Source organism: Anser anser (assembly GCF_964211835.1).
Source record: "Anser anser genome assembly, chromosome: 2".
NCBI classification, from domain to species: Eukaryota; Metazoa; Chordata; class Aves; order Anseriformes; family Anatidae; genus Anser; species Anser anser.
The window spans coordinates 67,752,770-67,814,394 of NC_139721.1; the positions used below are offsets into that span (position 1 = coordinate 67,752,770).

Sequence of the window (61,625 nt, forward strand, 5' to 3'; positions counted from 1 at the left end):
AATAACGCACAGAGCTTCCTAAAATAAATCTTTGGTATACTGCTTCACTCATCTCCTAAATAACATTAACTCAGTGCTCTATAAATAAAGGTTACCTAATACAAAAGTATGTATTTACCTTTGTAAATGCATACAGGAAATTCGAAATGAGAAATCGTAGGAAGCAGGTGGAAAAGAACATGTGCAAACTAAAAGTTCAGACATGTTGGAATTCAGAAGGTATTTTCATACGATATTGTAATATTTGCACAAAGATACAAGTATGAAGTCTGCAGAAAGCTTAAGATGTTCTTATCTAGTTTATATAATGTGATCAGGAAGATGGAAAATGTTGACTCGGTGCTTAGTATTCCAACTCGCAGAAATTACCATGACAGTATTACAGAGCTTTAGCCGCTGTGTGGTTGGGCATGGGTTTTAAATACGGACAGAGAAAAATTGCTTCTTTCGAGCATAAGCATAGAATTTGATGAGCGTGCATATTCTGCTTGCTAATGACATACATACCAGAAAAGTCACAGAAAATAATTTCAGGATTTCATTTTCTACCTTGCAAGATTATCTTATGTTAGGGACAGAGCCTGTTTCATTCCCTCAGGATTGTTCTTTTCTGTTAGGACTAGAAACAAACAGTGCTTTCAGCTAACACATTTAGAGAAAGAAGAGGAAGATGTATGAAGATGAGAAAGTAATGAACACAGACGTAGAGGGCTATAAGCATAGTACAGCACTGAAAATATGCTGCTTTAATTTGTACCTAGTACACTTTATCCGTGCCCTACTTTCATCTTCATATACCTTGGTTGTGTGGCCATCTATAAGGATGTGGTTTTTGAAGTAAGAACTGAGCCTAGATCTGAACCATCTCTAAGAGCATTTAAAGGTCAGTGAGATACTGCCAGAGCTACTATGGTCTCTTCTTCCTCAGTTTTAGTTTGAGAGCAACAAAGAGGAATAAAATACACAAGACTTTAGATGATCTTGAGTAATTCTGGCATTTCCTATTCAGGCCCTCACAATGCCTCCACCCCTGGGTGGCCTAATCACTCTGCAGCAGCAATATCATAGCACTTACACGCCGTTCTCCTGCTCTTTTCACTCCCAAACAAAACTCCTCCTGAAGTTTTACTGACTTAACCTTTTATTGAATACTGATGTTTCTGTCCTTCTCTATGAACAGTGCATTGAAGACCAAGCTGAAAACATGACGTGAAATGGCAATGGAAAACGATTTGAGTATGAGGCAGATCTCAGATCCCAGAGCAATTTTCTTTAGTCTTGGACTGTCTTTTGAAAAAGTCAAGCAAGGCTACAGTTGCCCCAAATTTCTTTCCATTAACTGGTGAAAGATAGAAGCAGCACACACTGTTCCTTAGGCTCAGTAACCTTCCTAACACTGCTTGTCTCTTGTGGCATCCAGGGGGAGAATTTAGCACCTGGCAAAGGCTCTGCAGCATCTAATGTGCCTGCTCCTGCTCTGAGAGGACACCATCAGTGCTGACAAGTTTGTTCTCTGTTCATAAAATCACAGAATGTTTTGCATTGGAAGAGACTTTAAAGATCACCCAGTTCCAACCCCCTGCCATGGGCAGGGACACCTCCCACCAGACCAGGTTGCCCAAAGCCCCATCCAGCCTGGCCTTGAGCACCTCCAGGGATGGGGCATCCACAGCTTCTCTGGGCAGCCTGTGCCAGTGCCTCACCACCCTCTGGGTGAAGGATTTCTTCCTTATATCTAATCTACATCTTATTTATATATATACAATATATATACAATATATATATATAATACAAATACATATATAATATCTAATCTAAACCTACCCTCTTTTAGTTTAAAGCCATTTCCCCTTGTCCTATCACTACACTCCCTGACACAGAGTCCCTCCCCAGCTTTCCTGTAGGCTCCTTTAGACACTGGAAGGCCGCTGTAAGGTCTCCCTGGAGCCTTCTCTTCTCCAGGCTGAACAACCCCAACTCCCTCAGCCTGTCTTCATAGGAGAGGTGCTCCAGCCTTCTAATCATCTTCATGGCCCTCCTCTGGATTCATTCTAATACGTCCATGTCCTTCCTGTGCTGGGGGCCCAGAGCTGAAGGCAGTGCTCCAGGTGGGGTCTCAGGAGAGCAGAGCAGAGGGGGAGAATCACCTCCCTTGACCTGCTGGCCATGCTGCTTTTGATGCAGGCCAGGATATGGCTGGCTTTCTGGGCTGCAAATATTTTTGCAGCTGCTGAAGCCAAGGTCATGTGGGAATTATAACACTGGGAATCTTGAGATGGAGAGCACGTAGTTAAGCAAGTGAACAATTATTTATTGGAAACTCTAAATTACACTTCCTAACAAATCCTAAATGAGATCTCATCGTTATTTTTTGTTTGCTTGCTTTTGTTTTGTTTTCTGTCACAAGTACCTCTAATTTCTTCAGGCTAACACATCCAAGATAATACAGCACCATCAAAACAAGAAATTACTGTTCTTCCTACAAACCTGCCATTAGCTCCAGCCGTTCTTTTCCTGATTCAAGAAAGTCAAATGGATTCTACTTTGCTTTCTACACGTCAGAAGGAAAACATGAGCACTTTTCATTAGAATATCTGTATTACTGCTAGTAATTCAACATGAATATATTTGATATTTCTCTTCACAGAGTACATTTCTTTTCCAATTTTTTTTTTAAATCTGTCTTTTGGCTTGAACTCTGAATAGATTTGCAACAGGAATCATGAGGGAAAAATAAGAAAAACGAAAAGAAAAAACAAACAGAACTTTAAATCAACTGTAAAACAGTTGTTTCAAGGGCAGAGGCGTGTCTGAATTGTGCTTGAATAGGTATCAGCTGATTCTACCAAATGGCCATCAAGGTCAAGGACCGTCTTAAAAATCAAAGCAAGGACTTTTTCTAGGCATGAAAGAATATTATTTTTTTAAAGATTAGTGCTGTGGTCAACTTATTTGCTCTTTTATAAACATTTATTTGATTTGTTTTAGAGAAAGCCACTTCAGCTGTTAAATACTGAATATTCTTTTTCCTACTTCAAGGTTCACAGAAGCATATTTCATAATTAATATTTGTATGCTTTTTATATGAGTCATCTTATTTGTACAGCTCCCTATAAATCATCTGAATGAATGACAGAAAGGACCAATTAGAGCTTTTGTGCGCTGGGGTAGAATGGCACTTATATGTTTGTGCAGTCTCATTTCAATAGTTTCAGGTTCCACAGTTTCCCTGAGGAGATTATTTGAGAGCTTACCGCAACATATTCTCATGGTAGTCAGCTTCAACATTTCCTTTTCCAATTGTATCATAATACACTTACATGCAACATAATGTATTACACATTTTCTTCTCTTGTGAAGCAAGGTAGATTCCATAAATCCTGCAATAAATTTGTCAACCCTTCCTATGTCCTTGTAAGTGGTTATTAGATGAGCTATATAACATATGTGAGCCTTGACAGCGACATCACAGTTTTGTGATTTGCACAAAAAGTAGCAATCTCACCCCAATACCACAGCCGTACTTCATTCAATCTCCTAATTAACTCACAAAGATTTGGACTATGGAATAACTAAACACTTAATCCCACTTTAGCAACCCAGTACATGCACTGATAAAATATTGCTCTTTCTAAATGCACGGTTGCACAGTCTTAACCCCCTTTTCTCAGGGTCATATAATAACAACCCAGGAGCAAGTTTCATCATGCGTCTCTGAAAGGATCCAGGTAAGCTTTCCAGCTCACTGCACAGAAAGGAGTAGTGCCATATAAGCGTGCTTTATTCTGTCCTGCCAGTCCCTTCACTGCCCCAGTTTACCATATGCCGAACTGGTTTGCTTGCAGAGTCCTAGCCTGCCTTTCCCATTCAAGCTGTGCCATGAGATTTCCCCTACTCCAAGGTTCATGCTCATTTTTACAGATACCATTGAAGGGGACTACAGAGATGGGGAAACACATTCCCAGAAACTTGAGAAAGCGAGGCTGGACATTTTAAGTTATCTGTCTTAAGTTATACTGATCACAGCAGGATTTTAAGGAAAACAAATGACAGCCAAAATCCTGATAACTCCATAACAGCTCAGGTATGTTCATATTGTACCCAAAACCACCCAGAAGATGGCTTCCACTTTTGGAATCTGACTGTAAAAAGCTAATACAACACAACCAGCAGAACTGAGGAAGCCTGCTTGCATCTCATATCTCATTTTCCCTGTTTTCCTGCTCCAACACCCTCGTCTCTTGTCTCCCGTGCCTACTGGAGTGGGAACAAGAGCACATGCCAGAGCCCTCGGATGGGCTGTGTACTGAGCAGCCGGTGGCCACCACCTTCTGCCTGCTGGCCTCACTTAACTCTTCAGAAACTCTGTTATTTGTTGTTGAAACCAGCCCCTATGAACTAATCACTGGTTTAGTCATAGGAAAGAGAGCAAAGGAGAGGGCAGCCAAATCTTCCAGAACACAGCTAAAATACTTTAGAGAGCTGAGGGTTGGAAGGGATCATTGGATCATGTACTCTGGCCTTTATGTCATGGGCCATTAAGCCACATTGCCAGTCCCAAACCTGACTGCATAGCTTATGTATGATTAAAAATGTCAAATTTGACTGAGATTTCCTCAGTTCCCAACCACTGATACTTCTTACATGTTTTTCTAGTATTTAAAAAGCTTTAGCACATGGTACTTGTTCCATGTGAAGGTATTTAAACACTGCAGTAACTCTTAAAAGATCTGTTTGATAAATTAAATTGATGTAGCTTTCTAAATTTATTGTTGTAAGATATTTATTCCAGTCCTCTAATATTTTTTCAGGTCTTTTCTGCACCACCTAATCTTTAAAGTGAAAGCTACACACATTGCTCTAGTATCAGTCTCATTGATACACAGAGTGATTGACTTCCAAGACACAATTCCTGTTGGTACATCCAACAATCGTACAGGCTCTCATTCCAGAAGCATATCTTATAGGGTTTGGAAATATATATGGTTTGAGCTGTAAAAGCGTGTTTGAAAGTGTTAATTTTACCAGGCAGTCCAGGTGATTTTGCAGTTGCTCTCACCGTAGCTTAGCAGATTACCATTTAGCACGTCCACAGATTTTACTAACAGTGAGCTTATTTCAGATCTTTGGTTAAAATCTTGAAAGACTCTGGACCTGCAGAGCCTGGGAAACTCCAATATTATGAAGATTAACCTTTGATACCTTTTCTGAACTTTCAAAAGTCAAAAACTATTCGGGTAACACCTAGTTATTGATACTGTAGCTATAGCATTAACTGTTAGAAGTATACATGGTATTAACCATAGGACTCAGGGACCATTTTGCAGTTCTAAGCCTAATGATTAGGAACTGTGGAGACAATGCATTTTTGTAGTAGCTTTTATCAATTTACCTTTAAATCTCACTGAACAAGGCCATCAGAATTGCCTTACAAGACCTGTGAGATGATCAATACTAATGATATCTGCACGTATTTCTTTATCAAATGGCCTATGTACCTTTTGCACTGCTAGGCCTGTGGCTGGTGTTAATTTAAACAGGCCAGGATTGTGTCAGTCACTCGGCTAGGCTTCCTGAGAACTGGCAGAACACCAGCGCTTATTTAATAATCAAGAACTTCCTTTATATCCAAAGATTTATTAAGACCCAACCTTAGCTACTTCATTCCAACTCTGTTATGGTCCCAGGCTGCAAATTAGCTAGACTCCTTGGTTTAAAAATAAATAAATAAATAAGTCTAGGTTTGCTTGGAACAAAGGCCCCCCCCCAACAGATCTGAAAACACCTCCTCACATCATGCTGCATGTGGGAGACATTCACCCAGCTCAGTGGTCTCAGGGGGGTTCCCTTTATCTTTTTTTTTTTCTCTCTCTCTCTTCAGCTGCACCAAGCAGGGTTTCTCCTGCAGCCTGCAGCACGTTTACCACCTCCCCGTGACCAAAACCCATTGGGAATGAGGGTGGGGGTCTCTTGTAGGGCGCCCTCACATCGCCCCCCACCCCCAGCCAGGGGCCTGGATCACGGAGGGGGTCTCCCAGGACCCCCATGTGCATGCCTGTGGGGGTGAACGGCGCCAGGGAGCGGGTGGGCTCGGGCTGAGCGGCGCCATGAGGCGAGTGAACGCCCCCCTCACATCCACCCGCCCCCCCGCCATCCTCCCAACCGACGCGGAAACCGGCGCCGAGCCGAACGGCCGGAGCCGGCGCGCAGAGCGCATGCGCGGGCCGCGGTGAGGGCGGGGGCCGGCGTCTGCTGCTGGGGGAGCGAGCGGCCCCCGGCACCGGGACCGGCGGGCGCAGCGCAGCGCCCTCGCCCGCTCCGCTCCTCGCCTTCCCGCTCCGTCCTTCTTTCCTTCCCTCCTTCCCTCCCCCGGGCCGTGCCCGTAGCCCGGCCCCGCCATGAAGCTGAGCAGCCGCGGCCGAGGATGCTGCGTGGCCGGCAGCCGGGAGCGCGGGCCGCCGCCGAGGAGCCCCTTCGTGCACCAGCTGCGCCTCGGCCCCCTGCAGAAAGCCAAGGTAGGGGCACGGCCGCCCTGCCTCCATCTCCCCGCGCCCCCTTCCCTCCGTCTCCCCTCCCTCCATCTCACCGCCCTCCCTCCATCTCATCTCCCCCCCGCTCCGTGAGTCGGCGGGGGCGCGGCCGCCTCCGCGCTTCTCCTCAGCCTCTCGGTTTAATTTATTCATATATTTATTTAATCTCGGTCGCCGGGCTGGTCCGAAGGAAGTTTGGGTTAAAACCTGCAGGTGGCGGGAGGCAGGGGTCGGGGGGAAGGGGTGTGGGGGACCCCCGGCCCTGCCTCGCCTCGAAGGGTGCTGAGGCGGGTGCTCAGCCCCGTCCCAAGCTTGCTGTGGGATTTGGGGCACTCGCTGGGTGAAGAAATGCCACCAAGGGCTCGCCTAGCCAGGGGCTGCCCCTTGGTACTTCGTCCCACCGGTGCTGCGGGTCCCCGCGGGGAAACCTTCCCTTCAAGCTGCTGTTTTGGGGGCCCACAGCCTGCGACAACCCTCGGTGTGGAAATCAAGACCCACTAACACCGAACCTGCCAGGTCAAGGCTGTTCGGATCCAGCTGTAATGTAATTTCTCTTTTGGTGGAAGTTCATTGTTGCCTTACCTTGTTGCTGCCTGGGTATCGAAGACGAGACGCACATGGCCTGATATACCTAATATTGAAGTGCACCTCATGTTGAGTACCTGACAGCCAAGGAATTCTCCAGACAAACAGAGATTTTCACTTATTTTTTAATCAACTTTCTCAACATGAGACAGATCAGGGTTGAATTCAGTGGTTGCTGATAAATTGTTTGAATGGGAGAAGAGAGAAAAGGCTCATGTCATCTGCCTCATTCAATTTATACCGAGAGCCTCCTTAATAAATCATGTAGTCATAATGATTTCTTTTCCATGTAACCCTGCTTCGTTCCTCATGTCATTGATTACACAAAAACAATGAGGCAAAAGTCTTGCAATGAGAAGAAAAGAGCATGTAGTCATATGCATTCTGATTGTATCTCATTATAACAACAACAATGTTTTATTTGCATTCATAATCTCTCTTTTTAATGTTTTTTCTTTCTACTTGATTATTTACAAGGAATTTTCAACAATACTGTTAGAAGGATGGAACACCAGTTTCATAGTTTTTTGCAGGCTCATATAAGCTACCAGTGTTGTTGATCTTCATCCTCTTCACCAGCTGAGTGACTGGCTGTAGAGTGTACCCATCTTCTATGCAGGCTGCTCTGCACATTTGTATCAGACGTGAACTTTGCCGCTGGATCTCAAAGATTTGTTATTTCCAATGAAAACTGCAAGATGCGTTTAAAGCTGTGTAGTGTTTTACAGTGTGTAGACAAAAGGAATAAGCTTATCAAAGTCTGGCTGAGTTTTGCTTTCTAAATGAACCATCCTTTGTGGATGTACAGTGGCACAAAGTTCTTTAGCCCAGCCATTCCTGTAATCGTATTTCTGCAGTATTTAAGGAGGAAGCACACAAGCTGACATGGAGAACTATGATTGATTTTCTTCTTTGCCTTAATGATGTTCTCCTAACCTCTTTTTTAATTAAAAGAATAATTGGATTAGAAGCTGTTAAAGGAGAGCTGTGAAACTGTTTGACTTATGTGAAATGCTGCAATCCCAGAAAGGGAGGCTTCTGGGCTGGGGAGGCTCCTTTACGGTCGATTACAGCAGTGCTTTCTCTTCCATGCAGTCCTGGCCTGTCACTAAGAGTTCAGTATGAAGTATTACAGCTGAACTCACTTCCTGTTCAGCTGGAGGCACAGACTGTGTCACAGGTTTTTCTGTCAGCCCTGTGAGCCTAACAGGGGTGAGTTCTGGGTTTGCACGGCCTCACCAAGTTAGGAACTGGAGGTACGTGAAGTTGGCGAGCAAAGGGGACCAGGAGATGACGCTGCTTTGTCTGAAGGACTGTTGTTTGTTGCTGATGGTCTGTCAGATAGCTCCATTATCTTCACTGCCACCTCATGCCTCCCTCATCCTGCACTCTGCAAGAGGTTAGATTAACACCTTTTCTGTTTTGCTTGTTATTGCAATTCAGAGTAAATGCATCTTAAAAGATTTCAGCCTGAGACTGGAAGCAAAAAAGTAGAAAGTACGTGGACAAAGCAACCACAAAGAGGAAGAAAAACAGCAAAAAAAATAAATAAATCCCGTTGAGACCCAATAAACTGTTCACGTCTTTTATTGACTTTATAAAAACTGGAAGGTACCAGTGTAAAAACAGTAAGCTGTACAGAGAACTGAGTCTCGTGCTTCCTGTAGAAGTTACGGCTATTTGGCACTAATCTGAGGATAACAATGGGGGGGGATCATTCCCGAAACTACCTGTTTTATTTTTATACTATAATAGAAAGATCCTTTCTGGAAGACAGGCAGACATGATTTCATTAACCACAAGTTTCGTTCATCATCGTAACATGCTCTGGGCAGCTGTCACGTAAGTCAAAACTTTTCTTCCTGGTTACCTCTGCAGAGCAGGCAGAAGCTTTGCTGAAGCTGTCACAGAGCATTTGTAGCCTTGTCTCCTGCCACTTAAAAACACGTTATGGTGCCATATTTCTTGCTTTCAGTGTTTCTGGCCTTTTTATTGCACCATTGCTGGTGTTCCTTTGGTGCCTCGGTGAGCTGATTTGGCTCATTAAACCAGCCAATTGTTGGGTTTTTCTGTGTTCTGATTGGTTTTTCCTTTCTTTTGCCGGGATTGCTTTTCTTCAGCTTAATGAGCTGCATTGCTCACTGCGAGCTCAGATAAGCGCTAGAAGGGACTCGAGGGGAGAGTGAACAGGGCCACCCTCTTTAGCAGCAATGATCTGTTAGATTGGCTTAGTCACAAATGAACGTTTCCACTCCCGTAATTATCTCCATAAACGTGGCAGTCGGGAAACTTGCAGAGTGGGAAAGCAGGTGGTAAGGTGGATTGTTGGTGGATGAATTTCTTGCTCCTGCAGAGCCACCTGTGGTATTGGTGACTTGGGGTCGTAGAGGTGAGAATAGTGAAGAAGTGTGGGGCAAGTCGTAGTCTGTTATGTTAAAAAGAAAAATTAGAAGCTCTACCGTGTTATAAATGTGCAGTTCACTGGTCTGTTTTCCTTGTTCAGTATTTGGCCATTACTTTGTTGTAAGTCATGGAAACTTTGTTGTAAATGAACTGCTTATGAGGATGATCCGCGCTGTATTGTTAATTTCAAAGATGCATTTTTCAGCTTCCCTGCATGAGAGGTATGATGCTGACTTTCAGGACTGGAAACTGACACGCATAAGAAGCAAAGTTACTCTGTGATTCTTGTGGTCAGTGTTTAGATACGTAGGACCTGAAGCTTTGAAGAACTTACAAAGGCCTTAAGTTCATATTTTATGCCTTCATTGTAAGTTCATACTCAAATCAGAATGCGGCATTTCTGGACAAGGAAAACATGATAACCTCTTCAGTTTCAGTGACTTACTTGCCTTGCAGCAGATTGGAGCCTTCTGACTGAAGGGTGGGATCCAGTTTCTCAGGCAGCCCTCTGTTACAAGCTCTCAGACCACCCTCTTCCTTTCTGCTGCCCATGGGTCTTGCACATCATACCTGTCAGCTTCTGAAAAGCTAAGTAGGATCCCGCAGAACACAAAAGTAATTGAGCTGTAGTCAAAGCCCTCTTGAGAAGATTGGTCATGAGCTCAACCTCCCAAAGTATAGGTCCAGATGTACCTCCGGATGTCCGTGTTGATTCCAAGCCTTCTTCAGGGACCAAACACAGCTGTCCTCTTCTTTCTGCTACCAAACTGCTTTTATTGGCAGGTCCTGCACTCCCACCTGCTAAACAAGAGGCTGGTGTCACGGTGGGTGCTTGGAGCTGCTGCTCGCTGCCTGTTTCCAGCTGGCTATTTCCTGCTATCTCTGGACACAGAAGACCAAGGGGCCTTTTCTGCATGTTTCTGCTATCTTTCAAAACCTTGTGGATGCAACAGCTGCTTCTGTTCTGCTACGTGGCTCTGAAGTGGTCATGATATAACAGATTGCTGCACAGATGCAAAGGACTGGATAGCTCACCGCCAGCCAGTTGTCTGCCCTGGTGTAGGAGGAGACTTCGAGGAGTTGGGGGGAGAGGGTGTGAATCCCAGAGGCTGTGTCCTCACCTGCATTCTCCTTCCTTTTTTTTCTCCACAGCTGGTCCCTTCCTTCTGAGGAGCCTAGAAAGCAGCTGCTCTCTCTTCTCCAGTTTGTAGATGAATACTCCCCTATTTTATGAGTTTTCTTGGGGCTGCTGCTTTCTCTCTCTCTGATCTCTTGAAACATTTGAACCCTTTATGCTGTCTCTCACTTTTTTTCTTGTTCTTTCTTCTAATCGATACTTGCATCTGTGTTCCTCATGCTTCTCATCCAGCCTCATTTGCAAATGAAGTTCGTGCTTATCGTTCTTCTGATACAGCTGCCAGAACTCATGTCCCCTTGTGCTAAACTATTTTCCCCTCTTTTTCCATAGTCTGAGTGAAGCTTTATTAAACAGCTGATGTGACTCAATTGCTTGTTGCTGCCAGAAGTGGTAGTCAGTGGATGCAAAGTTGCGTGAGTTAGTATGACTTCAGGGCTTATCTGACCATTGCCACTTCAGGAAGTTGGACTGGTTCGTTTGGGAAACTGTCATATCAAAGAGGAAAGAAAAAAGTTTTCTCCTACTGTGGCAAACAGAAGCAGTCTGCTGGGGGACTGGAGTCCTGTTCTGGGAAGTGAGACCGTAGTCTTTGGGAGGTGACAGTGCCAGTCTGAACTGTTACCGTAAAATCTGGCATTGCAGTGGGCTGTCTAGGGAACCGGTAGCTTCAGGTTTCCTACTGCTGTGTTCCCTGCCTCTACCCTAGATGTAAAGGTTTGTGCTGCCAGAGTGAGGTGGTTTAGTGAGCTCTTTTGGGAAGTGAGAGGAAGCTGGTCAATGGAAAACTGAGCTGCATGATGACAAGGGCTGCATCAGGGAAGAGAAGCAGAATATGAATGATGGTTTTCCACAGCACCCTGGGATGCATCAGATGAAGCACAATGTGAGACAGCACCATATGCCTCATTTCTCATCCTTGTCTAGCCATGATGACGTTGAGAAGTACTTTTCTGCCTCATCTGGTGCACCTGTGGATGTATAACATATTTCCTTTTGAATTCTTTCTTCACATGTCCCTTATATCATTCCATAGCGTCTTGTCTGTCTTCTGTCCGCTTCCCCTGAACAGCTGGTGCAGCGCTGGTGCAGCCCCAGTCAGCATCAAACAGTTTTTGGTTCTCACTCTTTCCCCTAGCCAGCCATCTGAAGCCTTACCCCATCCACTTTCAGTATGGTTTTAGTTTTTTCTTCCTGTTCTTTGAGAAAGATGGGACTCCTGGCGCTGTTTCCAGGAACAGGTGGATCATTGCACAGATGGTTGCTGAGTTGTGTTTTGTGTAGGACAGTTCCAGACATCTCCAAACAGCACAGGAAAGGCCCAGCTTTTAGGAGCGTTCTTCAAAAGACTGTGGGAGAAGTTCCAATGTGATGTGTTTTGCACCAAAGCTGAAGGTAGGGGGCAAGCTGGGTGACGTTGGACTCTGAGAATGAGTGGTGGAAGGGGTTGTAGAAGCAGCTGGGTTCACCATGGCTTCCAGAGGGAGGATAACTTCTTGAAAACCTCAGCTTTCCAGGGGGTTGTGCCTGGAACACAAATATCCAGACACTTGTATGAGTTTATCTCGGGGTATTTCTGTACAGTGCTCCCTACAGTTTCTGGGTACAGGAATATACTGCAGAGCATCTGGTACCCGCCCAGTCCTGGGAAAGTTTAGCCTGTGAATGCGCCCTGCTGAAGAAGTGCACATCACTGGCTGTGTGTGCTGTGACGGACTCGCTCCTCGACAGGGCAGTAAGATTTACAACACACCCATGCTAAATATTTACTTAATGTGAGGCTGCAGAAAGGAAAGAGGAAACACTGGATCTGAAGAAGTGCAGAAAGTTGACTGTGTTAGCTTTTAAGAGCGTCGCTGTGTTTCAGCTGTGATTCTGATCTGTGAGTACAAAATTGTTACACTACAATTGTTTGCTTGGGATTGAAACATACTCATCTGTTTTTAACATGAGGTATTTTTAATTTAAATCTGCGGTTCCTAGCAATTACTCTTTCAGTCTGAAATTGTGTTAGAATAACTCACTTGTTTTGGGTTTTGCAGATCGCCTTCATGACCTTGACTCTGTTTCCTATCCGACTCTTTTTTGCTGCTTTTATGATGTTATTGGCCTGGCCTTTTGCGTTCATTGCCTCAATGGGATCTGACGAGCAAGAGCTTGAAAAGCCCCTCTCCTGGTGGCGAAAGTGAGTCGCTGATGTAGTACTGTACTGAAAGAACCTGTGTTTAGTTCAGCAGTTTGAAATAGAGAAGATTGGAAATATCTCATGATACATCTGTCCCATGGACCTGCTTTCCTATTCAAAAGAAAAATATAAGAAAAATATTATTTACACATTTTCCTCAGTTGGGAAACTAAAAATACCTAACAAAACACCTTAAAAATGTTTGATTTACCAAATGACCCCAAAATTACAGGGAGAAAAACAGAAAAAACATTGCTAGCATTGTATCTTTACTGAGGATATACTGAGGATGTCTTATGAAGCTTCATTGTGCCATCCTTCAATTTTAATTATTCCCATGCAGTTATGAAGATTGACGCTTTGGAACGTGTCCAGATTTCATATTCTAAATTGTTTCAAAAATTTTCACCCCATTGTTTCCTACCCTGTGATGAATTGACAAGACTTCTGTTGATTCTCCGAGGGCTCTCCCCGTGCTTTGGCGCTCGTTAATAAATCTGTGCTTGCTCTCGTATTGGAATGCTAATTAAGGTAGAATGTAAGGTGGTGCTCACCCATCCATGAAAACTGCCGCTCGAGAAGTGAGCAGGGAGCGTAGTGTATTGCCTATCCTGTAGAGAACATTAAAAGTGTGAGCTGGCACTAGCGTGAGGGAAGCTGATTGCATTTTGTATCGCAGGAGGGAAGGAGGCTGGAACTGCGGAGGCATGTCACTTTACACTTAATTTGGAATGATGTTGGTATAATGACTGAAGAAATAATGGACCGCCTTCAATTTTGCATACAGTAATTTTCAAGCTTTTCAGAAGGCCCTCTCCTATTTCATCTACTTTCGTGTCACCCAGCTCTCCAGCCTCCGATCCCTGTGAGGATAACAATTTGTGGTGGTTAGGCTTTGCACCCTATTGGTTCAAAACAAATGTTTCTCTTTTCACTGCTGCCAAGCTATAAAAGCAGAGGGGAAGAAGAGGGAAGAAAGTGAAATGTTTCTGGAGCTCCCAGATATGTTCTGTTTGCATCCCCCTGATTGAGAATCTCTGCACTAAGTTACTGCAGTGGTTTGTTTGGGTAAACTTTAACCCAGGAATCAGGGTTCTTGCATTCTAAAAACATTCTAATAGTGTTTTTTTGTTTTTTTAGGACTCAGTTTTAGAGCTTATTTGGTATTAATAGAAAGCATTATTAGGCATTGTATATATGAAGCTCAACAGTCATAGTCTGAATCAGAATTAATGTTAAAATAAGTGACAATGTTACTATGATTTAAAAGGATTAATATTTAGGAATGAAATTAAATTGAATACTGTCTTACCTTAAGTGGCATTAAACCTGCTCAGAAAAAGAAAGCAGGAGGTCTATGCAGTGTTCCTGTTTAAGCAGTTTATCCTATGTTTTTGTCTTGCTAATAGCTTTTATGTAATGTTTTTCTTTTCATTATTTGAAGGTACCCCTGTGGCAGTGTAACTGTTATCTTACCTCTTTTCAGGATAGTGGATGTTTTGCTGAAAGCAATCATGAGAATGATGTGGCTTGCTGGTGGATTCCACTGGATAAATGTGAAAGGCAGGCGGGCGTTGCCAGCAGAAGCAGCGATATTAACAGTGGCTCCCCATTCTTCCTACTTCGATGCCATTCCAGTAACTATGACCTTCGCCTCCATTGTGATGAAAGCAGAAAGCAAAGATATTCCTGTTTGGGGAAGTAAGTTTTCTTGAAAAATTAAAAACGATTGTTTAGTAACTTCACTGGTTGTGGATGAGAAGGTCTGAAGCATAAAGAAAAAAATGGTATAATATGTGGTGAGATTATTTTTCTTGGTCTATTTTGAATATTAACAGGAAAAGGGGGAGGGGGGTGGAAGGGGAACTGTCCTTTCTCCAAAGATGAATTATTGTACTAAGTCAAAACAATTCCAGAGAACTCACGGTTCTATTTCTGCTGAAATTGCAATGTCTTAAGACCCAGTAACTAGAAAAGCAAATTAGGATGAGGCTATAGAAGCAAAGCATGAGGCTATAGATAGTCTACCAAAACTTCTTTCTTAGCATGGGTCGGGGTGCAGTCCCAGGAGTGTTTCGGGGAGTGGTGTCTGCTTTGAATGGTACCCTGCCTTGAGGGTGTGTTGCAGATACCCAAGTCAGTAGTGTTTAAACAACCCATGTAGATTTTCATGAGATTTGTGATTTTGATTTATTTGGTGCAGTTGTGCTGAAGAGCTCCATGTGGAGCTCTTCTTTGCGTTTAGTGGGATGCCTTGCAGGACCCCAACTAGATGAGGGAACTCCAGGCCATGTTGTGCTACTGAAATGTGATGGGTGCAGGATGGCATTTGACAGAACACTGTAATTGCCGCTTAACTATTCCACGTTGGATTCAGTAAGGATTAGTGGAAAAATCTGAGTGGAATCTATAGGGATATGGAGATTGCTACCTTCAGTGCAACAACACAAATAATGCATATTGAGAAGTTCCAACAGCTTTCTATATACTTAATTTTAGGGTAATTTCAAAAGCTCTCAGCTGAAAGTGTAGCCTTATTGCAATCAATTTTAAAAATGTTTCACTTGATTCTTTTCATGCATGAGCAAAAACAGTTACAAAATTAAAAATCAGAAAACTTCATATAGAGATTTGATGAACTATTACTGGAATATTATTTATGGATTTATTTTATATCATGAAGCCACAAAAATGATTCAGTCCTTTATGAAGTGTTCAGAAAAATGACATGGAATTAAGCGTGGTAAAGGTCATAACTGGAATTCAGAATTCAAAAAAACACTTTTTTAAAGAATACTTTTATATGAGCAACATCATTTACAGTAGTTTGTGGTGTTAAAGTAAATGCGCCTTAGAAGAGAGGTGAGGAATCACTGTGATAAATGGCTTAAAGTTTGGTGAAAACTTCCTGGTAGAAAGAAATTCTGTTTTTGTATATTTATATATATATATATATTGTGATTTATGGTGATTACGGGTGAGCGAACGGCTGTGTGGTGTTTAGCTGCCAGCCGGGTTAAACCACAACACTGTGGATCAGATGCAACTGCCAATCTTCTCCTCCTTTGAATCTGGTATTTTAATTCTAATGTTATTTATACTTTTTTCTCTTTTTTTTTTTTGTAGAGATATATTTCATACTACTAGACTACTGGTATTTCTTTTGTGCTATCTGTAAAAAGGTGTTTGTGTTTTTCTTGGATTGCTTGGTGAATTGTCAACATTCCAGATATTCATCTAGAATTTCTCAGAGCAGTCAGAATCGTTTTTTATGTTCTTCAGCTTTGTAAATCTTGCAAACCTCTTGTACTGGCTCCAGTGGAGTTTTGCAGTCAGCCACTGATAATCCTAAGCTTGCTATCTCTTAATTGAGGTTTTTTAATAGTCATTCAAAATCTTCTGAGAAGTTTTGAATGAAGTACATCCATTTAACTCTGAGCTGACTTTCTATCAGGTGACAAATGAAGCAACAGATAAAATTTAAGGTAATTTTCATTGGTGAGGACTTTGGGTGAAGAGATGATCTTTGTCTAGACAGGTATGGATGTCTTCCAAATATATGTAGTAAATAATGTAATGACGGTGTTGATCAGGTATTATAATTGTTTAACAGAAGAATCAGGTCATTTAGCAGACATGGGAAGATCTGAATGCTAATGGCTACCAGGATTGGTTCTGGAAATATTTTAATAGGTTTCTGGAGAAGCTGCCTGTATTATTGTACCCTTGGTTTGCTGGTCATGGGATATTAAGCTTTTGATCAATTTTATTCCTGATGATTAAAAGCTTGTTCTTCATGGCACTGGAAGTATTCCACAAGTGTGTCTGTATATACGTGTTTTATTGCTTTCTAATTTGAAGGCAATTCTCCTGGACCACAAAATCCAGTTTCAGAATCAGACTTAACTCGTGACTCCTTTGGACAACTTCCTTATTTTTAGGCAAACAAAGAATAAAACAAACAAAAACCCTTTTTTGGCTCTAACAAGAGTTATGACCTCTTCAGTTAGTCATTAGTAGTGAGGAAAATCACCTACTTAGCACACATACACTGGCTTAAACTTCAGGGAGGAACTGCTTGCCCCAGAAGCCCCACCTGGCTCCATCCAGCTTTGGGGTCTCCAGTGGAAGAAGGATGTGGACCTGTTAGAGCAGGTCCAGAGGACGGCCTCGAAAACGATCAGAGGGCTGGAATGGCAGTCCTGTGAAGAAAGGCTGAGAGCTGGGGTTCTTCAGCTTGAAGAAGAAAAGGCTGTCGGGAGACCTTGTTGCAGCCTGCAACATGCATAAAGAAGACTTATGAGAGAGATGGATAAAGGCTTTTTACCAGGGCTTTTAATTACAGGACAAGGGGTAATGGTTTTAAACTGAAAGAGGATAGATTTGAATTGGATATAAGGAAAAAAATCTTTCATGATGATGAGACACTGGCACAGGCTGCCCAAAGAAGCTGTGGATGCCCCATCCCTGGAAGTGTTCAAGGCCAGGTTAGACGGGGCTTTGGGCAACCTGATCAAGTCAAAAATTTCCCTTCTTCTCCCTGCAGGGGTGTTGGACTAGATGACCTTCAAAGTTCCCTTCCAATCCAAACCATTCTATGATTCATTGAAATATACATGAAATTTCAGTGATCATACCAAAAAAAAAAAATAAACAACCAGCATCTGGTAAGTAGAGAGTGCCAGAATAGGCTGAGCACATCACCATGCTACTGAAGTAGGAAATGTCTTTTTAGCACGATGGCTTTCCAGAGCCTTGGTAGATCTGGGCCCAAGGAGGGTGACATCTGTGAATCTGTTGCATCATCTTACGTGGGCTGAGGAAATTGGATCCGTTCATCTGTCAGCATAGGTCCTTACATTTTCAGGTTTAGTCTACTGGATCCAACTTCAAGTTCAGCTCTCTTATTTTTGACTGGTAAAACAGCTGGGATAAAAGCTATTTTTCAGCTAGTTTTCATAGCTGAAGCGGTCAGTGCTAGTGCAGAAATATTTCAGTAAGAAGGAAAGGGGATTTGTCAGCAAATGTGATTTGGTGCTGTTAGGCAACTTTTGAGATTCAAAACTCTTCTGTGGTCTGAATGTTTTGAAACTGAATTTAAGTTGATAAGCCGATTTAAACTTTAAGCAACTACTCCACATGTGTAACTTCACCCTCTGAAGAGAAGAGAGGAAGTTGGTACCTTTGAAATGAATGGGGAAATATGTTAGCTGAAGTCTGTGAAGGAGGAGGTAATTTGTACTTCGCAGAATACAGAAAAGCTATAGGGGCAGGGAGAATCATACTGTGCTATAAAAACTATCAATTTTTGATATCAATTGATTTATCCCCCCCCCCCCATAGTAAACTTACGAGTTTCCGTTCAAGTTCATCTCTTGAAGGTGCTTGATAGGCTTTTCTTGCGCATCGTGAGTAAGAAATAAATAATTAAATAGAGAAAAAAATATGCCCTGGCAGCTGGACATGTTTTCATCTTAGAACTTAAAAGATACTAAATTACTTCCCCATCAACTCTGTGAGAAGTTTTGCAACTTAATCATTCAGTTCTCTATCCCAATTTCAGAGCACACAAGAAAAAGCACCACTGTACAGCCATGGCTTTTCAGTGAGGATTTCACATTTAAATACTGCTGAGACTCATCAAAACAGTCCTTAAACCCTTTTTTACCGTACAGCAGGTTTTTTTTTTTTCAAAAATGTTGCAGATTTCTTCTCTCTATGTTGTAAATCAGCAGCTTACAACACCATTAAGGTCAACAGCTCGAGTGCCAACAGCCCACGTTTTGTTGGCATTCTAGCCTGCCTGGAGAGCACGAATGAACTCCCCTGTTCTGCAGAGTATCTTGAATTTATTGCCGAGCTTATCCATTTCATAGATGTCTGTCTATATTTTGATGTCTTTGTCATAGTAAAGTAAAACCTGCTTGCTTAATTTAGAATCAGAGAATATCCCAAGTTGGAAGGGATCCATAAGGATCATTGAGTCCAACTCCTGGCACCGCACGGGTCTACCCAAAAGTTTAGACCATGTGACTAAGTGCACAGTCCAAACGCTTCTGAAATTCAGACAGGCTTGGTGCAGTGACTACTTCCCTGGGGAGCCTGTTCCAGTGTTCAACCACCCTCTCGGTGAAGAACCTCTTCCTGATGTCTAGCCTAATTTCTTCTATTTTAAAGAAGTCCTGTAACAAGAAATCAACTTTTTTAAGAGCCTTAGAGCTCTGAAATTTTCCTGTTCATTCCACAGTCTGAATTCCATCATCTGGGCTTAACGCAAAAGAAGTTTTTGGGGAAAAGCTGAGGATGCTTGAGGTTTTTCTGTTTTAATGGGTGCTTTTTTTTTTTTTCAATAATAAGAGAAACTCATGACTACCATCAATAAGAAAGAGTTGTGAAATTCAGTATGGTTTTCTTTGCTTTTTTTTGGCTTGTTCTGTTTTTTCTTTTTTTTTTTGGTGTTTTGTTTTTTTTATTTTTGTTTTTAACCTTCTGACAACAGTAGCTCCAGCTGGCCCATAATGACCTTCGATGCTCCCCTAGTCAGCACCATTCTGTGGATATTGGTCAAGAGCAGGCATGTAGGAAAAAGTGCAAGCGTGTTGTCTGGTAACTTTTCTCTAATAGACTGTCTCCTAAGCTTCAGCAACTTGTGGGATAAAAGCAATTTCAGAGGCTGGTCAGATGTCTGGGAATTTGCTGCAAGGTGCGATGGGTTAGTTTAACACAACCATAGGACGATCTTGGTGAGTGCTGGCTAAACTGCCAGTAGGATGCCAGCAGAACCAGCAGCTTTTGCTGAGTACAGGACTGTACTCAGACTGTACTTTTTTTTTTTTTCTTCACACTTTAAGTACTGGCTGATCCATTAATGCAGCAAGTTTATCCTTGACAAAAGAAGATTATACAACTAGTGTCAGTGAACTCATCTTACAGTAGTTGCAAATATGAAAACTGTGTTTTATTTGTGTGTTTTAGGCAACTAGAATAGCTAATGATTTAGTGACTTAAACCTTTAAGTAAGACTAGAAGATATGAAGGTGATACAAAGGTATTTAAGGACAGCCTGCTGAGGTTAAAACATGTAGTGGTATATTTGCAGATGCTCCTCTCATAATGCTCTTTGACATTGCAGATCTGTGTATATGGGTGGTTTTGTTTGTTTTTTTTGTTTTAAAAAGAGAGCTTCAGTATCCTTGACAGACATGCATGGATAGGGTATTGTGGATTGATTTCTGACTCTTGTTGATTCACATTTTGTGTCTTCCTGTGTATAAAAAATTTTCCCACTGAGCCAGGAAAGGAATGCCTGAGATCTGAATCATCTAGTATGAGAAACAGGCAAACAGGTGACAGCTTCGAAAATAAGCATGCGTTTTCTTTTGAGTGTGCTGATTTTCCCAGAAAAGATAACATAAAGCATGCATGCAATATCTTTGATGGAGTACCGTCAGTGAAGCTGAGCTGTCGTAGGAAATAAAGACAGTGGCAGTTCAAGCCATAGGGTATGTTTTTGCTTGCCTAGGTAGGTTCCTGCTGCTTTTAGGAGTGGTATGGGGGGAGTCCTATAGGTTTTGTAGGAGGAGGAAACTGGCTATAGTCAGCCACAGCTGCTTAGTTACAGAAAACAATGCGTAATATGCACAATCATGTTTAATATTGTGATTTATGTATAATGGTCTATTAAAGATTGAACAAGTGCCAAAATTGTTAAAATGGTTTCCCTCGCAGGAATTCATGAAAGTATTTGAATAAAACTCCAGTAATTCAGCTGAAAATTTAAGTTTGTAGTACGTATAATAAAGTAATTATATACATTTATCAATATTTGTCCAGAGGGCTATAGGGGTAGAGATGGATCTCTTTCAAACAAGTAGAAAAAAAGGCTGGTTTGCTTGTTTGTTTTTCCTCCTCTTTAGCTCTTATCAAATACATCCGACCAGTATTTGTGTCTCGGTCAGACCAGGATTCTCGCAGGAAAACTGTTGAAGAGATAAAGAGACGAGCTCAATCTGATGGTAAATGGCCACAGGTACTGTATGCTCCTACTGTGTGTCAGATGATATTTGGCATTTCAAGGCTTTGGATATGCAGTTTTCTTCATTTCCTTGCAGGATGCTTTAGGTGGTTTGTGGGGTGTGAGGTTCCCCCTTCATTTTGGAAGATCAAACATAAGATCCTAATCTATACCAAAAAAAAAAAGTAACCTAGCTTTTCATTGCAGTGTATTTTCAAGGGGAGACTGGACAAGCACCTGGGAAGAGAGGTTTTAAGTGATACTAAGCGGACAAAACCGTGTGAGGTTTAGGAAGACCTCTAAGAAAATCATCAGGTGCTCAGCAGAATACCTGGAGAGTATTGTGTGTTCCTGCCCTTCTCGGTATTCTGGCATATTGTCACTGCTGGAGATAATCCAAGCAATTCAAATGTTCCAGTAACTGGAGTATGTCTCTGGGCCACATCGTGAAAACATTTCTATAATCGTGTTTTGGGGTTTTTTCTTCACTTAAAATATGACCGCTTATAATGTGCGTTGGAAGAGAGTAATGAGAAGGGAGAGATGAATGCCGAAGGTCTATGTTTTACAGAAGCAAGTAATGTCTCTCAAATTTTGAAGCACTTTTCTTGTGATTTTTTTTTTAAATTAAAATAAAAAGTATTACTTTTTTTAATGGCATCGTTACTACTACAGTGGTTATGTCCACATATTGGACTACTGAAACATTCTAAACAACGCTAGAAAGGCGATACAGAGCTTTCACATCATGACTTTCACCAATAGATTTCAAAGCACTTAAAAACAAATAAATATTCATATTTACAGATGATGAAATCGAATTACAGAGCTGAAATGATTTCCAGAATATCTAACAAACATAACAAAAGTAGGCAATAAAACCAGTAATGATCATTTTAGTCCATTGCTTTCTTCTTATTTATTTACTTTCTCTTTTTACTTCATTTAAATGACTAGTTCTGTAATGCAGCAGTTTCAGCAATTCGTGGCTTTTTGCCAAGATTTTTTGTGCATTTTTTTTCAATCTAATCTCTTCCTCTGAATTTGGTTCAACTTGAGCATTTTTCTCCTTGCTAGAATTCTGTTTAGATATTTTCAGCCTCTGGCATTCTCATATCTGTACGCAAGCCCAGTAATAAATGGAGAAAGAAGATATCAATCTTTCTTAGCCTGTAAGCAGGTAGACTGGGAGCTGGAATTTTGTTTTGGTGCAGAACAGAGTACAATATTTTTACAAGCACCAAAGACTTCTGTGAAAATTCTCTGAAACTCATGAGGTTTTTCTAATCCCTGTTAATGTTCTGATAGAATCACATTGTTATCAGAGGTCAAGAAAGAGGAAAAAATTAATAGAGTGTAAAAAAAAAAAAAAGTCCTCAATGAAGAAGTCAAGCACGGTTCTGTCTCGATAGTCAAAAATATTTTTCTTTTATCAAGGAAAAGTAGTTCTGTTTTTTTGACTGTAATCAGTTAACTTTATATTTTAAAAGATGCGTTTATAAATCCACATTCAAATATTTCTTCACTTTTTTTTTACTTCAAGATAATGATATTCCCAGAGGGCACTTGCACAAACCGATCCTGTCTAATTACATTCAAGCCTGGTAGGTATGATGCTTGTTTCTTTGTTCTATACAGAATGTTCTTGTTTCTTCGATTTCTGAAATACCACTTGCATTGTAATTTGTTTGCTGTTGCAGAAATTGAATTAAATTTTGTAGTAGGGTGGGATTGAAATAGAAATTTCCTGAACTGCAATTCTTTTGTAGAATTGTAGTTCCACTGTTATGTAAAACGTTGATTTGGATAATTAGATTTATTTTCTTGACTTCTGAAATTCATGAGAGCTGAAGGAGGTTTCTCACTGGGTATTTGTTTGTGGTTGTCTTTTTTTTTAATGCATCCTCCATTTCCTCTTTTGGGTCTGTCTTGTAGCATTTTGACATGCGATAAAGGTAACAGCTTGTATCCATTTCAGACTGCTGCTGCATTTGCTGCTGTGTAGTGTTTGGTTGATTCCTCTCTTCTTGAACTTTCTTGTTGTGTTGCTTTCTGGTGAAGATAGCACAAGAATCTTGCCAGTATAGCACTGTCACAGAGGCTGTCTTTTTTTTTTTCCCAAAAATTTCCTATCAAATGTCTGCATTCTAGGCTGTTTTCAGTTAGTAGCACCCTGTTAGCTTATCAAATTAGTAGAGCACATAACACTGAACATTGTTGCAGATGTGAATTGTGGTTATAATGGGATTGTCAACACTGCAGTGAACGACCATTGTTTAATAAAAACCTGCCATCCTGGTGTAGGTACGAAGATGAGAATGAGCAGGCTGCGGTGAACAAGTCCTTTGTGATATATGTTGTTTGTTTTTTTGACTCTTCCTAGGCTTCTGCCTAGCTTACCGTGTTCTGTTCTTACTGAGTGTCTCATTTTATGTTGCTTGCAACTTGCATATCCCTGCTGGAATATCATGCAGTGAGTCAGCGTTGTGGTTCCTTGCGCTAATTCATTTGGCTGAAGGAAATACTGAGCAAACATTCAAAAAGCTCTTCCTTCACCCTTCTTAACACTTACCTTTTAGATGAATGAGTGGTGGTTAGGAGAACATCTGCTTCTCTAGCTCTCTGTTCCTTCCCTCTCCTTCTTCCCCAAATCCTGGCCATGCTTTGAAAACCCATCCAAATTCTTCATTAAAACCCTGTTTTCCTTCTCTCCCTCTGTTCCATAGGCATTCCAGCCACCAGATGCCATATACTTTCTGCCTCCAATTCCCACTATCTTCCTCTCCTCTGGTCTAGTACATGCTGCTGTCTGCCTCTTGACTATCTCACTTTTCCTGCTGCAACTTCATTCTGTATCCGTCCAGCCTCCCAGAATTCCTTTGCTTCAAGATACCTCACTTTGATATCAAGTAACTTTAGGTCTGACTAACTGCTTTCAGGATGGCTTTCCCTGTTCTGCTTTTATGGCCTACATTCCGTATACTTATTATGCAGTTTTTTGTTTGTGTTCATGCAAGCTAGTCACATGGGCAAACTATATCTAGCTTTGTTTAAACAGTAGTGTTGTCATCTACCACTCAGATTTTGTCATCTTCGAAAGTTGCTTAGGCTGCTGTTCTTAGAGACATAATAGAAAGTACCACTGGGCCAAGAACCACATCTCTGCAAGGTCCATTCGAACAACCTTCATTAAAGATGTTTATACACCACTAGCAATATTTCTTTTTACGTCTATGTAATTATTCATTTTGTAAAATAAACATAATGCTAAGCATACAGTGTACTTTCATCATTTGGTTCTTAATTTTAATTGGAATATTCAGCAGTATTTAGTAAATTACCATACAAAACTTAGTTTAAGTTTTCTTTTCAAACCAAATGTTTTCACAAGAAAGAGATGTTTAGAAGAATGTTGAGTAAGATAATTATAAAGAAAAAGATTAGCAAATGACACGTAGATTTTGTGCCGCTTATTAGAACCATAATTTTCACATGAAATGAAGTGACACTTCTATGCAATAGCTCTGGTTCAGAATACTCTATTGCATTTTACATAACTGACTAAAAACAAGACCCTCTGAGGGGAATTAAGGTGGGGGGAAAAAAAGAAAATCATTCTGTTACTTCAGAGATGATACATTTCCTCTAAACCAGTGTTGCTTAGCTAAATGTAGAGAGCTTCTTTTGCATAAGAAAGTTTAGATTCTTCATGGAAAAAATACTGTTGACCATGAGGAATCTTTTGACTTAACTATCTTGCATGTTCTCTTAATTTTCATAATAATTTATCAAGTTGAATTTGGTACTGGGCTCTGAGATGTGTGCATGACAATTTATGTAAAGGATAATTTAGAAAATGCAAGTAAACATTCATAGTCTTACCTTATGAAAAGGTGGATATACACTGTCACTCTCCTTTTTTTTTTTTAATTACTTCTGAGGCTACTTCTGGGTCTTTTTTCTCTATCAACTAATCCTTATACGTTATCAGACCATTAATCATAAAATCTTTTGCTGCAATAAATTCTGTACCAAAACATGCTATAAGGTAATGATGTGTCTTGTTCCTTCTAGGAGCATTTATTCCTGGAGTTCCTGTACAGCCAGTGGTTTTACGTTACCCAAACAAACTGGTAAGTTCAGCTCGCAATGTAATTGGAAACGTGGGGCATTTTCCTCTAAATTCATTGGTATTTCTGTAACCTTGTAGGTTAGATAATTAGAAATTAGAAATTTGGAAAGTATTAATAAATGCTTATTCGCTAAGTATGCATTCCTTAAGCTTCTAGGAGGATAAATAGACTTAACTGAAAATTTAAATGCTTCCGCTTTTATTAAGTTACTCCATTAAAACAGTGCTTTGAAAGTTATTCAGGTTGTTGTGAGAAGTACTGTGCATGTGACAAGACATAAAGGTCCTAGACAGAAACTGACACTTGTTCTGAGGCACTGCCCATTCTTGCACTGTGTGCTGGGGAGTTTTCTTCATTTATTTCTGGAAGGTACATCTGCACCTGCTGAGTGTGAGGATGCTAGTCACAAATTAACACAACTAGCTAAATGATAATAGAAAAATGTGTTGGGGATCTTGGCACCTTTATAAAGTGTCTCATTGTCCATGTTTTACATTCACTTTGCACTTGGTTGCTAGCTAGTTTGAAATAGTCCTTCAGTATAAGTCAGATTAAGGTAAAATGCAGTGTGTTTCTTTACAATATCTAAAATCAACAATTGTTAAAAATGTTTGTAAAGGTCTAGGCAAATGAAGATGAAGCTCACCAGATCTACCTCAAGATCACGAAGGATTACATTTTTTTTATTTCAGCTTTCTTGTTGTGGATACTTTCTTGTCCTATTGCAGCAAGAATCCTGTCTTTCTGCATTCCTCAGTTAATTAGATACTTCCCAGTCAACTTTGCTAGCTTTTATAATTGAACTTCTTTTTTTGAGCCCTCTGGGGCTATTTTCAGGTCCAGTCTGTCTCCTTATTAAAATGGACATTATGTAGGGGAAGGTGGGAGGAGTGTCAGAAGTAAAATAAGGACTACCTTGCCTCTTTGGTGATGTGTGTCACATCAGGTCTCATGTCATCTCTCCTTGACTAGCCTGTTAACAACCCCTTGATGTAAGGATGAATTTCATTTCCTGAGCGCTTATGTTTTGAAGTTTTTTCATGCATTGATCTTTCCATCAATTTACAGCTTGATATCAAATATGCTTGATTTTTAAAAATAAATAACTTTTCTTAGGTCCTTTATTCAACTTGCATAGACTACCACTTGCTGTTGACTGAGATCAGGTGTGATAGCAGTAACTTGATTATCTTTGGGGATGCTGTGACAAGTGTAGCAGCTGCTAAGCTCATGTAGAATTAAGTGCGTTGTAACGGGTTGCCCATGACTTTTGATTACATAATTATTTCCAAGAAAAAGTTGAGTAGCTTTTAAAACCTTTATTGCACTGCCACTTTAAAATGCAAATATGCATATTTATAAAACTATAATATATAAAATATAAAAAATACATTGTTTGATATTCTCATATTTTTAATAAGGCTACCAAAATTAATCTGCAAGTATCTTAAAAATATGTAGTACATAATATGCAGTGTTTCTAAGCTAATATAAATGCTCCTAATACTGTATTAAGAGACTGAAACTTCTCACATTGAAGTAAATCAATGTGGATTTTTGAGCTTTTGTAATTTTTTTATTATTGCATTTTTTTATTATTATTATTTTTTTAATTGCAAAATGTCTTAAACCTGTAAATATCGATGTAGATATCCAACAGGCCTGAATCTGTGTATGTTACTTCACTTGTTCCTACTTGTTCCTTACTGTAAAATACTGCTAGGTTTCAGTGCCTTGCTGAGTAATTTAAGGGGAGGAGAATAACTGCAATTAATACTTAAATTTAGATTAGCTTGGGGTCTGCAGAAGACCTGTAGCAAATTTGGAATGCGAGAGGAAGGAGGAGTACGATACAGTGGTATATAAAGGTTAAATTTTGACTAGGCTGCAGTTAAGAGTTAAGTAGCAAGAAAGAATGGAGTAGGGAGATAATGGTTTTCATAGGGTAGGACTACATTGCTGGCTTCTTCTCTGTATACTTGACCACTGCGTAGTATAATTTTGGGTTTACAGAAGAATTTAAGTTCTTTTCTTAGCCAGCAAACTCGAGTCAGGCATTGTGTTCAGTCACTCCACTGCTTTTAGCTTGAGCCTAGCCATTGTGCTCTGCCTTCGGAGCTCCAACTTCTGAAAGAGGGATCGGACTTGAGTGCTCCTGACCGTTCAGGGAGGGTTTTGGAGGCTAGAGCCTGGGGTGAATATAGCAGGTGTGCGCGCTCTTACATACTTACTTCCTTGTACCCTACATGTTCAAGAACTATGTAAAGTACTACTGTTCTGCAAGGGACTGAAACATGTCAAAAAATGATATAAATTCAGTTCTCCTCTAGCAAATAGATCTGTTTCTGTTTAACGTCACTTCTTTTCCAGTCAGTGTTGTCCCAAATAACTTTCTTCTTAGGGCTTGTCAGTGTTACGCACCAGATGATGCCTCTGGTCCTGTGTCAATGTTTCTTTAGGAATAGTATGTTACTCTGTTGCTCCTCTTGATGCATGATCAGAAAGAAATTAAAAGCCTTAAAATGTTGTTTAAACCTGAAATTCAAAATTTGCTTTTGTTCTCCTAGTTTGTCTGGTAGTATTTTACATGTAGGATGTTAGACAGCTACTGATTATATTCCATTTAAAGGAAACACTCAGATACCCCATCCACAGGTTCTACAGTAATTGTTTTGCAATTCATTTTTATGTTAATTCCCTTCATTGTGCATATAGCTCTTCCTTAATTTGAATCTTCTAGCAGAGTGCTACTAACTATGGAAGGCTATGTACCTCTCTAAATATTACAGATCTATTTTAACTGTATTTTGATGTCCAAGTGTTTTCTGAAATTAGCTGTGCTATTTGTTGTGTGGTTTGGCAGCATCTCTTTGGTGTTACTGTGTCAGAGCTGAGTGGTTGTATTTTTTTACATGCTTGCTCTCCTTCTGATACAATGTTTGCTCTTATGTTTATAGCTTGGTATGATTCTCAGCATCTCCTTATGTCAAATATAGTTATGTGAAAGATGAACTTCCACACCATCCAAAGGGCCATTAATAGATATAAAAGTTTGAAAGTGTTCTTTCAGTGTTAGCAGAGTGTGTGCTGTCTGTGAGCATAAGTTGGTAGCTGTGAAGTATCTTACATCAGGTATGGAAAACACCACTTACTGTCTTCTGCTTGCTCTTTTCATTATAAAAGTATATGTTAGCAGGAGCCTACTACTAAATAGTTCTCCCTCCTGAAGGACGCAATCCTCTTCTGCGCTCCCTGGCATTTACTCCTTTTCGCTGTTGCATCCAAATGTTCTCGATGAGAAAAAGCCTTCATATCTATCGTGACATTTGTATTGGGAATTTCTCACAAGACTGTTGTTAGATATGTTGCTTATTTGAGTTTATCGAGGGCTGAATTCTGAAAATATCTACTCTCTTTCAGGGATCCTTTGCCCAGCCAAAGGCAGGGGGATTGGCTTTTTCTTTGTCTCCTGCACTGTCGTAATTTAGGGAGATGAGTGAGATACATGTAGTACTTTGGTGCTCTATTATGGCAAATCTAGTCCCTGGTAAGAGAGAACATCAGCCATCTACTCTTCAGTGGTCAGGGTTTATAAATGGAAGCTCTTTATGGGAAAAACAAAGCCCCTCTTGAGTTTACTTGCAGTATCACCAGAGACATCAAAATTGCCATAAGAATTTTATTTCACAGCAGAACTATAGACCAAGTTCTACAAGATCACTAAGTGGAGAAGTCTACACTCGTGCACCCATGTTGATTGCTGGAAATGGAATACTTTTTAATGATATTTTTTTTGGTTTTAAAATAACTGTTGAAAGTAAAAATTTAAATTCTTAGTAGTCCTTCATGAGGCATTGACCTTATTTAAGGCTGTTGATCTATCACATCAGTCGTATTTTTCACTTTTCATGCCTGTACTGCCTTCTTTCAGTTTTCCTTGAGTCACGTTTTTTAAGTCGTAATTAAAATGAGTTTAAATTGATTTTTTCACGATAATGGCACGTGATTGATCACCTAAACTCTTTAAAAAGATTTTCTGCGGTAGCATAGAACTAACCTAGAAATTTTTCAGTAGGTTAATAGAAATCCTAGAAAATTTTCAGTAGGTTAATAGAAATCTTTCCAAGGTTTTAGAAACATGAATTTCCTGAGTTCTGTTGGCTTTGTAGTGACTTGTTCATGATTTTCCCAGTTAATCAAAAAAAAAACAAAAACAAACAAACAAAATACTTGGAACTCATTTTCAGGTTTTTGCATTCTTGCTCCTACATGTAAATCAAGTATCCAAGTATTGCAGTTTTTTCCTACATTATTTCTTAATCTTACAGTTTAAAAATTTTGTGACCTTTGTCATCTTCCTTTTTGGGATCTGTTATATACTCCTTTCAAGGTCTCTGTTCTCTTTTGGCTAGTTGCATCTTGTTTACTTCTTTAACTGCTATTTGCACTCTGTTAGTGTTTTACACACAAGTAATTCCTTTTTTTTTTTTTTGACAGTTCATAAAGGCATTATCTCCATCTTTTTCAGGACCCTTTTACTGCAATAAAAAATCAGTTAGAATTCAGTAACGGTTGACAGTAATTTCTGAGTAGCAGAAGGGAGGTTAAAACTCCTGCTAGGCATCACCCCCTACTTGTTCAGTTCTCTTTTCTGAGCAGGATTATAATTGTGGATTCCAAGAAATGTTTCCATGTGGCTTTGGGATTTGGAGTTGTGAACTTTTTCATGTCAGCCATCTAAAAGTGTTGCTGGTCTTCCCTGAGAGCAGCTAGATGGGTTTAGATGTCTTGTACCTTTTGATTTTTGGATGGCAGATGGATAGATGCCATCTGTGAGGGGAAAAAAGGCAAGTGGAAAAATCCTGTTTGAGATAAAACACGTGGTCTTACTGGTCCTACTAGTTCTTTTCAGTTGAGAGGGTTTCCATTAAATCATCTCTACAGGTCTCAGACACTTGAAAAGTGTCACAGAGCTCATATCTGGGAGGTCCAGCTACAGTGTGGGGACACTTGAGGGACACCCTGTCCAGCAGGGTGGGTCAGGAAAATGCACATGGACTGAGAATCTCAAGGAACATCAGCTTGTGGTTTAAAAAAAAAAAAACTCTTTTCCAAGATTAACAGCTTTTTAAGAATTCCCTGAATCTTTAAATGTCTTATAAATACAGATACAGATATACCACATTTATGAGCTGAGTTAGTGGGTGTTTCCGAGCTTCATAAGAGTTTGATTCCTGCTATCTTTGGCTTACTCATGTTGGGACTAAGAACTTGTGGAAATTGAATTGAATTTTCCATGAAAACCTATTAGTCGTATGTCATCAGTTATGCTATTTATAATTTAACAGAAGTTTAAAGTGCAATAATTAAAACTGTTATGCTTTCTTTTCTAAGGATACAATCACATGGACATGGCAAGGCCCAGGAGCGTAAGTGGTTTATATTTTATTGCTTCCATCATAATTGCTTTCCTTAATTAGTTTTCTATTTACATGATTTGTAGAAGTATATAGTCAAGCAGTAATTGCTGGCTATTGCGTTGTGCTGTGGGTTTTTGTCTTTCATGCATTATTCCCCAACTATGATAATGTTCAGTTAGAGGAATCCAGTTATAAACAGTGTATTTCTGATACTATGGTTTTGATGGCTTGCTGGATGAATTTTATTTCTTTTCTTTTTCCTTTGAGCCTGAAGTAAAACAAGATGCTTCTGTTCTACATATTCTATTGCCTGCAAGTTGATTTGGAGTGTCTGTATGAAGTCTGTATGGCTATTGTTTGAAATTGGTCTAGTCCCATGGAGACAGTCATCCCACTTAGGGAATTTGAAAATATTGTTTCCATTATCTTGCCTGATTTGTAACTTTGACTCATTTTAAAACAAAATGTTATTCTAGAGGTTCCTTAGCAAATTCATATAAAGTAAAATACAAAATGGAGGAGTTTGGGCTTGTTTAAATGGTGGTGTTTTTTTCCACACTATTTCAACATTGGAGTCAATTTAGAAGTTCTGAAATGTTTAAATGAAGATCAAACCCAGAAATTTTCAACCCTAAGTTAAGTGCAATTGGATTCTGTGGTTAATAGTTTGCCATTAGCTTCTTCCTTTGGAGCTACTGTTTTAAATGTCCCACCTGAGATCCTGCATTTTAGTAGGAATGAGAAAACCAGTGTGATAAGCCAGAATTCAAGTAATTTAGGATTTTTTCAGCTTTAATTGGACTAGGAGCCAGGTCTAATTAAAGACACAGTTTTGGAGACTTGAAATCATTTAAAAAAAAAAAAACTTTCAATTAAAACTTGCAGCTTTAAAAACTTCCAAACTTCCAACTTTAGTGTCCTATCTGAGGAGTCAGGAACATACAGGAGTTGGGGAGGAACTTGTAGATGTGTTACCTCAAAGCACTTAAATGTATACAACACAATACTCTCATTCAGAAGTGTTGACCCCTACTAATAAATTTAAAACAAATGAAAGCTGAATCAAATTCTGAAGTAGCATGTAATGTTATGCAAATTCACTTGGGCCATTTAAATTACAGTTTTACTTAATTAGGTTTAATTCTCCTGAGTGGCCTGAAATGTATTTCTGATGTCTTAGCAGAAAATACTGTTATGGCTGCTACATTCACTGTCTCAAACATCTGTTGTCTTATGTCATTTTGTTTTGGCGTCAGCCAGAACTTAATCTGAAAATGTTGCAGTATCCAGGCGTATTCTGTTTACAGAAGATTGGCAGGATATTCAAAGTTGATGTGGCCCATAAAATAGATTGAAAATGTGTTTCATGGAAACTGAACACTTTCAGAAAGTAATGTTTTTACTAGTTTGATGCTATTCAGCACAGATTAACTTGACTGCACCTTGAAAACAAAGACTTTGTCAACAACATACAACTTAAATTTTCTCTACCTCAGACTTGAATTAAATATGGCTTCTATCAACTTTTTATTAATGTTTTCATTTTAAGGTTAGTGTATAAAAACAAGTTGGCAGATTTTTTTTAGGTATCTTAGAGGATTATAGAGTTGGAAGTGAGAAAGGTGTGCTTGTAAATTATTAGCTGTTCTTAATATTCTTGGAGTAGGTTGTAGAAATCAGATCTTCACATTTACTGTTGATGGTGTAAACATGAAGTCATAAGTTGTATAGTGGTGGTTGTACCTTTTCTTTGTTTTAATGTATTGGAAGTTAAATTGGAAAGGAGGCAAAAAACATGCTGCATCCCTGAATGTGTGTGTAGCAAATTAGTACTGCTTCTAGCACTTTATCTGCCTAAGAGGATTTTTATCTGCACTTCTAACGTAGTGATTGGCTGCTGTACGTACCCAAATACTGTATAAAGTGTGCCTACTAACGCTGCTCCCTAACTTAGGTTTACTAATTCGTTTCCTGAATTTGATCACTACTGGAATCAAGTCGACCTTAGAAAGCAGTATCTTGTGTCTTAGACTACTGAAACACATGTACTGCGTTTCATTAACAGATTTCTGAAGTATAATTTGATTCTAAACAAAGGTAAAGATATAATCATAGTGGTTTTAATTTATCTTGTCAACTCTGTTGAATACAGCATTTTCCTGAAACAGACTTGCCATTTCTTTATGTACGCTGCATACATAATTCATGTTGTTGTCTGTATGAGTACCTGTATATGTTACTATTTGTCTTTTTTCCTTTTGGGTGTCTTTTAAGATGCAATTTCAGTATAAAATTTAAAAAGATGCAATTTCAGTATAAAATTTAAAAAGATGCAATTTCAGTATAAAATGCTTCTGTCCCCCCTTATAGAACGTAATGTGTAGAAGTACTCTCAAAGACCTTTTCTGTTAAATTTGTATTTGAATATGATTGTATCTATATACCTGCAAGTAGGAATGTTACCTGAAGACTTCAGAGCATAATATACTACTGTTTCACTATGTTTAATTTTTTTCTTCATCCTTTTCCTTTTTTTTTCTCCCTTTTAGGTTAGAAATTCTGTGGCTTACTTTGTGTCAGTTTCACAATTCCGTGGAAATTGAGGTCAGTAAAATGAAGTGTATTCAGAGTAGCATCAGTATACATTAATTCTGCAGTAAAAGTTTGCATTCAAACTTTTTTTTGCTGTTTAAAAAATAAATAAATAAATACCTCTTATTTTGGACAAATATATCTGTATCTGAAAATGTAACCTAAAACTAAAAAAAAATAAATATATATATATATAGTTTTCCACTTGCCTTAAGACTTGCTTATTTAAATTGAGTAGATATATTTCTAACTATGCTTAGAGTTAGCATTGTGAATAAAGTTCTTGTCTTGTAACAGTGTGATTGCTATTCTGGCTGAAATGCCAACCATGTGTTAGATAACTAAGTGTGTGAATGCCGATGTACAAAATAAGAACTATCCTTTAAAGAATGAGAAACTGCTTACGGTGATTTTTTTTTTTAGGACAGTTAGCTTATTTAATGCCTGCATGATAGGTCCTTTATTAAGCTGCAATGTTCTGAATGTGAAATCAGAAAACACAAAATTGGAGTTTATGTATATTCTTAACATTGTTTTGAGGAAAACACTGTGGTCTTAAGGCTGAAAGCTATTGTAGTGGAAATGTGAAAATGTATTCATCTTTGACTGATGGATCTGATGGCAGGGTAAATTAGTAGGAAGAACTATCACTATTGTAATATACAACATATCCTAATCACAGTAATCATTGCAATGTTCTGTGTTTTGTTTCTTTGTTAAATTCTTGGAAAACAGTGAATGCACAGAATACTGGCCACTGAACTATTGTATCTCTTGCAGAAACTTGTGATTGGCAGTATCACTTCAGTTGAAAGTTTTTGGCAATTAACAGCTTAAAAAAAATCTTAATCACAAAATAATGGTCTGATTGTGGTGTCAAAAAGAAGAAAGGTAGATGTACTTTAATAAAAAAAAAGTTTCATGTAAGATAATAGGAACTGCTGGCTTACAGAAGGGATAATAAAGTTATCTGAAAATGTTTTTACAGTAAACTACTCCCTGTTCTGTATTGTGTTTTGGTAACCCACAGCAGATAAGATCTTGCTCACAGTGGAGATATGTTTTGCTTCTAAAGTTTTCTACCAGGCTCCTGCTGTCCTGCTTATACAGTGTGTAACAACTGGATTATTTCACTTCATATCTGTTTATAATACTTTGTTTTTCCCATGTTTGTCTTGTAACATTTTTTTCAAGTACTCTTAATGCTTGAAAAATTCCATTGCAAAGATCAGTATTCTCTACTTGTGTAAAAGACTTTATCTCAAAACTCATATTTTGCCTTCTAGTAAGGTATATATGAGGTAGAAAGGCTGGGGAGCTACTGCCTCTTGCAAGTATAAGACAAACCAGCTGATGAGCAGGATTTTTACTCTCCTGGAAACATGATTTTCTGCCCTAGGCAAGTAAAACGAGTCTTTTCACACAAGTGAACACTGCTGAGCTTTCTTGATTTTGAGGCAGCAGCTGCTAGCAGTTGGTGAGCTGCTGTAGTTCAGGGAGATCTTGCACAAGGTCAAGTTATGGTCTTTGGTCTTCTTTAAATAAATGAAATACCCTGTACTAGAGCATGAACTGGCAGAGTGTAGAGGAGCAGAGATTTTTGCCAGGCTGTTCGCAAGGGTGAGGCAGCATGCTTGAGAGCTACATATTGAATCTGGTTTTGTAAAGGAAGTGCTGCAGATTGAGGAATGTAGTGGAAGAAGGAGTTGTTCTGTGTTCACAGGGTTGTTCTGTGTGGTTTTTCCCTGGTCTACAAAGTTAGTTGGCTTTTACTCCTGCCTTGTTCCATCAACAGAGGGGTACTGGCAAATACAAACCAACTTTGATAGCAGAGTAAGGGCTGAAGATCCAGTTATTCAGGGAGGTGTACAGCCAGACAGTACAGTATTAGTATGGTTTTGATTAGATAATAGCTGGTAAGGTCTAACTGCCAAGCAATCAGAATCAGAGGTTTCCTGGTCTGGGTTTCTATGTATAAAATGAATGTTGTGGTGTACCATACATGTCATCCAGCATGTATATTGAAAAGCAAACATCAGTGTAGGCTTTATAATAGGTTATTATAAAGAGTGGGCTGTACATCTTTTGCATGCTAGAACAATTCCAAGCAGGCAGGCAATCTCTTAAAGAATAAAAGGGTATTTGATCATCAGCACATGCAGCTTGCTTTGGCTCATGTCAGTTTGCTTTGCTGGCCTGTCAGGATCAGTGTTCAAACACCCATCGCCTCACAGTAGCTCAGAGTTCTGCTGGTTTTGCTCGTGATGCCAAAATGACAATGCTGTTTCCATCTCGTTAGGCACAGGTACATAGAACACCTCTGAAATTGCCTCATATTCAAACTTGTCCTGCGTTTGGATGAATTACTTGATAGCAATTTGCAACTCAAAGTAAAAGAAATATAATTGGGTTTGGAATTTGAAGGAACAATCTTTCTCTGTTAGCTTCATGTTCTTCGTCCTTTTATATATTATATCATACTAGGCCAACATAACTACTTGTAAACCTAGAAGACAAGAATAGTGTGTTTTCAGTTACAGTGGTGAATATAGAGAAACTAGGAAAACGCAAAGTAAATTCAGTTTTTTATTTCAATTATTGAATACTCCTAAGAGAGAAAATTCTAATGATTTTAGATGACCCAGCATTTTGGGTTCTGTTTACTGTACCATTATGTGATACTGAAAATACTGCTAACTTCAGTTATTAAGAATTATTTGCTTAAATGATAAAATAGATGTTTATTTCCCAATTCTTTTTTCTTTCTTTAAAGACCAGTGTGAAATTCCTGGATCATAATTCCAGTTTTGTACTACCCATAGGTAACCATATTAAATATAACTAAGCTTCTTACAATTGTTTTCTACTTCAGAAGCTTTCCACAGAACTATAAACATTTTGATCAGTTAGTGTATAAATTATCTCACGGCATTGCACGACCAAAGGAACTGTCTGTCTTGTACTGATGTGGTGTGGGGAGGAGTCAGCGATTCCTTCTTGTTCCTTACATCTGAAGAGTGAGTTAGTGGAATTGAGATGTTCTGAGGGTTTTTGTAGGTGAAACTAGGAATGATCTTGGTGCCTACATCATAGTTTAATAAATACTTAGTCATAGGTAAAAGCTCAAATGTCTTTGAACGTAGGCCATCTCATTCTGAAAGCTGCCTCTTCTATCACAGGTCTCCAGCAGCTCTGGTTTAATTGTGTGGTCATCTGCATGCATTTAGAGTGTTCCTGTTAATTGAGTACTAATACCTAGCGTCCAATCTGAAGGAGAAATTTTTGAAAAATCTGTAGCAACAGAAGGATGAAAATGCTTATGACTGTTTAATGTACAAATTGGATGATTACAAAATATGTGATGGGAACAGTAAATATCTGATGTCCTGAGAACTTGAATTCTCAATATTTAAGCTAATTTTCAACAAAGCTCATGTAGCAGATGGTTTTCTTGGTTATCTGTGAAGAGCTGAACAATAAAGAAGTATAATTTTAATGTAAGGGGCTCATGGAAGAAAATGCTAATACTTCCAAATGATTTAGAACTTCCTGTTCCCACTTAATGAAAAAAAAGATTAAAAATCTTTTGGTTCCATGAGGTAAGAAATGAATTTCTGGAGGTATGATGAATCTTTAAGCATTTGAGTTCTTTTTTTTTTTTTTTTTTTACTGTTTTAGTAGTTCTTTTGCTAATATAATTTTATAAATAGCAACAAACTGTATGCATCTTTCACCACAGTACTGCAATACAAGTTGCTTAAAATGTTAAATGTTCTTGGTATAATTCAGTTTTCTGTATGCAGTTTCTACCTGTGTATATTCCATCAGAAGAAGAAAGAAGGAATCCAGTGTTATACGCCAATAACGTCAGATGTGTAATGGCAGAGTAAGTATGTTGTAATATGCAATAAAAACAGATGTATGATTTAATTTTACTATCGAAGAAATGTGTTAAATCAATTCAGTGTATTTGCTTGCTGGCAAAGCAGCTTGTAATCGTCCGTAGTGTGTACAAAACTACATAGCACTCGTCTTCCTCGGTGAGGAAGGCAGGGAGGCACAAACACAGCAGGAACTGTAGGGATTGCTTTTTTTTTTTTAAACGTCTTTATATAAGTCTTTATATAACAATCTAATTCTTTTGCTGCTGTGGGTGTTTAAGTCCTCTGGGGAGGAAGGTACAGTTGAATTGTATGAAAGCTAATGTAACTGAATTGTGTGCTATTGAGGTTGCATTTTCAGCTATGACTTTTTAATGGAGTTTAAGAATAGTTCCATGTATTCGTTGTTCACCCATGATTATTTCAAATAGTAAAGCATAGGAGAGCTGCTTGTGTTTTAGAAATAGAACACTGATGCAATGCAAACAACTACTGATGCACACTTAAAGTCATCCCCTGCAACAGACTGGGTTTGCAAGAAGACTTTTGTATTTTTGTTTTGCTTGAACTGACTAGCTGGCGTTGGAATTCCATGTTGGGTGGTGATATGAAAGGTAAATACCCAGCATTTCAGGGAAGGCAAGGATGGAAAAAGTCTTAAGGTATGTCAAGTAGACATGCGTATCTGGCCACAAAAAATTGCTGAACATTGAAGAGACCAATTTCAGGTTAACTGACTGTGGAAGTAGAGGTAGTATGAAGAAAAGAGGGGGGAAGAAGGTGAAGGCATGGGAAAGCTGTTACATTCCTGGTTTATAAAAAAAAAAAACATGGTGCACTTGCAATCTGCATCTCAAATTGAATAACCTTTCTTTTCCTAGAAGTTGAATTGAAGTAGAGAGAGCTCGCTGGAGATGAGTTGAAATAGTTCTGGAGAAAATCCTGTGAATTACAGTTGCATCCAAGGTTTTTACGTTGAACGCTAGTATGCCTGTCTTTATTCTAAGAAACTGAAAAAATTGCAAGTTGTAGCAGAAATAATGAACTCTGTATATTCCCTAGCTTCAGCTTTTTTGGTGTTGTGAGCTGAAATCAAGGTCTTTTTGTATTAAAGCATTAGCCCTGTACGGCTTGTGATTTATCTTCTGAACTCAGGAGCCCCTTGAACTCTAATTTTATCTGGCCTTGGTTGATCCTACAACTGAACTTACTCTGAACAAAAGCTGTTTCTTCATCTTCTTTGCTTCTGATTTTTGTAATTCTAAAAGTCTGGATGTATGTATAAACATAGGGTTTTGGTTTGTTTTGCTTTTTCTGGAAGTCCAAAGGCTGGAAAACTGCCAACAGATGAGCAAGAGAAGGTGCTTTGCCCTCCTCAAGCCTGTTTGTGTCTGTGTTGACAATGCAGGCATTAGCTGTAGTAGCAATTTTCCTGTACCGATGGCACTGAGTCTAGTTGAAATGCTGCCCCTTCTGTAAGGGGCGCACACAGCTATTTATTAAAAGAGCAGATCGTACTTCTTTTTTTTTTTTTTTAGCATTTATTCTGTCATAAGATTTTTCTTCCTCTTTCAAAAGGCTTCTAGGGACCATTATTTAGGGATTGGTATTTAAATCTGGGGTTGGTTTTGGGATGCTAGTATGTCAGGCCTTTACCTACCATGGAGTTTGAATAGCCTGATCTTTCTTAGTCTTCTTCCTTTCGAGGTATTTGAAAAGCTTCCAGCATTTATTTATTTTTACAGTTTATTGTTTCTTGCTTTGGCTTGCCAGCTTATGATTGTTTTAACTTGTCTGTCATCTTCTGTTTTCCTTGAAATTTTCTTAAGAAAAAAAAAAATCATTCTAATTGCCACCTTTAATCTGTTGCTTAGTCATATTGGACTTTTTTTTGTCCTAACAACTTTTTTTATAGTTTTTTATCCTGATTCCCTAATATGGTGTCTCATTCTATACCACAAATGAATGTTTACCCTTTCAATTTCTTCTTTTAACTTAACTAGCTTCTCCTTTTCTGTGTCTTTTCCCCATACTTCTGCTGTAAGTTCCCATATTTCTGTTGCGTGCTACACCTACTGTTGCCTTAAGATCTAATTAAATTTTGTGTAATGTGCCTGACTGGACGTGACCTTAGTGATTACCACATTCCTTTAGGTAAGCCACTCTGGGTAGTACTCCTTGTGGGTTATATTGTATTCTTCCAGCCCTGGAATTCATCTGTTTCCCTGCCTGATAGTTGACAGGGAAGTTTTTAACAAGGTGATCTAGTGCATACACAGAATGAAAGTAGGGAATAGGAAGTAGTCTAAGCTGGCACGATAAACACTCACTTTTTCTTCTTCCAAAGAAAATTATTTTCATATGGTATAATACCAGTGCCTCTTTTATACACCTGTATCTTTTTGATTTAGTTGGCTGCTTCTTTTTGTTCCCTTCCTATTTGTTGTTTTTTGTGCAAGGTTGAGGCCATTCGTCCAGAAACACTACAGTGTATGTCCTGTTTATTCATAAGTAGCTTATAAATAATATCTAACTTTTAACATATTTAGTACTTTTGAGCTTGAATATCAGTGAGATGTTTTTCATGAATATTTGACTTTCTTATCCTTAGAAGAGAGAAACCCCGATCCGTAGCTTTAATATTAAGTGCATATCTCACTACTGTATTAGAATTGCTGAAGTTAATCACTGGATAAAAGATCTGGCTTGTGTACCTTACACTGCCATTCAAAGGCCTTTTAAGAGGTTCTAAGGAAGAGGCTACTTAACAGAAACTAATTGGTTATTACATGAAACTACAATTACAGATCAAAATGGCTATAATAAGTGCAGCATTAAATGCAGAATTCTCATCACAGCCAAAATGACTGTGATATATCTCGGGATTTTTTTAACGGTCTTGCCATTGATGTATATTAATTTAATAGACAAAAAAGGTGATTACTAATGAGGTAGAAAAACCTGCAGATAAAAGGAATGAAGGTAAGTTAGGAAATCTTGTGAGGACTTGATCAGACTAGAAAAGGCTGCACAGCAGAAATGTTCTATACTAGTACAAGTAAAATCGAGTATAATGGAAAATGTGGCAGATGAGTAACTTATGTGAAGCTGTTTGCTTTCTAAATTGCTTTTTACATTTGTGCACTGAATTCTTCAAGGCCTCTTAAAAACCAGTCTTTCTCTAAACTTCAGTGCAGCAAATATAATGTAACTGCTTTATCAAGATTTCCTTGTGAACTATCTTTGATGCTATTTGTACCACACAGCATCAAGTTTGAAGAAAAAATGAATACTTAATTGTTTGGCGCACAAACACTTGGGAGTATTTTTTTTCTTCCATCTGTTGCATACATTTAAATATGTCATGTTTGCTTAGAGTTTACTTGTTCTTCTAAGTTCTATCCATTCTTTATGGAGTACTCTTAAAAATATTGCCTGTTGTATAATTTTAATATCTGAAGGCAATCACCTGTTCAGGTGATGATTGATTTATTCATGTTAGTGTAACAACATTATAAATGTTTCACATTAAAACTTGAAAAAATACATAATTATAGATGAATAACTTTGAAATTATTTTTGTTACTTCTCTGAAAGTATTAAAGACTGATTTTTTTTGCCTTGTTCTTTTATATTTTCATGTACTTATAAAGTTAAAATATATGTTCTGTAGTGGGCTCATAGTGTACAATATTTCATTCTTTGTGTATAAACTTTATCTTATGGGATTTCCCCTATTCCTTCAGAAAGGAGAAGAGTTGTTGCAGAATTTCTTGCTGTACAAAATGAAATAATGAACATTCTGCTCAGTTTTCATAGGTTAACTTGCTTCCCGTGTTTCTCTGGTTTATTCAAGGGCATTGGGAGTTTCAGTGACAGACTATACATTTGAAGACTGTCAGCTAGCCTTGGCTGAAGGACAACTTCGTCTGCCTTCAGACACATGTCTTTTAGAATTTGCAAAGCTTGTGAGAAGCCTTGGGTGAGCATATACAATATTTATACATAAGGTGCATCTTTATTATATATCTATGTATGGTCTTTCTTCATATAACAATATTGCATTTATGAGTACATATGGAATGTAGTCATATTGTAGTCAGGGAAACTAATATAAGGATTAAACCAATACTGTATTAGAAGCAAATGTCTCAAAGCCAACTTCAGATGTCAAGACAATTACTTAAACCATCAGGGGAAAAAACAACAGCCCTAGATGCATTTGAAATTATTCCTTCATTGTTTTTTGTTTTTTTTTTCTTCATGTATTGGGGAATCAAGCCTTCTCTTTTGCAGAAAAGTGGAAAACCTTTTTCTGGTCATCTGAACGGGAAAACTATATAATTATTGTTTACTGCATACTTGCAAGGGCTTTAAGCCTTTCCCCCTCACTGGGGAAGCTGTTTTATGCATAAATAAGGGCTCGCGTTCTTCTCTGCACTTAAGATGAGAATGGGAACACGTTTTGAAAGGAGTTTGCCTGTGCATGGAGAAATACAGGATTTTTTCCACTTGCAAGCAATACCCCTAGACCCAAATGTGTGGAATAGGTTGTAAAATTGATTTTTTTTTTCAGTCTAACAAGTGAGCAGTGTATATATGGAGAGTTCATTCCTGCACAAAAGTGGAAGACCCCTCCCAGAGAGGGTCAGGAATACTGTGGGACTTGTAACATTTGATACAGCTAAGAGTCAATTACCATTTCCCCATGACATCTATGAAGGAGAACAGTGCTGCCATAGCACAGTCTTGTGACTGAGGTAGTGTTGTAATAGAGGGGGCAGAGGGGTCACTGTTTCCCAGGAAGCACAAAGAAGTGGTTGGTCTTTTGAGTGGGTTACTGCTAGATGTACTTTATAATGAAACTGTAGCTTCTTTTAACCAGTATGGCTCATCTCTTCTCTCCTCTTATGACATCAGTTCCCTCTGGCTCTAGCTTACCAAAAAGCTTCAGCAAACAGTGGGGGGGAGGGGCGAAACACAAACCACATAGAACTTATTGCTGTTTTTCAGCTTTTCTTCTGTATCTCTTCTCATCCTGTTAAACAACTACAAAGTGAACTTGCATTTTCAGCCTATTAACTACTATAAGACATAAACACCCTTTTCCTTTTTTGTCTCCTTACCTGAAAGTATGGAGCATAGTTTTAATGTTTCAATTCCATACTTCATTTTATTTCACTTTTTTCCCTTCATCTTCCAGCTTGTGTACATAAATGGAAAAAAAAGGAGGCAGGGATGTATTGGAGAAAAAGGAATGTAGGAGAGCGCTTCCAGTAGGATGGTAGAGACTTCTAGAGGTAGAGGAACCAGATAGATTCTTGCTTTGTTTTTCCAAAACCTCAGAATTTAAAGTACAAAAAAAAAAAAAAAAAAAACCACCAGGATATTTAAAAAAAAAAAAAAAAGCCCCACTCTTATGATGCAGTTGATAATCCCAGGATTCAGTTTAATCTCCTTGTAACATTCTCTGGCTTCTGTCTGCTCAATTTAAAGCTGTGTTTTTAAATTACACTTCTTGATGTCTTTGCTTTGGCCTCTAAAATGATTTATGTATATTTGTAAATGAGGTTCCCCACAACCCAGAAGTTCTTTGTCTGGTTTGAGCAACTGTACATTGAACTATCATCCTGTCTTGATTTGGGTACATGCCAGCGAAGAAGGCTATTACCATGGTATTTTTCTGGCACAATTGGATGAAGCTTGTAATATGATTTCACCTCTAATGCATGATTGATGGAAATGCAGTCATTTGCTGCTTATTCAAAGGCTTTGAGGCCAGCATGGCATTAAGATCATCTAGTCATATCCCTGAATAACTCAAACAGTAAATTTTATCAAATAGATTTTGCTTCCATTCTTAATACTTGCTTTTGAGCAAGAACATACCTTCTAGGTAACACCCACTTTTAAATGCAAGACTTCTATAAGGCAAATCCAGACTTGCTTTTCTTCTGTTTTCTTTGAAGTCAAGTTATATCTCGGTTTGCCACACTGCAGAACTGTTTCTGTTCATATGATGTATCTACAGGATTCATTACCATTTACATGTCTGTAAAATTTGCTCAGCCTGTACTCCAGTTGGGGCATCCAATTGCAATCCAGAAGCCATGTAGCCACAGCAGCTAGGAAAGAGTTTGTTTTCAGATGGTCAAATGCAGCTAAAACTAGCTTTAAGGAGGTAAGACATTTCACTCACTAAGAACAGTGGTAATTCTGCTGAAAGTATCCTATCTTCAGGGATCTGGTTTTCCTGTCAAGTCTGCTGTGAAGGATTGAATGTTCAGAGCTGTTCATCCTGAAAAATGTCCTTTCCGTCTTTAGGGATTGGCTTACAAAATCAAGCAAAACACCACAGTAGCAAACAATGTTATGTCCCTTAAAGCCTTGATGCTGCACTGAAGCCATTAGGCAAACAAACATGATTTCATGGGCAGAGACAGCCGCTATTGGCCTTCTAGCTTTTATAGCCTCCACTGGGATAACAGTTAACAGTTGTAAAGGAATTGAGACATTCAAACCTTTTCATATCGGTTTGGAACTACAGCCTTTTGTGGGATTTGGAACACTTGGCTTCAAAAGACCTCAGCATTGTATGTCATGGTCATCCACACACTAGTTACTTTCTGATTCTGATGGGGCTAGAGGGAAGTGAACCCACCTTGGATTCTGGGGAAATAGAATGCATTCAGACTCAAGCTGAAGCAAAATGGTCATCTCACTGATCCACATACTGTTTTTGAGATTGACTCGCATCTTTTTCTATATTTATAATCCAAAACCACAAGATGCCTATCAGATTAGTGTTATGTCTGTTTTCGATACAAGGTTTTGCTTGTCAAACTTTTAGCTTTTCAGACTACTTAGCTACGTGTTTGGTGAAGACTTGATCCCAACAAGCCTCAAATACTACTCACCAAACAAGTGCTTACTCAGTTTTAGAAAGTGAATTTTGAGTCACTTTATTCCAAGTCAAATCTCTCTGGTTTAGAGACAGATGCTAGATTGCATATTCTGTGTCAGTGCTGGCTTATCTCAAGGGAGTATTCAGATGCCAGCTGGCCTCATCCTACAGTTAAAATCCATTTCAGCTCCTACAGTGAGGATCTATTATCTGTGGACTGGTTTTATGTGTAATGCTGCATGTTAGAAGCTGAGTTCTGTATGCATCTCAAGCCCTCCATGGATTCCTTTGTGCCTGCTCCTTTTTTTTTTTTTTTTTACTACATCATGGAAAACGAATGTTACAGGGGAGTGTTTCGCTGCTCTTTTTATACTTCGTAGCACTGAAACTTATGGCAGGTGCTTTCCTGCCAGGAGGGAGAACATATGAATGTTCTGTAGGGTATGCGATCTCTGAAAGAAATGGTACATACTTGGGCTTATAATTCAGAAATACAGTGCTTGGAGTTGTTTGGTCCTTTCTTGGCAGGTTAATCTAGGTAATGGCAGATAGCATTGTAGTTGTTTTTATTTAAGTGTAATTTTTGGGAAGGATTGTTCAGTCATTTCAGCTAGCAATAGAGGTCTGGAGCTTAAGTATAGGATAGGATAATCTTCCTACCAGGGATCCTTTCCTTTTTTCTGTTTTTTTTTTTTTTTGAAAGCTTCTGAGTATGTTATTATTAATTAAATATTTGATTAAAGTCTCACTGAGAGAAAGCTGCTGAGGAGGTCCAGCTGCAGTCTGGAGACAATTCTGTTGTGAGCTTGCGGTTTTTGTAAATAACTGCTTTCCCTTGTCTGCAGCAGCAAATGGCAAAACAGATAACTGCAGAAGAATACTGTAGAAGACGTTATTGGCTCTGTTTGTCTCCAGACTGAAAAATTTGGGTGCCTACCATTACCCTAAACCAGTTCAGAGTAAATCTACTGGTCAAGATTTGATTTGTTTTATTAGGGAGAGTTTACTTTACCCCACATACCTGCAGCATTACTTATGTTTAGTATATTCATAGCAAAATTTATTTTTACAAAACAAAAACAGGAAGTTCGACTTAGCAGAAAAAAACACCATGCAGCAGATATCTGCAGTAATAGAAACCTGTTCCATCATCAGTCTGGTTTTGCGATCAGAAGGAACGATGTAATTTTTGTAGCTGTATTAACTACTGTAGCCTTGTTTGATGGGTAGTCTTGTCATGATGTCTAACTACAGACCGAATGTGAAAAATAAGAACTGACAAGCAGGATTAGCAGTATAATCGCTATTATGTAATCCCTGATTTCTTTTAGACAAGATGCATCAGGTCTTTCTCGTTCAGTGATATTAGTAAATTTGGAATCGTAATTGGTTTATGTTACTGTCCTGCAACACAGCTGTGTTCAGGTGACCTAAATCCTACCTAGTTCTCCATGCCTGGTATTTCTTACTGGCTAGTTCTAGGTTCGTGTTTCTTGCACATGTTGGACTGCTTATACATCTGTCTTATAACCAAGGTAGAGAACACAACTTTGTGACCAGGGTTCCTAAAGCTTACCAGTAATTCCTAACATAGTTCAAGAAATAAAGTAAGCCTTAAAATGATAGGAATCCTGTACTTATTTTGCAATAAAGCAGTTTCATAACCCTGGTTCTGTATTTCGTTGTATTGTCACCATTGTCACTCATTGCTTCATTCACTATATTGATATTTGTATTTTAAAACCAGGTTTATTTTTAAAATGTTCAAAAATAATGTGCTTTCTAGGCTGAAACCAGAAACACTTGAAGATGATCTTAAAAAATATGCTACAAGTGCCATGAAAATGAAAGAAGAGAAGGTTGATCTTAAGGAATTTTCAGCATATTTGGAATTTCCAGTTTCCCACACATTAGAAAGTATGTTTGCCCTTTTTGACGAGGTAAGAAACAATATCATGTTTACAAATTGTACTACTCATGATAAGCTCTCCTCTAGCGTGATTTTCCTCCTGTCGAATTCACGGAGATCTGATTTGGGCCAGTGTAAAGTGCTTTTGAGCACTTCACTACAGTATTTGACTGCTACACCACAGTATTTGCCTACTGCATTTCCCTTTTGACATGTAAGGACACCCATCATCAACTAAATGAAGCAGTCATTCAGGTAGAAGGTAAAAAGCATATCAGTTGCACAAAACTCATTTTGTTTCTAGATGCAAAATACAAAGAGGAAGGAAGGTAGGCTCAAGCCAAAGTATTACTACTGCTTGTCGCAACTGAATGTGGTGTATATTAGCTACAAACTTAATACTTGGCTTGTAAATAAATTATTCTTCTAGGATACCTGAAGCAAACCTTGAAAGACCTAGGAACATGGTAAATGAGCCAGTTTTTCTATCCTCTGGCAATCAGACAGGATGGGGAAATGACCATTAACTTTGTCTTGGTGAGATACTATCTGAACCAGGAGGTGCATATGTTCACAGTGTTCTCTCCTAGACCAGAGAGAAGATTAAAATGTCATGAGTTCAGGGCTTAAATCAGAGTAGTTTGACCTCTGGTTCTCTAATTTTAATTTCAGCCTATTAAGTCAGATGATTTAATGTAAAAATCTTAAATATGCAAGTAAAGGCTAACAATAGCAGCACTGTCTTTCGAGACTCTTTGAATTAGGAATTCTGACTGGGACTCTGAAAAGGGCCTACAGAGCTTTTGCAACCCTAGTTCTCTCACTGATGTAATTCCATTTCAGTGAGACTTTTTTTTTTGCAATGGCACATGCAGTGATCTTTCTGAATATTCTGTATCTTAGTTGTTAGCTGTTAGTTATTTTGAATGTTCTGAGGCAAACTGCAGTATTCAGAGGTGAGGTTTTCCTTCACAGAATGAAGATGGCGTAATTGACGTTCGGGAATTTGTCATTGCTTTGTCAGTTGTCTGTAAGCCATCCAAAACTCTGGAAACAATTCAGCTGGCATTTCAGGTAAGCAGAGTTTTCTTCCTTTATATAATTTACTTAAATTTTGTGGGTGTTTTTAGAAATAATTAATCTTGTCAATTAGATTTAACAGAAGCTTGTTTCACACGCCTTTTTGATACTTAACTACATTAAAATAACATCGGTGAAATGTTAGATTAGGAGATCGTGTTCAGAGAGAAAAACTGCATCGTTTTACATGACAAACTTGGAGTCTTGCAAAGTGAAATTGTTCTGTGGAGTTCTTGTAAAATCTTTCAACACATTAAGTCTGTTTCTTTGTATTGATTACTGTAGACTGAAGGCTAATGAGTTGTGCTTGCTGCTTTTAAAATATTTCACCAAAATCTTTTTTTGTCAAATTAAAAAAAAAAAGTCAAAACTTTCATTTCTACATGTTAACACAGATGACTTTTTCGTCCTTTATCTTCTTGAAAATATTCATTCTTCCCTCTTAGTCTTGCAGTGTCTCTTTTTAAGTCCTGCAGTTCCCCAGGTCCTGCAGTCTCTGCCCAGATTTTATACTTCCCATAGGGGCTCCTGATCTTGTTCTAGACTCAGTGGTTTGTTGCAGCATCAACATAGATAGTTATTACACACCTTTTGGAAAACTGACAGCAGCAATGCTTAATGTTAGCCTTTCTAGTAGGTTTGTCTGACACCTTTAATTTGGTACTTTTAACTAATTTCTTTCATATTGCTATTTCAAGCTGTGCTGCAGCTTACATCATCTTTTCCTATTGCCTTGAACTCATAGGGTCTTGTGTCTTTAGTGCTACTGAAAACTGAGGATGTTAACACTTGATGCTGTCATCACGGAGGAATGCATGGACTTGAGAACTTTGAGTTGTATGGTACTACATGGTAGCCTTATTTTCTGAGCATAGCTGTTCTCAGGTTCTTCAGCAAATTTGTACTATTCTCAACTATATTGGCTAAAGAAATGAGGCTCCTGTCAATGCTTAGCGTTCAGATCTATCATTCTCACCCTTTGGCTAGTGTCAAACAAATCTGACAGAGGAGGAAGAAACAAAAATATTCAGTTCCTACAAATTCTGTGGAAAATAAGCTGCTGTCGGAGGGGTTGACTTGCACGTGAGGGAAAAGCAGAGAGGTTTCTGTCCTTGTTTATTCCATTTGATCAAAGTAATGCAACTGAAATGATGATATGCTGTTTATCTCTGTCATCTTCTGAAAATTAACAACCCTAAAGTAGAATGTGGTTTTGGGGCAGTATTTCAGTGAAATTTCACTTTCATGATGCAAAATGTGCAACATACTTCCTTAGTTTGAGGAAGAAAAGACCACAGACTAGGTGATTTCTTTTTGGAAGCACCTAACTTCAAGTTAATTGAACTGTTTCTTTAAAAAAAGTTCTTCACTATCTGCTGTAGTCTTGGAAACGCATAACCAGGGAACTTAAAATTATGTATTAATTGCAATATATAAACTTAACTGCAGAACTTCTACACATTAAGAATGGGAAGAATTCAGCAAGGAGAAGCAGGTATAGCTCACTTTATCCTGCTAGTGATGATCAGAAGGCTAAAAAAAAAAAAAGTCTTGAGCTGAGGAAATTTTGCTGACACTATTCTAGGGAGAAAAAACAACTGTGAAGTGATTTTTTTTCTAATCATTTATGCCCTGTTTCCTGGGATCATGTATATTGAGATATTCACACAGCTTACTGTTAGTCATCGAAAGATCTAGCTGGCTCATGAATGCATGACTTAGAATAGTTGCTGTCCTCTGCCACATGCTGCTACTTGCAAACCACCATGTCATTTGTTTTTAGGGATAATGTGCAGTATTTCACATAGCTGAACAAGTTTTTGAAGTGGGAGTGTTTAGTTATGGCTGAAGAACTTGAAAAATAGGCTTACTGAGCCACCAGAGATCTAAAGTGGTAGGTAATTAGAAGCAGAAGTGGGGATTATGTCAACCAGTTCCAGAAGCAGCACTCCAGTGTATGTGCTAGGTGGCCTCCTTTCCTAATCGCTAACGAAGTGAAAGGCTGTGGCAAGTCTTGCCAATGTGATGCTTGTGAGCGTTACCATCAAGTATCACCTTCTGAGTATTTGATCTGTGAGAATATAGCAGGTTTTAATAAACAGGTGTCTTGTCCTTGCTCCTACTTGTGAAACAGCATGCAAGCTGGGAGCTAGGGAACAAAATTCAAGAGTACTGAATTGAGCATAAATTGAGTTCTTTCCACAGAACTTTAGTTTTTGTATTCCACTGACTTTTTTTATTCCATCAAGGTGTGTTGTCTGTGACAGTAACTTCTGCTTCTGTGAAAATCACTTCCTTATGTGTCTGTTTTGTTCATCCTCATCAGTTCCCACCTTCTTAATGCTGTAGAGAAACTAAAAGACAGCTTCCAAAGTAGCTTGTTTTTAAACATAGCTAAATATTTGTAGCCGTGTCATGCATTAGAATTAGACAATGATATTTCAAAAACTCTTTTGTTTCAGTTTCTATTGAACTGGCAAAATTAGTTATTTTAGAAAATGTAATGAAGTTTGTTACAGATGTTATGGAATACTCGAGTTCTTTTGTCAGGAGAAAGCACTGTACATATACAAAGATAAAATGAGTATATGAACGATTATTTTTAGTTATCTATTATCTGTCAGTAGTAAAGCTAAGTTTTTGTCTGTGAGTAAATTCTTTTCTTTAGGACTTGAAGCAAATTACAGTTTTCTAGAAAATGGAGGAAGTATCTGTAGAAAATCATAGGTTCATCACTGTTTAAAGTGGGATTCTTCTGATTAATACAGCTTCTATCTAATAATTTAGATGCAGGAATCTATAAGCAAGCTGGCTGTCCCATCAGCTGGACATTGGTCAAGGGAATCTTGAGTTTTATATCTGACCAAGTGGAAAATTGTTTCTGCTTAAGCCAACCTAAATATATATTCTGATTCCACAGGCTCTCTGGGAGTTTGAACACCTAGCTAAATAGACTAATACTTATTCTTAGTTACATATCTGCAAAACATGTTGGTGTTAAACTGTCTTATCTCTGAAACATCACTGAAATTCTAGTGTTTAGGCATGTAAACGCAGGGAGGAGTTTTTCTCAATATAGCAAGCTTTACTATGTAACCATACATAGGTGAACTAATAATCAATGCTATCTTTTACCCAGACTACTCAGTAATCCATCATCAATCTGAGAGTGACTAGATTTTCTCAAGCCAAACTTTAATTTTGCATAATTTCTTAATGTGGGGCTGTTCATAGGAGTCAATATTCAGCTTCGAAATGATATGTCTTTCTGTCTTGTCTTACAGCTATACCAGTCAGAAAATGGAACTATAACACAAGACGACTTAGCTCATATTCTGAAGACTGCCATGGGTGTGTCACAGATTAATGTTACACATCTTTTTAGAGCTGTAGATGAAGAAGAGAAAGGAAAGATTACATATGGTGAGTATTTTAAGTGGATCTGAACTGTTACAATGTCAAAGTTGTCTAAACTCATTTGATATACAAAGCAGTTATATTTTATTAGACTTTCTTTCTAGTGGGCTTGGTTTCATAATGAAAAAAGCACTGCAGACAAAGTAAACTTACATTAAAAAAAATAATTGAGTTTCACCTTTTAATACCAAATATCATGTTTGCGTTTTCAGTGTTTTTCCCTTCTACTTTGTCAGGTGATACCTATGCTGAGTCTTTTGGCATATTCTGTTCTCTGGCTTCCATGCATGTGAATATGTATTTTTAAGAAAGCAGCCTTATCTCTGTCCTCTTGATTTGTCTCTTGTATCTGTTCCTCACTATATCTGTCCTCCCAGAATACAGGTTAATATGAGATTTTCTACTTCAATAATTTCTCAGCCTGTTTGAAAGTTAGTCGTGTGTGTGTGCGGGGGAAATGTGGGGGTATTGAAAAGGCTGCTCGATACATAGTCTGTAATGGAGGTGATACGGAGGCGAGAAAGTTGCATTTGAAAAACTGGGATATCTGGGTGAATAGATTATGCTGGGAATCAAAGTACTCGTGCGTTACTTCAGCTTCTTCATCTTTTATGCAGTAAAGTTCTAAATTTAGTTGTATTATTTAAGTATTAACTGTTGTTGATAGACAATGTAGCTCATACCCCAAATAGAAGTGCTTCTGATATGTTTCTGTTGTAGTGGTTTTCCATCAGGATAATTCATAGGCATGCAAGTTTTAAAAATGTTCATTTAAAACATCAATGTTAGTAAATCATAATTTCTACACTAATATTTTCCGTTCGAACAGTATTTATGTAATGCCTCAACTACAGCACTATCTTAGACTCATTGAAATGAGTATCATTGCACCATCCTCCTGTTTTTCCCTCTTATCACTTGCCTCCTTGATTCCTGCTCCAATGCCCATTTCCTTTCTGTACTTCTCATCTGCCGTATCCCCTGCATTTCTATTTTGATCCCTTTTGCTCCTATCTGGCACTCCTTGTTGTCTCCCAGCTCATTCAAGTGGTGACTCAACTCTTTTTTCCCCCCCCATCACCAGCTTCAAAAATACCAGCAGAGAATCTAAGCTGATCTCTAATTTTGGCACATCTCATTGTTTGAGGGAAAACTAAATTTACAGTAGTACACAAGTGAACTGAAACCAGCTCATGTGAGTTACCCAAGAATTCATACTTAGTATTTATCTTTAATAGTACCAAGTTGCACTTTTACTTGCAATGTCCCCTGACTGGTAATAGTATGTTCGCACCGCAATAAAACCTGGACAACTGAGCCACAACGTTTAGCTCTTAGTTTCACTATTTTTACTTTTTTTTTTTTTTTTTTTGCATTCAAAAGTAGTCTGTTGTGTGGCTACATGAAGTAGGATGGTGGTTACATCACTTCTTTGAAATTCTGCTTGGATCTTTTTCTGAGTGCTAAGAAACAGTGCACAGAGATTTTAACTTATCTGAAAGTTTAATCATTAGTAAGAATAAATGTGCAATTTGTTGTGGTAAAGAACTGAAAGATGAAGGTAAACTTCTGGTATTGCATTTCTGTCTTGAAAGTTGTTTGCAATAAATATTTGATGTTTTGGATTGCCTGGGAATGTGCGTAACTTTCCGCATGCTCAATTTGTTGCACATGAATAGTGAGGAAGAGGAGGCAGAAAACTTGCAAATTTTACCTTTTCTGAAGGCATTATCCAGACAAGTTCTGAGAAGGAAAACATTTGTATCCTGTGGAAGAGTATGAGTAGGTGGGGGGAGTAGAACTATGGAGGTTGCACATAGAGATTCCATCAGGAGCATCAAGTAGTGGGAAGGTATTGTAAAGGCAGGAGAAAAGCCTTTTGATTTGATGTTCCTGTAGTTCATACGCAGACTTAATTCTTGTTAGTATAGTTAACAGTACCAATGAACTCCACTCTGGGTTCTTTTCCCCCCTTCTTTGTTTCTTGCCTCTTTTAATAGTAACAGTAGAAAGCAAAATGACTTTTTCCTCAAGCAAATGACTAAGGTTGATATCTTCTTCCAGTCCTCTTCATGGTTGCGTTAAGCTTGAACTTCAAAATGAGACCTGTGATTAGAAATAATGCTGGAATAGGTCATTATTTCTACATCACCTTGTCTCATGTTTCTGGGGTGTGAGGCAAATGGGATCCCAAGAGCTTTTTTTTGGCCTCTTCTGTGAAAAAGTTTTGTCATTGTTCTTAAATATCTTCAGGACTTCTTCCAGCAAGACCCATAACATTTACATACTCAGGTCTATCAGAAACGTTATCCTGTTCAATTCAGTCTTCCCTGGAATATGAGGTTTTTCATTTTGATCCAGAACTGACAGAACATTGAGGGATAAATCATGACAAAATCGTCAGGATGCTGGTTTGGATATAGACTTGAGTCAAGAAGTGTTTCCATCATTTTCTGCATTAATTTTCTCAAAAGATGCAGTAGCTTTTTGAAGAATTACTTAGAATGGCGTCAAAGTAAATACTCGAGTCTTTCCCAAGCAAAAAGTGTTATGCTTAATATGATTGTAAGAACATCTCTGGTACTATTGGTTTAATCTTTATACTTGTCTTACTTGAGCTGGGCTAGTTGTCTGAATTACCTTTTCCTCAAAAAGGCTATTTTTTCATGGTCATTAGTATGGCACACGTGTTGTTACAAAGATGTATATATCCCTGGCATAGGCTTAAAGCTTCTATTTGAAAAAAGGGAATGTTTTTGTGTTCCTGCTGCAGGCCAGACCCAGTTAAGGCTGGTAGCTGTCTCTTAGCTGCAGAAAAATAATGTACTCAGTTGGATTCACTGAATGTGCTTAAATGCTTTCAATCTGATGAATTGATTTGCACTCAAGTGTTTCTGATGTGTTACTGCAACTACTACCACTTTTAAAATTTTTAAATGTAAAAATTTTCTGTTTCCTTCTTGGAAAATGTCAGATATATCAGATTCTTTGATTAAAAAAAAAAAAAAAGCCAGGTTGAACTTGCATTGGAAAATATTATCAAAGGAAAAAAATCTGCTTTGTGCATTTTCAAGCATTTAAGATTTTTTTTCTTCCTGAAGACTTTGATATCATTTGTGATATATCAGCCTGTGCTGTAAATATAGGTCTTTTGACATAAACAATAGTGTTGTTTTTGATGCTCTGAATATCATTAGCTTTTGTTGAAGTTACAGGATCTAAAATGCTTTATCCATATGTTATGTTTTTTGCATTTTCCCCACCTACCCCTTTGCAACAGTTCAGAGGCAGTGTTGACCTACAAGTTCAGTGCCCCGTTGGGCCAAGTGGCATTCCTTTGCTCTCTCTAATGTTGAAAGTGTGTGCCCTCTCAAAAAGAGAAGGGTGGTGGAGAGGGAAAGCTGTGGTAGTTTTTCTTCCATGCCAGCCCCTTTGTACCAGGAGGAACTGGACTTTGCTGAAGGTCACTTCAGCTGTCACCTGCACTGCATGCCAGGGGGCTCACACACAGCGTTGACTGGTCACGAGTTCTTCCAGGATAACACGGTGAACTGGAGTGGGCAGCGTGCCACGTGCTGTAGGTGACGGGGTGAGTTAGTGACAATGTTCACATCTGGCTTCTTCCAGTGTCAGTCTACATTACAAAGCGGCTTCTGATGACTTGCCTCCTGTACAGTACCTTGTGTATAAATCGGGTCCGAATAAACAGTTATAGGGGCAACATTGTGACAGGGCTTCATTGCTGGATGTTTAATACAGAAATTTCTTGTTGTTAAGAAATCCACTCTCCTCCAAGAACAAGGGAATCTTGCTCTTTCTGTTGCTTTATAGGTAAAAAAAATAAAAATAAAAAAATATTAAAATCATTTTTTTCAGAATGTTACAAAATTACAGATGTTTTAATTAAGCAAGCAAATAAGTTATCTTCTCACACTATCGTCCTCTGAAATATCAGGAGTTTTGAAATGCTGAAATCTTGAAAGTGGAAGGCAGCAGTGACAGCTGCTTTTAGGTTGAAGAGAATTATCAGCAGAAAGTACTGAAGAGTGTATTTGCAAAAAGACTTTCCAGATTTTATGAAGTGACCACTCTTGCTGTTTGTTGTTCCTCATCTCGAGGGCTTCTGTCCTTCCCCAGTGAATAGCAATCTGTGATGTCTGGGCGTGTGGTACTACCTATGCATTTTAATTCAAATCTGAGCCTGTTTACCCCTATGCCATGCAAGCTAAGGGCTGCTCTGAAATGTTTCAAGAGGACTTCGATAACCCTTTGTGGCATCTCAGTTCTGTGGATGTGGTAAACTTCAGAGAAGCTAAAACAAGCTATGGGGATAGCGCTATGTTAACTGCTGCTATTTTCTCCATTCATCATGTGATTATACCCTGTATGTATTCAAATTTAGCATCCTTCTATTTCAAAGAGCTGATTCTGTGTAACAGCATATTTTTTTTTCAGATGACTTCTACAGATTTGCTGAATTGCACCCACACTTTGCAGAAGACTATCTCTATCCTGATCAGATGGGAGCTGAGCATGGTTTGGAGACTTCATCTCGTTCTGCTCCTAATGGTATCTGTACTGACTTCAGCCCGGAAAACGCTGAAGATAAAAACAAGCCCCTGCAGAAGAAACTGAATTAACACTACAACTGTAAACTTCCTCTCCTGGTGAGAGGATTCTCTTTTCTTGGGATTTTCATAAGTCACTCCAATTACACAGCAAATACCAGTTTTGTGTGTGAAAGTTCTTCTACTTCAATACCGTTCTTTGATTCATACGTGCTATATTTAACAATATGTTCCAGGTTACCTTTGGGGAAGGTGTTTTTATTTTTTTTTTCCAAAAGTTCTTTGAAAGGCAAAAATGTGAATGTGCTTCATTATTAATGTTCATATTTAAAAGGAAGCGGCACACTTATTTATATTCCACTGGCTAGTTTCATGTACAAAGTGTCGCACAATTGCGCATGTATAAAGAAACTGTAGCTACTATGGTGTTAAGTGCACTTTGGTGATTAGTGTTTTCCCTAGTTACAGGGATGTTTATATGGGGCCAAATTTTGCTGCTTATATTTGCGTAGTCAGTTTTGTTGATTTCAGTGGGATTATTCCCTTGAGCAAGGCAAGCACATTTTGGCCCTTTTGTTTTGGTTTCAGTGAACATTTTAGAAACAGTCATGCAAAAACTTGCTAAGGATTATTTTTTATTGTTGAATGAGAAAATTGTTTCTCTTTCACTCTATTCCATGGTAGAATGAAAAGGAAAGACTCCTTGTCCCTTACCCTAACACTTTTATACCTTCATCTTCCAGATGCAACTAAATATGATTTTTTTTCAACTGACATGCCACATACTGTTTGCAAACACATGACAAAACTGCTTTTCTGTTACAATCAGTTCAAATCATGTCCACCTAACATTTATACGGAGATGTTTACAAAATTGTTTTATCAGGAATCACGGTTTCTCTTGTAGCAAGCCTGTATACACGGATAGCTTAGCATGGAACACACTATAAAAACTTAGTTATATCAACACAAATTTGAAAAGGCTGCAGTTACTCCAGAAGCCAAGCCAGCAAGAAGTTGCAGAACATCCTGAAGGAATGCTAGTTAAATCTCTATATCAACATTACATATACTGCATATAACATATGAAGCTTAAAACAGTTTAGAATTATTTTTAAATTTTGAAAACATTTCTATTCGGTAACATTTCTTACCTTTCCTTTTGTAAAGCCAGATGCCTTAAATTACCATTGAGGGTCTCAGAGAAAAATTGAAGTTACTCTAAAACCACAGACCTCTACTGATTAGGAAATGAGCCAAAGGCCTCATGGAATAGGAAGGAGAAATGCGTTGCAAAACAACTGTGCTCAAACCAACTATGTTCGAATCATTTATGTGACTAAATCTGCAAGGCTGCAGTAGAACTGTGAGGGTTTCCTAACTGAAGAACTGTCATTGAGATTTGAATCTTCCACTTGTTAAAGTAAAACTAGATTTGAAAGGATGACATTTCAGCAGAAGGAAATCTGTTTATACCAAATGCTTTTGTTATTATTTTTAAATAGCAGGAGGGATTTTTTAAGCTCATTAGGGTATTGGAATGTGTCCTTAAAAATCCTTAACTGTATATGGCAAGTCTCCAAACTGAAACTGGCTTTAATATAGAGTGGATATGGGGAAACAAAATGTGAAAAATAATGCTTTCTGTGGGGTAGCAGAGGTACATTCTTATTTGGAGGTAGTAATTAAGTTTTTTTATTTACCTAGATTTACCTAGCATGCCATGCTGGCAGGGCTGCAGCAGATTGGCAAACAAGATTTAAACTAAAACTGATCATGAAAAATAGAAGACCTGGTTTGAAAATAAGGCATATGAGAAACTACTCTTAAGTAGGAATAGTCAGCTGCACAAACAGAGGGAGTGGGTGTAACTGCACAAAAGATCTTGGGGCAGAGATAGTATCAAGTATTGCTGCAAAAAAGATGTTTGTTATAGTGGGATGCATAAACACTTCTTGCCTGTGAGAAATGAGATGGTATTTCCAGGTTGCCAAGGACTGATAAGGCCTTACCTAAAGTAGTTGTCTGTGTTGGGGCACTTGAGAAAGATGGGGAGTAGCTGGACAGAATCTGGAGAAAAGAAAATATTTGGTAAAGAGTTTGAAAGAATTGTTTCCTCCAGAGAAGGAGACTGAAGGAAGTTATGAAGCCGGTCTTCAAGAGTGGAAACTGTCACTACAGGGAAGATGGGAACAATCTTTTCTCCATGCTGACGGTAGGGTGTCCCTTACAGACAGACAATGAAGACGCTGATTTTGTTGATCATAACCCACAGGATTGTAGGGATAGATCTCCTGAGGTCTTTTTTCTGTGATTAGACAGGATGTATTTTAGTATGTAAGGGTAAGGTACATTAACTTAGTCTGAGCATATCACACCTCCTCTGCAAGACCTTTAATAACACTTGGCCCAAGCTGGCTGACTGAGATAGTTACCTTTTGCATTGTATGTGAGCTTGGGAATTTGAGGATTTCAAAGTGCAGGGCATGAGGCAGGGTTCCCTAAGACACATGTCTGAAGGGAAGAAAAGCTTAGTGTCCCATGGACAGACACCCTTGGTGTGGGAGAAGCTCCAGAGGAAGAAAGTACTCGTTCCACATCTGTGAAAGAACAATGAAAGCTGATTGAAGTTGGCTAAATATAAGCGTGCCTCCCTTCCATGTATGGTGCATATAGCCTGGGGATCTGTCACCTAAAAGACAGAGAGTTCATTTGGTTTCTTAGTTATTTCTGGTGAGGGAGATGTTTTCTAATCAGGGTGAATGTAATAACTGCACTTAGTGTGACTAAGCTGTTCAGTGTTGAGAAAGCCTGGTGACCAGCATCTCGCTTGCTTGGTGAGCAAGCACTTTTGGTGGAAGCAACTAGTTTAAAAAGCATCCTGCTTCTGTAGTGACTTGCAGCATTCCCTCTTTTGTGAGATTGTTGATCTAGGTAGAGATATAGCGAAGTCCTGAGCAGCCTGCATGGAAACATTGTTAGATCACACATAATGGCACAAACAGATTAATTAATACAGTCCAGGGGATTTCAGTATCTTCAGTATATAAGGCTATCGTACTAGACTGCCCAGTAGTGTCAGGTGGTAAACTCAGACTTTGTTGGGGCTAAGACCTGTAGCACATAGCATTACTGCAACAACATTCATTACAATTTGTCTAGTGAACTCACTGATGAAATGTTTACTAGTTCCACGTAAAAGGCATCCAACTGTGGAGCAGCTGGGTTGTGACACTCAGTGGCTTGCTGTACTGCAAGGACAGAAGTGAAAGCTTCCTTTCCCATTCACCAAACAATAACATATAAATGCTTTCAATTACAATATTACCAGTTTTACAAACCTTAAATTTACAGGACAGGACAGGAGACATAAATAAATGTCTTCAGTTCTTTACGACAATTTAATACGTGATCCTTACACACACACAAAATGCAGAGGTGTGAAGACATTTGACACTTGTCTGATGATCGTTTTGCATCTTTTGTGAAATACTGCCATCCCTTGACAGCAGAGCTCTCGCATCAGACTGAATTTCCATATATTGTATGAGAGAGATTCAGCCAAAGCTTTGTTATTCTGATGTGGTTGAACAAGTAGCTGTGTGTTTTGAATGCATTTAACACAAAACAATGAAATCTGAGATACCTAAAAAGTGTCTTTTTTTTTGCTTCACTTGTTTTTCTTCAATTATGATAAAACCGCATTAAAAGTAAACAGAAACAAAAGTTTAGGAGGTAGAAAGCTCATCTAAACCACTGTTTCTACCACAGTAAGGCAAGTTCTATTACAGATTTCTCAGGAGTCCAGTGCTGTAAGCAGATAAATTTAAAAGGTATTATAGGGAATTTGTGATCCTTATGGAGAAACAAGGTTGTGCACTTAACATTATACCAATGAATTACACTACGTATTTCAGTGCATTTATTGCTTCTAGAATCCTCTTGCTATGACAAAAAGGCAACCAGACCCTTGTGTGTTTGCTAATCCTGCTTTAAAGGTTTAAAACCTCAGGTCACAAGGCTTACTTGAAAAGGAGATGTGTGCATTAAGGAAGTGATGCAATCTCTTTAGAGGCAAAGCCACAGGAAGTAAATAGTTGTTTTGTACATATAATATTTTCAAGCACACTGAATAGGCTTGTTAGCTAGTTTAAGCATTGGCCTACTTGGAAAATGTTTTCATTCATAATATGCAGAAAATATTTTTCTGGAAAAGGAATTGTTGCACTTTAACATTGGTATAATTTGGTATTTTTTTAAGAGGTATTTTTATTAATTTCTGAGTTCCTTTATAAGGCCATATTTGGTGTTGTCATTAAATGAATTTTTCTACGTTGTTATTGCATGGTAAGTACAGCTATTCATGGCAAGTTTTAGTCACGTTCTGCTCTCTGCTCCTTCAAAAACGGTAGAGAAGGGATTTACAGAACGTAAGCTGCAGAACTCGAGTGGCGTCTGCTATAGATCCCACGATCTCAGAAAAGCTATTTAACCACAGTTTTGCATGCATTTGTTATGATTTTTAAAAAAAATCTGATCAAGTAAAATTAATTTTCCTTTATGTTGCGCTGTTGCATTCTACTTGATGTAAGGCCTGTCCTTTTTTCTAGCAGCACTTTCAGTGTTCTGTAATCAAGCCCAGGTGTTACAGATATGTTGGCTGAGAGTTTTTGCATTAGCAAAACTTAAGTTTGGCTCCTAAACTCATTGAAACATAGAAGTTCCCTGTGAACAAAGCACTGCAGATGATTTGTTAATTTTTAAGTATCTGAACTTCAGCTAATGTGGCTAGCTTCTTTACAAGACAAAAAGGAATACTAGGTCCAACAGGAAAATGAAGGTAAGAATTCATAATAAGCTCCATTGTTCAATCAGTCAGTCAAGTGAAACCTCAAGATCACAGATGAGCAGGAAGACTGAGATAGTCATCCAGGTAATCTTGCTTTCCGGGACATGGCATTGCAGGTAGCAATTAAGCCAGCTGTTCATCAGCCAGAGGACAATTTCCTGAAGGTAATGTCTAAGTAGACATCTGTCATCTAAGTAATGTCTAAGTCACTAGCGGCACAGCCAATGCTGTTTCATCAGTTCTCTCTCTTTTTTCCTATGAAGACCAGAAAAAAGTACTCTGTGATGGGAACCTTTAAAGACATCCTTAAAGGTAAAATCCTCCAGCACTTCCTCAAATGAACAAACACAACGATTCTGTGCTATAGCTAAGGCAGTGAAGTGAGTATACAAGTTAGTCACCAACACACCATGATCAAAAAATGCATTTTAACTTAATACTGAAGTATAACTACAGAGAATACAGTAGCAAGGAGAACATCCGTTAGGCGTGCCTGGATTTGCATATGTATTTCCTGCATCTCATATTGGTCAAGACAAGATATTTTTTTCTCTAGGAAACCTCTCAGGTTTATTTCAAGATATTATTCTGAGTGAAGGAGTGATTTGTTGTGTAGAAAATAGCTTCTTTTCCCCCAGATGTTATGATGTGTAATGATGGCACTCTTGTGCAGGCTAACATTGGAATCTGTAACTGGTAAAAAGGTATGTATAATTTTGAAAAGATCAGTCTTTAACAGTAGAGATGGAAACAGTCAAATCACCTCAGCACAGATTGTATGTAAAGTTTTCTTTTAATTTGTGTGTTTTTTTTAACAACATACTTGTCGTGTCTCTTGATTCTGAGCTACTATTTGTACACAGCCATATGAACAGCCCAGCTCGTTTGAGGCCAGCTTCAAGATCTCAAAAAAGGTGTTGTACATTAATCTATGGATGTAATGTTAAGTCTCAGTTCTTTCACTTTGACCAAAAAAGGCTGGAAGCAAGGGAAAAGTCATAATGACTTTTGTAATATTCTATTTTGATGTTATGAATGGTGTTACTTCAGATTGCCAATCTAGAGCCAAAGAACCTGTTGGAGAAAAATCAAGATGAACTTCTGGTCCTGAACTAGAAAATAGTAAATTCATTAAGGCTAGCATAGCAGCAGAGCTTTCGCTGTACAGCTGGTCTTTTTGCACCCTGAAGAAGGATATTTTCCATCTCTTGGACTGGAGAATTTAGTTTTTGGTATCCCTTGCTCTTCATTGTTCTGTCGTGTTCTTTGTAGGCTGAGTGCAGCATGAGGGAGACCTCTTAAGATCAAGTGACATTCACAGACCATTCACGTTTACCTGACCAGTAAAGGGCAGGCGAACATTAAATTTGCATTCTGGTAATGCCACCCAAAGCTAAGGCTCCATGTACTGCTTTAGCTTGCGTCTGCCTTTAGATAAAGGATCACATTGTCTCATGCGCATGCTCAAACCACTGCAAAGGTGCCCAGGTGTTAGCAAGTTTGTTAGTACTTTGGAGACTTCAAGTGTTTTTATGAACAATAAGACATTAAATTTAGAAATACAGTATGATGAAATCTTAATTTGCATTGACTTCTGACTGTCACTCTTAGTGTGTCTGTTTACTTCTAAGTTCAGAATGCAGTATGTGAAATGTGTTAGTAAACAAATTCTCCTCATGGATACTGAAGAAGGCTGAAGTTTAGGCACTTTTCATCCTACCATGGTACTGGAAATGAAATTATCTGATGATAGGTTACTTCTAAGTTTATGAAGGTGTATGGGGAAAACTGAAACACATGTCTTCTATTCACTACCCCGCATCAAGACAATTTTATTTTAAATACTAAAGAAATAAACTTGTGAAAACCCGGTATGCCCTAAGTATATATTTTTGTCCTATGTTTTCTTTTATTATAAAGTTTGAACAAAATATTTCTTATATCTCAGAAGGGAAATTTAAGTTAACCCCTACTGTACTTTCCAGACTACAAAAGCATTTTTTTTAAGTAAACATCTAAA

General features: G+C 38.5%; 1 protein-coding gene across 2 annotated transcripts; it reads left to right on the forward strand.

Annotated features, from left to right (window-relative positions):
- Positions 1 to 6,167: 6,167 nt before the first annotated feature.
- Positions 6,168 to 58,409, forward strand: LPCAT1 (lysophosphatidylcholine acyltransferase 1). Of its 2 annotated transcripts, XM_083824328.1 has the most exons (14): positions 6,168 to 6,515; positions 12,696 to 12,838; positions 14,325 to 14,539; positions 20,755 to 20,867; positions 22,396 to 22,456; positions 24,927 to 24,985; positions 30,380 to 30,414; positions 32,955 to 33,009; positions 36,801 to 36,883; positions 40,735 to 40,860; positions 45,569 to 45,722; positions 46,667 to 46,765; positions 50,056 to 50,194; positions 54,644 to 58,409. In XM_083824328.1, exons 1-14 carry the CDS (start codon positions 6,399 to 6,401, stop codon positions 54,826 to 54,828), a joined length of 1,584 nt encoding a protein of 527 aa, XP_083680454.1. In that variant the 5' UTR covers positions 6,168 to 6,398; the 3' UTR covers positions 54,829 to 58,409. The 2 variants fall into 2 exon arrangements, with proteins under 2 accessions (XP_083680454.1, XP_083680453.1); XM_083824327.1 differs by lacking the exon at positions 40,735 to 40,860 and having other exon boundaries at positions 6,206 to 6,515.
- The last annotated feature ends 3,216 nt before the right edge of the window (positions 58,410 to 61,625 follow it).

Coding starts and splice junctions, on each gene's coding strand:
- LPCAT1 (XM_083824328.1), top strand. CDS start 6,399: ATGAAGCTGAGCAGCCGCGGCCGAGGATGCTGCGTGGCCGGCAGCCGG. Junction 6,516..12,695: donor GCCCCCTGCAGAAAGCCAAG/GTAGGGGCACGG, acceptor TGGGTTTTGCAG/ATCGCCTTCATGACCTTGAC. Junction 22,457..24,926: donor TCTAATTACATTCAAGCCTG/GTAGGTATGATG, acceptor TGTTCCTTCTAG/GAGCATTTATTCCTGGAGTT.